The following is a 72,089-nucleotide window of genomic DNA, read 5'->3' as shown; positions in this document are numbered from 1 at the left end:
CTCTGTCCCTTGAGCTAGGAAGGAAGCTGAAGGCCAACCTACTAAAAACTTTGGGCCGGGGTTTCCAAAAACAAAGCTAAGCTCATGCATTAAGGCTGCATGTTTAACATCAGATGCCAGGATAAGGCCATGGAAGATGGGGACTACAAATCAATGCCAGTATCCTAAAGTGCTTTGCAAGGTCAAAAGTGGAGTTGTAAGACTTAAATAAACAGTAACTTGAATAGAACCCATTTGTATGGAGACGACAGTGGAGGGTGGCTTCCATTTACCTCCTATGCTCCTGGGGGCATATTTTGGTTTATGGGACCCTTTCCAAACCCTACAGGCACCAGACTAGACATAGGGTGGGCACAGACCAGAGTAATCCATGCACTGTCCCCTGTTGAAAACCAGAGCTGGATCAATTTTGGGAATCAGAGGCTGACTCAGTCAGAAGTGGGGGATGGAGCAGACTGAAAGGAAGCCCTGAGGTAGACTAAGGCCCTTGCAAATTGAAGAGGAAACAGAAATTATGAGTAAGCAGCGGAAGTTGGTTAAGTAAGCCTAGAGAGGAAAATGGAGCAGATGTGCAGAGAAAAGATGTGCCTCATGATTCTTGGTGACTTTCCTGTTCATCCCCAGCTCAAGTGTACATGTGTCCTTATTATTATATAAGTAGGTTAAAAAGTAAACACTTTTTCCTCGGATCACTATAATAATCTCTAGAGGTTCCTTGCAAACGAAGAGGCTCTAGTCACACACCAATCCAAATCCCTACTTCACCTTGTGCTGACCAAAAAGGTCAACACTGAGAAAATTATTTTGTGTGTTTAAGTGAAGGGAAATCATAGTCACTGACCCAAAATGAAGCTTCTTAAGGAAAAGACAACTGAAATTACTCCTGATCTCTCACAGAAGTTCTGGCTTAGCATTTGAAAATGAAGAAAGGTCCAGAGGAGATAAAGAGACCTAGGGAAATGACATCAAAAAAAAAAGTTTCTGATTGTCCCAAGAGTCTCTGTCTTGGGACACTCACTGTTCAACGAGCAAATGTTTATGGAGGATTCAGCAGGGGAAAACCTGACAAAAATTCCTGCCCCCATGGAGCACACAGAGAAGAGGAGAAGATGTAGAAAAAACAAAGTAAAACATCCATTATGTTAGATGAGTTCTAAAGAGTAAGCAAAGCAAACAATAGAGATATAAAGCTGGGCGTGGGGCACATTGCTGTACAGAAGTGTGTGCAGAAAAAATAAAAATTATTCGTAATCACCAACAATAAAAAAATAACTCCTAGTTGCAGAGTGATGTATTTCCTCAAATTTTTCCCTTTGTATGTGTAGATACACAAAAGCACTCACATATATACAAATATCATTCTACAAGGACAATTTTTAACTCATCTCTCCCCATGACCTTATATTATGAGCATGTCCCCATGTCCTTAAGAACTTCAAAATATGCCAATTCATAAATATGTAATAATTTTACTTTTCTCCTGTGGGTATTTCGGTTGTTTTCAATTTTGGTATTATTATGAGTCTGCCATGAACATTCTTTTGGGTGTACGTATCTGCATCCTCTGACTATTTTACTCAGGATAAATTATTAGAAGCAAAAATACTAAGTACTGGGGAATGAATATCTCTAAAGCCTTTCCTTCATTTTGCCATATTGACCTCCAGAAATCTTGATCAATTTTTCCTTACTGCATCAGGAAAGCATTGTTAATAAATTTTCATGGACGATATTTTATGAAGGGAACCATACTCCATTCAATATACAGCTTACATAGAGTATATCTAGCTTTGGGCCACTATCTTTAGAGTATCTTTCCCTTCATTTCCTGTTCTTACTTGGAGTGCTTCTGCATTACCCTGTCCTTAATCCATCATTGTACTTTGGAGTAGGAGGCAGATATCTTGTCATTCAGTTCATAGGTTTCCAGATTAAGAAGAGCCACACTTGGACTTGATGTAGAGACCCCTGTGAACCATCCCCTAATGAAGAGACAATCCTACACCACTCAGACTTACTGGAGTTTGAATTTGATATCATGACTGTGGGACTTGGGGGATGTCACCCTCAGAAAGGAGCTGAGTGTATTTGGCATGCAGGAAGGAAAGTGGCCTGAATTTAATTACCAGAGGTGAACTAAGGCGATTATTTGTGCCTGTGGTGGATTTGTACTTCCCCTGGAAGTTAAGCTCATATGACTGGTTTTGGTCAATGATATGTGGGTAGAAGTGATGGTTCCTTCACTGGCTACAGTTACCCAGAGAAACAAACTCCTGTCTTCCTTTCTAGAAAGTGGTGCTTCCTGAGATCTGCCACTTGTGTCTCCCATCTGTTTGTTCCATGGCATATTCTCCATCTCCCTCAGTAATTATTCCTATTTATTCTCAGTCCTACTCACTCAGAATAGTGCTTTCTCCTTTAGAAATGAATGTTGATGGTAATTTCTAATATTTTCCACAATTGGCCCTCTTCACACTACTCATTCTTCCCTATAAACTCAGTACTTCATCAAGGATTCCCGTGAAGATTTCGCTGATCTCAATTGCTTTTGACCATACTTTCATAGAACATGGAGTTTGTAGGATTTCTTTGTTTCTTAAAGATTCATTTTCCTTTCTGACTATATAGCTATAATGTGTTTTTAAATTATTAAAGATTATACAGTTAAATTGAACTTGGGGGGGTATGTAAAATTCCATATTCCACAAAGGTTAGCACATATTTATGTAACTACCACCTCAATCAATATACAGAACAGTTCCATCGCCCCCCAAAATCTCCCCTGTGCTATCTTTTTATAGTCACACCCTCCCTACCCTTAACTTCTAGTCTGTTCTCTGTCACCACAGTTTTGTCATTTAGAGACTGTCATATCATTGGAATCACACAGTCTATAAATTTTGAGACTGAATTCTTTCATGCAGCATAACACCTTGAGACTCACCTAAGTGGCTGCATGTTTAACAGTTGGTTCCTTTTTATTGCTGAGTAGTATTCCATTCTATAGATGTACCAGAGGTTGTTTATCCATTTATCCACTGAAAGACATTGGAGTTGCTTCCAGTATTTGCCATTATGAAGAATTCTATAAACATTCATGTTCAGGTTTTTATTTTGAATGGGTGTTGTATTTTGTCAAAAGTTGTTCTTTTTTTGTATCAATTGATACAACTATGTTTTTTTTTACACTATTAATATTGTGGATTACATTCATTGGTTTCCAAATATTGAATCAGCCTTGCTTTCCCAGGCCTCATTGCCTGTGGTGTATATTACTGGGTTCAACTTGCTAATATTTTTTGGAGAATTTTTATATCTATATTTATGTGGGATATTGATCCATAGTTTTCTCTTTTTCGGGGGGTGGAGTGTTGGTATCAGGGTAATGATGATCTTATAAAATGTATTTGGGAGGTATTCTTTCCTCCTTGATTTTCTGGAAGAGATTACATAGCATTCATTCTATTCCTTTAAATATTCAGTGTAATTGGCCAGTGAAATGATCTGAGACCATAGACTTATTTCTCTGAAGGCCTTAAACCTTAAATTCAGTATCTTTAATAGTTACAGAACTGTTCAGGTTACATACTTCATCTTGGGTGAGTTCTGGCAGTTTCTGAATCTCAAAGAATTCATTCATTTCATCCAAATTGTTAAATTTATGTGCGTGGAGCTTTTTTGTAGTGTTCCCCTTTTATCATTATATGTATATTATATATATATAATATCTGCAGGCTCTGCAGTGACATTTTCTGTTTATAGTTTAATACCACTATGATCAGATGCAGACTGTTTTTGCACTTTCCTTATTGCCCTGTATGATTTTCAGAAGTGGAAACATTTGGAACTTTCTTTTGCATTCTTACTAAAACTAAAATATGAGAAAAACTTTCCTCAGACTTCCAGTGCCTCATCTCTAACCTAGGTCCAAAGATTTAGATTTTAGGTGACACAGCAACTGTCACCTAAAATGGAAGGAAACTGAGTTTACTGGCAACACTATTTCTGCAGGACTGAAACTGGCAGGTCATAACAAACTAGCAATAAAGGAGATTGTCTCATTCATTGTGTAAATATTCTTTGTGGTTTCCAGAAATTATTTGGGAGCAGAATCCTAAAGGAAGAGTGCATAAGTACAGAATATCACATTAGATTTCAATATTTTTAAGAAAATTTAATTAAAAAAAAGACGTAAAGCACTGTATTTAATAATCACCACAAATTATAAAATACATCAGTTCTCTATTATAGCCATAAGCAAAATATTTATAAAGTTGAAGAAATTTATTTTTTAATCTGATAATCTTTTTCTTTTAATCTGATAATCTTTTGACTTTTTACTCACTTAATTGCCATTTTAGTATGCTGTTTTGCTGAGCCTTTCTAAATTTGCCCATCACTTCCTGTTACAATTGTTTCTCAAATTCTACAAATGGCCCTTATTGTCATTCATTAGTTAATGTGAAGTACTCTTCCAAAGGATTTATTTGTTCTCATGTTGCTCCTTTTAAAAAGGAGAAAAGTAAGCTAATAAATCCTGAACAAAGCTGCACTTTCTTAAACCCCCCAAAAAGTTAACTACCTTCTGTGAATTCATCATTTTAGTCTATTCACTTATATAAATTAATATTTGAGGGTATCTCTACATCAATCAATTTTACTGGCAAAACTCTCGGATCTTTTTTTTTTTTTTTTTTTTGCCGTACAAGGGCCTCTCACTGTTGTGGCCTCTCCCATTGCGGAGCACAGGCTCCAGACGCGCAGGCTCAGTGGCCATGGCTCATGGGCCCAGCCGCTCCGCGGCATGTGGGATCTTCCTGGACCGGGGCACGAACCTGTGTCCCTTGCATTGGCAGGTGGACCCTCAACCACTGCGCCACCAGGGAAGCCCTCAGATTTTGTTTTTAAAAAATGTCTATATTAAACTCTCATTTTTGAAGGATATTTTCACTGCTTATAGAATTCCGAGTTGGCAGGTTTTTTCTTAGAGCATGTCAAAAATATCATTCCATTGTCATCCAACTTTCATCTTTTTTTTTCTCCTCAGAGCTGATGTGTTTTATCCTCTGGATGCTTTCATGATTTTCTCTTTGACTTTAATCTTAAGCAGTGCCTAGGTATGCTTTGGTCTTATAGAAATTCTTGAATCTCTGGCTTGATGTCTTATATCAGTTTTGGAAAATTCTCAGATAATATCTCTTCAATTATTGCTTATCCCCCATTCTCTCCCTCTTCTCCTTCTGGGGCTCCAATTACACATATGCAAGAACTACTCTCACCATTTGCCATATATATCTTGTTCTCTTTTGTACTTTTCATCTTTTTTATTTCATACTTTCTACTTAGCAGTTCAGTAATATTCTGCTGTCTAATCTACTGTTAAATTCACTTGATGAAATCTTTTGATAATTGTGTTTATCAACTCCTGAACTCCCATGGACCATGTTTATAGGTTCCAGTCCTCCGGCAAAATTCTCTTTAATCTATTTTCTTAAATATATTAATCACAACCATTTAAAAGCATCTGTCTAATAACTCCAATACATAGATCACCCTAGGGTCTGCTTTTATTGCTTTTTCTCTTTGTTTTTGGCCATTCTGTCCTGTCTCTCAGGATGCCTGACAATTTTTTATTGAATGCCAGGCATGTGTGATGAATTATAAGGGCTCTGGATGATATCTTTCTTTACAGAGGTTGTTGGTTTTTTATTGTTGTTGTTGTTTGTTTTGTTTTTTCTGGAAGACAGAGGAGTTATAGATCACTTTGATCCAATCAGATATAAGATGATTAAAATCCAGGAGGTCTTTGGAAATACCTGAATCCAGTTTTTCTGTTTCTTAAACATTGTGAAACTGCCTAACGTTCTAGTTAGCATCTTAGCTTCCACTTTCTGCTTTGTTGCTTATATTCTCACTGTGTGTGTCTTATCAAATACACTTACGGGGAAAAAAATTGTAGAATATCAAGCTTACTTATCTGCAATTCCCTTTTCTCCAGGGTCTTGACCCCTAAAGTCTTAGCTACTTTTGTCATACTGAGCTCCAAACTTTGCCTACCCAACTTTGTGAGCCTACCAAAAGTTCTGAGACTTTTCTTTCTGCTTATCTTCACACCTGTGCCACTTTCTTATTGGAAACTGGCTTCACAGGATAATCAATAAAGAACATCAGGTTTACATCAATGTCTTGCTCTTGTTTCTAGGGTTTTATCCTGTTAATCCTAACAGGTTGTCAGTTGTTCTTTGATGCCTCCAAATGCTATTTGGCTTTGTTTTTAATAAATTTTAACTATCTTTTTTTTTTTTTTTGCGGTACGCGGGCCTCTCACTGTTGTGGCCTCTCCAGTTGCGGAGCACAGGCTCCAGACGCGCAGGCTCAGCGGCCATGGCTCACGGGCCCAGCCACTCCGCGGCATGTGGGATCTTCCCGGACTGCGGCATGAACCCATGTCCCCTGCATTGGCAGGCGGACTCGCAACCACCGCGCCACCAGGGAAGCCCTTTACTATCTTTTTTTAATTGTTCTTGTCAGGGGAAAGGAGTCGATCTGATATAAACTACTCTGCCATAGCTAGAAGTAGAAACTTTCTAGTAAGATTTTTACATTATTCTCTATATTCTTACTAAACATATTTTCTCCCTGTCATTTTTCACTTACTATTTCAACTGAAAGAGATTTTACTATTATCATTAATTATATAACGTAGCTTTTTAATTTCTTTCCATTTATTTAAGCCTATAGACTTATATATTGTTTCTTTTTAATCTCTAAACTTCATCTCATAATCCAAATTCTCTGTAAAGTTTCTGTGTCTAAAATAGTACACCCACTATTATCCTTATGATTAAATGACTTATTTCTAAAGTTACAAGAAAGGTATTATGATTTTTAAAAAACTGGCCCACAGATATTTTATTCATGTTGGTATAAATTCTTTTCTTCTATCGTTTATTTTATTTCCATAAAGAATTTCAAATTCCCTTGCCTAGATATCCATCCTTGCTTTTCCCAGTTTTTAATAATATATTCTACTTAAAGAGAATTTGAAACTTAAATTTTTCTGGGATGCTATAAATATTCTACTTCTATGAAATTTGTATTCAAATAATTGTTTCTTTATTACTTCATTCATATGAGTAATAGTCTCAATAAGAGGTATGACAAATAAGTACATGGATGCAGATGTCATGCAAAGAATGCAAAGACTGTGAATTTTACTCATAATTTACTCTTTCATGCCAGTAATACGTTAAAAAAAATAAAAACTAAAAAAATTACTTTGTATTGTTCCAGGTAAAGTTGAAAAGTTTGAAGTCCCATTTTGAAGGGAAAAAATTCTTGTCAATTAATACTACGGCTTCCTGCCACACAGATGTCTTAAAAAATAAGTTTCCAGTTCTGTTTCTATCAGAAATTTACCCTCCCAGCATAAAACTTCCCCATGTCAAACTCTCCTCGGTTGTTTCTGAAAGCACCACTGCGCTCCTTCTCGCATGTGCGCCACAGCTGATCCTGCATGTGGTTCTTTGGGCCCAAACTCCTGGTCAAGGTACACTTTCCTTTCTTTTCTCCTGATCCATGTTCTGAGATCACCATGATGCAGAAGCAGCTACACGCCTTGGATGATGGCCTTTGCTAACACCCAACCAGCCTAGGAGACAGACCCTTCCCTCTCCATGATGCAGCCATGTTCAGTCGGCAGCATTTAACAAAACTACCGTAGTTTCTCTGATACAAGATACCAAATGGAAGCGTCTCTTATAAATGCTACCCTCACAGTTCAGTCTCAACTTGCTTTCATGGTCTCCATGGGTGTCCCCAGCCAGCCTGAACAGAGTAAGGGTACGGCTATTCTAACCCCAGGAATGCTCTGCATGTAACTGTGCCTACGGGTCCAGGATCACTTAAGATGAGAAAGAAAGATTGTTTACCTTTCCTCAAGTTTAAGGTCCTAAGATTAGCTCCTCTAGCTCAAGGAGGACTGAAGAAATGTCTCCTTCACAGGGAAGTCTAGTCCTCGACCACAGGAGTGTGTTGAATCGCAACCCCAACAGAACAATGGCACCAGAACAGAACAATGCAGTAACAGCCATCCCAGATTCTGTCTTAACTCCTGGTGACATTTAGGACACAAACAGTCCCATCCGGGTGGAGCTGTAGCAAATCCAGTCCTGTCCTCTTTGACTGTTTTTCCTCCAGCCTGAGGTCAAGATTCTTTCTGGAGGGCCTTCCTTCAGTGCTCTGCAGTTCAGTGCATCCCATGCAAAAAAAAAAGGCTAACCGCCACAAATTACTTGTGGAAGAGCATTTGCAGTTTCACAAGGTCATGCAAGAGGTCTGTGAGCAGCAGATTCTAAATTCATTACCCTAGACACCCCACAAAAATTCAGAGTCTCAGAGGCATGGTCTGGGCTTGAATACACCATGCACTTCATATCACTAGACAGAGCATTCAGCAACAATGTCCTCTGCAGAAAGATCCACCCACAGATGCTTGATTTTCATTTGTATGACTCGATTATCCATTCTAGAGGCTTTATGCAAAATAAAAGAATGGTACGACCCAGAGATAAGCTGTGCCTCTAATTTAGCAAGCAGAAATGCTGGCTACTTTTTAAAAAGTTTCTTCAGCTTCTACCATTCAAAGTTTCAAAATGCAGCTGGGCCACCTCGTCAACCCGTGTTCCCAATGACACAAGATGCAGGGAAGGCAGAAAGAATACATGGCTGGCTCTGCTCCTCTGGACTTAGCTCTTGACCAACTTATTTAAATCATGATTCCATCAGTTATTACGTATCAGTACTCATGTCACCAACATTTCCAATCAGGCCCCAACAAGGGTCCTCCTGCCCAGTGTCACTTGAGCCAGTAGAACGAGACTGAGTTTGGTTCAGAAGCAAAGCAAAGCTTTCTTCCTTGAGCAAAGAAGGAAGAGCAGAGCATGCTCTAGCATACACGCTCTCCAGGACAGGCGCGGGCAGGGCCGCATTATAGAGTTCTCCTCAGCGGGGAGGGGGCAGAGTTCTCCTGGGGTTGGTGCAGGCACGTTGATCACACTCCAGATCGCAGTGCCGGTTGCAGCATCTCTGCACACAACTTGCCGCCGCCATCTTGAATTGAGGTGTCCTGGGGGGGAGGGGCTTCTGCACACGGCCCGCTGATCTGACAGGTCTGCGCAGCCCTTCGGCACTAGGAACTCTGGCCTGAAGTGGCGGGTGCAAGACCTCCGCATACAGCACCCTATGAGCAAGTGAAACTAGACTAAGCACGGAGGAAACGAAAAAGGTTAGACGTTTTATTACCCAGATTTTATTTTTATTTCCCGGGAATGTTAATGGGCCTTGCTGATGACACTTACAAAGGTAATAAGACTTGACGATGTCTGGAAGTGAAACAGAATGACATTTTAGTTCCCAGTGCAATGGTAATAAAATTTACCCAAAAAGGACATGTAAATGTCCCATTTAATAATTAAAACTCTTCTTCATTAGGTAGCTGGGTGGCCGGATCTTGGTCTGAAGACTTCATAATTAGGAGGAGAGATAGAATGGCCATTCTCAAACTGCCAGAAATTTACATCTGAGAGATTGAATTGCAGGGGTAGGAATTTGTAGTTAGGATGGACACCTTCCGTTTGGGGAGGAACACTTTGATGAGCATTTCAAAGTCAAGAACCTATTCATTTCTCTTCAGATATCTCTGATCTCAGTGGCTGGAGGAACCCAGAGCAAGTGCTTCAGCCTGAGACACTGAGTATTCTGTTTAATAATGTTAAAGATTATCTCACAGGAAGCAGCACATCTCCAATGAAGGATTTTTTACTCCAAATTGACTGTCACTTTCTGGGTCTGAAAAGAAACAAGGTTGGGGGAGGAAGGCGAAGGGGAAGGCTGAACCCAGCATAGGGATGCTAGGGGCACACCTGCCCTTCCTCTGCCTGCACCCTCTGCCCTGGGGCTTTGAATGGCCAGTTCTGTCTGGTCATTTGAGTTTCAGCTCAGATGTCACCTCCGCAAAGAAGGACTTCTTCAACCTCCCTGTGCATGGCAGCTTCTAAGATGGCTTCTCACTGTTACAGTCTTCAAGGAAGGAAAGGAAATTATTTTCAAACGCTTCACTAAAGAAAAAAAATTTACCACAGTTTAAAAATCTTCTCCCTCTTTTGTACACAGGAACGTCATTTTTTATCAGAACCATTCTTAGAAATGTATGGCTCCAAGCAAAATTTCAAGAAGGAATTCCCATATTGTTTGTTAGGTCAAAAACCAAACCAAACAAACAAACAAAACCGATTTAACTCTTCCCACCTCCTAAGCATTATAAACGTTGTAACCAAAGAAACTAGCCAGAACTATAGCACCACTTCTGTTTTCAATTTGCTTGCTAGGGCATTTTTGTATTTTCACCCACGCTGTTTAGGTCCTTTAAGGAATCAGTGATGAGTTCTAATTTACTAAGAAGTGTGTAATTTGGGCAAGAAGCAGTATTAACTGCTTTCTTTGTACAAGGCAACAGAGTAAGCACCTTTTTGGAGGGGGTTAGTGAAGAGAAATAGACCTTTAAAGAGCTTATAATACAACTGGGAAGGGAACAAGGAGGAAAAGAAATCACCATTTAATGTGCATCTGCGAAGCCCTGTGATGTGTACTTTGTGTACTGTACTGCTTTGAGATCCTGTTGCAAATGATAGAAACTGATTCTGGAACACTTAAAACAGAAAGGAAATTTACAGTTAGCTTACTAAATCTAAGAAATAATGGGGAATCAGGTTTGGGAAATGATAAAGAATCAAGGAAATCTAAACAGAAGAGACTTGGCTTAGAAATACTCTGATTAAGGTTATGCCGCTAAAATCTCTTGCAGTAATACCGGGACTGCTGGAAACTCTCCATCCCACTGGACACTTACCACTACCCCAGAAAATAATCTTTGTTCCCTGCATCACTGCATCACTCCCCAGATTCAAAGTTCCAGTTGGGAGTGTGTTTGGACAGGTTTGGGTCATGTGCTCACTCCTAGCTGTCACGAAGGAAACGGTCCCCTTTACCTTACTACAGGTACGCAGAACCCTGCCCCCAAACAAACTTGATTCACTGATGAATGAGGTTTGAAATGGATGGATTTGGATGTTGGGCAGCCAACAGAATAGCAAGTGTTCACAGCTGTCTACCACTTTGGTCTCCTAATATCTATATGCACCACTCATCCTTTATGTTAAAACAAACTTTACATGTCAAAATAAATCCTCCTTCCTAAGATAATACAATGCTTGGCAAAAGCTTGGAATGTAAAAATTTTAATGGCAGAACCACCATTCCAAAATCTCAAAATAAGTTGGAATAATGAGCCCAACCTATCAGTTTAATAGAGAAACAAGTTAAATCCTTAGGTCCAAAGTAGCAATTTAGTTCAAAATACACAAATGCAGAACTGGAAAATCATATTTAAAACATATCACATTAAAAACAACCAAAACAAAACACGGGGATTTGAGTTGACTGCAAGGCGCCAGGCAGATGACGACATTTTGACTACAATGATGTGCAGTGCCCAGAAGAAGGGCAGCAAGGGTTCCCTGCTCTCTGCTTCAGTCAGGCCATAAGGTTCTCATTTCTGGACCTTCAAGACAATACACAGGAGAAACACAGACAAATTAAAAGAGGAAAACCCGGTGCAGGAAAGGTCTGGAGACTGTGTCATACGAGGAACAGCAGAAGCAAGCAGGAGTCGTTAGATAAAAGGGATACGGTTTTCAGACATTTTTAAGGATTGTCATGCGGAAGTGGTTTGAAATTTATGATCCATCGCTCCGCATAACAAATGCTTAGTCAGGGTCTGACAGGAAAACTGTCTCCATGCCTAAACCATGTGGCATTCAAGCATAGTTGCTGGCAAGCAGACCTTTGTACAGCACATCCTTTCACAGAGAATGTCAAGGGCCGTGTCTCTGGAGCATCCCTGAAGTTTGACCCTTCCCATCTGTAAACATAACCTGGACTAAACATCAAAAACATCAGAGAAATCTTTTCCTCTATTTCCACTACATTCTGAAATGGCTATCGGAAGGAGCCTTCAAAGTGGGGGCAGCTCAGCAGTACTGAAATGAGACAGACTTTCCTCTGATCTCTTTGGAAGAAGATACTGCAAGAACCAAATCTGTCTACAACCTTAAGGACTTCATTTATTTACTCACAAAAATCTACTGAGCACTGACTCTGGGCCCGCCACTGTGTTGAGAACACTTAGATAAAAGACACCATCTTTGTTCCCAAGGAACTCACAGTCTAGTGGTGAAATGGGTAAATAGATCATTGTAATGAAACTCAATGAAATGTTATAATCATGAATATTTTCCAAGGTAGATCTTATAGTTCCCTACTTGACACTAATATTAATAAATAATTTTGATGCTTTAAGTTTTCCATACTTAATTCTAAATGTTCTGAGGATTAACAGGTGCATACTTATTACGAAAGATATTTCCCTTCCTAATTAACTGAGGTTATTTACTATTTAGAGACAGACGGAGGATATGGATAATTCCCAACACCGGAGGATACATGTTCGCAAGAGTTGAAGATACATGCAAACTCTACTAATAGTTATTATGTTAATATTGCATAACTCTGATCAAGGTTATCATCCAGTCCACTTTCCTGGATTTACAGTGCCTAATAACTCTCTCATCTACCTATAGGAACCTATAACTGCTATACAGGATGATCCATTTGGTGTGTTTGGGATTCTTAAACTATGTAAATATGTCTTTGACTCTAAAAACTTATAAGCCGATAACAACATAAACCATATAGATGCCTTTCCACTTAATCTTTTTCATAATTGAAATTTTTGTTCCATAATCAGCCCACAGATGTTATGAAACTATTTGTAAATAATTCTTAATACTGAAAAATTTTAAATTCATGAGTTATAATCCATAGCAAATTTCCAATGATTTTCTATCTTAAAATTTGCAGACAAATTGTTCTTAGAGGATTTCAAATACCAACATTTTAAAATAATGATAAGCTGTTAGACCTAATTTCCCTCCAACTTGTAATTTAATACATATACACCACATGCTCAAAAATGTCCAATCTTTCTCAACACATTATTAAAGTAATAAGGAAAACTGGACTACCAGTATCAGAGACGTCACAGTTCTAATGGAAGAGCTAAGGACAGGAGGCAAGCATTCATGGGAACAATTCTACTTTTAATAATGGGTAAAAAAGGTAAGTCATTTAAAATATTTGTCATGTGAATGCATGATTATGACTTCAAATTGCTATTTAGTTACATTTCATATTGTAGGCTATTAAAACTGCACTTCTGCAGCCTATCGAATGCTAAGTTGACAAAGAAACCAGTATTCACTTTTTTAACAATGGTTTGCACTAAAAAAAAGAAAACAAAACAAACCCACCTACCTAAATATGTTAAAAAGAAAAACACAGAATAAGAGGTGAGATTCTTCCCTTTCAAACGTCCTCCCAGAGCTACCAAATATTTGCATTTATAAATGAATTGATACAAATGTTTACCTTGAGATTAACAAAAAGAGAAACACATGAGGATCACTGGTGAGACTTGGTTTACACAGCTGGACTTGGTTTCTTTTTCACTTGCTTCATCAGAGACCAGACTGCCTTCATGTTTAGCCACTCTGCTTTCTGCAGGAGTCTCCTGTAGTTTCTTCATTAGCCACCTCAGGCTTTTCTCTTTTGTTTGCATTTATTTTTATCTGAAGAGCTGTCCTGTCCTGGGCCTTTCCCGGCGTTTTCAACATGCACTTGCAGGCTTGGCTTCTGCTCCTGCGGTTGAATGGACCTCCTTTTTTGCCTTGTGGTAATGTTTGCTTTTTCCACTTACCTAGAACAACATTTGCAGCGCTGCATTCTTTCACATTCTTTATATCATTTAAAAACTGATACAAATGAATTGTGGCTACTTCCTGTGGTGTTTTTCTGACTTGTAGGCACAGCATAACAGAATATTCTACTGACAATCCCACCTTGTGTCAGAAAATGCCTCCTAACTGATATATTTAGCATTAGCTAATTTCTATACTCTTTATAGACACAATAAATGAGCCAAGAACACCAAATAAATGACAAGGCTCAGCAGTAATAAATTCTAGTCCCTTCATCTTCTTTCCAAAACTTAATGTAATTTTTTTTCCTTTTGTTCATCATTGGGGAATCACGGCTTTTTAATAGATTAAATGTGTTTAAGTTAACTGGAAGATTTATTATAATTTTTAATGTCACAACTTTGGCCAGCAGTAGCTTCAGTGGTAGATTTTTAGGTAGGTTCCTATGTCTTTTTGGTATGAGTTTATTAATCTTTGAAAGCTTTCTTGCTTTCTGGCACAAGATGATCCAAGCTATCTGGTATATTTCTAAGCCAAGCATAGACTGAGGTGTTTCTCCAAGGATCCTTAGTTTCCTTTAGTGAAAAAATACAGAGAGCAAGAACTGGGTGATAGAGTGCAACATGGGGTACCATTGTCCCTAGGTTATTGCAGTATAAAAGGTACAAATTTTTCTTTTAGAGTTTATATCGATATTTCTAATTCTGTTCTAGAATTACAATGTTCCTATGTAATTTGAGGGATTCTATAATTGTAGCACTTTTTCTCTTACACAAGCAAGAATAATTCCTATTTTCCTTATTGAACTAAGAGTTCCAAGATACCCACCCCAAAATCAATATGGACGATAAAGTACTAACGAAAACTCAGTATTTTCTGGGTAGCCGTTTTGTTTTGAGAAGGGATCCCTGGAAGGATGGGATCCTTCCAGCTACTCAGTTATAGGTTCACTCTTCAGCCTTCATTCTCCGTGGCTATGTAGGTGCTTGTTCGACAGATAGTTTGCTTCACTTTTTTCAACTGGTTTTGAGTGAGGTCTTTTGCATCTTCATCACTGCCAGCTCTGCATTGTCAGAAGTAGAAGCTTTGGGTCACTACCCTTCTTGGTTATAATACCCAGTTTTGGAAGAGAGTCCAACAGCTAGTCTAGTTCAGTCTGAAAGGATGGAAAAATTTCCCTATGTGGTCCATTATAACTTACTGCACAATTAAAAGTACAAATTCATTTATCCAAGGGGATGCTGGGCAAATTGATTCTTCCCACTTCTCTTTAATTTCTAGTAATTAAATTAAAATTTAGCTCTCCTAAATTTTGCCCTTATCATAAAACTCTTTAAATGTACCCTGGTCTCTTTCCTAAGCCAAAAGCACTTCCTTGTATATACCACAAAACATTTTCTCATTCCCTTAGCAAACTGATATATTATGGAATGTTGTATTTGTATTAATGAACCTAAGTGATTGTCCCAGTGAATACCACTTCCATCCAGCCCGGGCCAGTTCAAAGTGTTTAATTTTCTTCAGGAAGATCAAAGAAAGACCTCACGTGCAAATAACATTACATGTAAACTCAAGAGTTTTGAAGTTTAGACTAAAAGTCTCTCCTTTGACCCATGATCCAAAATTCATTTATTTTGAATATATCATCTGATAAATTTTCATGTATCAAAAACACATATATCTTTAATTATAGATGACACTGGTGTAGAACTCCAATTTTTCAGTCTTGGACTCCATTTTTCAATCTTCCAGAAACTACTTCAGAATATCAGAAAACAAGCAGAATGCATCAAAATGAGACAGTTCAATAGAAATACTATGTACATTTACATAAGGTAATTGCATATTTTCACTTCAGTTTTTCTGTCACTTATCCTTATAGAGAAAAAACACGACATCACATTTAATTTACCAGTTCCATTATACAATATAGGTGTGGTTACCCTTTGAAATTTTAACAGGTTTTTAATTTAAAAAACACCAAATTTTGGAATAAATATTATTTAAAAACCCACCAGATTAATTTTTATTGTTGCTATTTTTCAACCCCTGTTTTTCTATAACTGGGACTTTTACTATTTAGGACAGATTTTAAAACTATCACATTTTTCCCTTCTGAGACTCAGGCCCAAGATTCCGATCCTTTCCATGACCTTATTCTTTTCTTATTTGTACAAAGTTAAATTTCTCTTCTTGAGTTTAAGTCTCTGATATAAAAAAGTATTCATTTAAAACAGCTTAGTTCATATAATATTTAACTTTATATACATAAATTTATATTGTCATCCTATTTTTTTAGCTAAATATACAAAACACATTCAAGCAAAATATTCAAATTTTACAGATATGCTTCTTACCAATAAGGCTTCATAGTTTCAATTAAGTGTATGGTTTTTGTTTAATTGTTTGCTTGTTGTTGCTTCCCCCCTCAAAAGATACTCATTCTTTAGATTCTAAGATCTCTGAATTTTACATTTTGAATTTTAAAAACGTTAAATATATTAGTAGCCTGCCAAGTGTGGTTTGTTTTGTCTTGCTTTTCTGTTTCTTGTTTTTCTGTTTTGTTTTGTTAATGCACACACAGTTATTTATGATTATACATATTTAAATATGTACTCTGGGGGGAATTAGTCCATTTTTATCCACACCCTGTGACTCTAAAAGTAAGGTTCAGGCAGTGGAAGTGTTGATTTCAGTGAACAGACTTCTCCTGGCGAGGCCCCTTTTCCCGTTCTGTGTGGGACACTGCAGGACTGCACTTCCTTAGGTGAGGACCCAAACCCACTACTTCTAGGCTGTGCTCTTCTAATCCATGGGGATGTAGTGATCCATCTCAGGGACTTAATCTTATTTCCAGACAATCTATAGAAAACTTCTTTTCACCAATGGGGACCTCATAGGAAGGTAGATTTGGGACTATGAGTGGAAGTTTACAGCTGGGTTTTCATTACTTTTTAATAATAGTTACATTTTCCCACAAGAAAGTCTTTAAAGAAGTCATCTTTTGCACTTGGTGGCACCATACAGATAGCTGAGAGGATTCCCCTGCATTTTTTCTTCATGCTTTTAATGATTTTGCAATCTCTCTTGCATATCTGTGGGGAAGGCAGTTAGGAATTTGTCCTTTCCAAGGATACCGTGACTGCATCTGGCCATAGTTCCAGGTTGAGTCTAGGACCATCATATTGCAGAAAACCAGTGGGGCCCACATTTATCTTGCTTGAACAGTGACCCCTGGAGTTAGGCAATATGGCAGCTCTGTCAGGATTCAGCTACAATTTAGGATCATAACTGATAAACAAGATTAACTGATTAACATGATTAATTTGGTACAATTCAAATTGATACAGAATGGATTACAAAATAGTTTAAAGATGAATGGAAGAGGTGAGGTGCTTCCTTTCCAGTTCCTGAACTTGAATCAAGGCCCGCACATGGTAAATTAATCGAATCTAGGGACAACCAGTCACAAAAGATATTTAGAACAGGAAAGTGTTCTTAAAGACTAGGCAGGCAGATAGACAAACTCAATTAATACTCTGTTTCTAAAATAACAAAGCCTAGGCATCCGTGCAACACAGAGGGAGGTAAGGAGGTGACATAATAAAGAGGATTAAAAAGCAAAGGATCAGAGTTCTAACCATTTGCTCACTCCCACCTAACCAGCTGACCACCTCTGCCTTCTCAGGGTTTCTGTTGTTCCAGATTCTATCAAAACTACATCAAATTATTGTGGAGAAAAAGACCACACACTTAGAATTTAAAAATAGGTCCATACTCTTTGATAAGACCTGCATTGCAAGAAGGAAGGAAAAGAGTACTCACTGCATCATAATTAGGTGACCACCACACCCCTGTTTTTTAACACATCAAAATGAAAGGCTTTCCTTTAAACATAATTTCAACCTTAGACCCCTTCTTAGAATTGCTTTGTGATCAACAGCAGAAGTGGAGCCTCATGACACTCAGGTAGGGGAAAGGAGAACTCATGAGCCTTAGAGAAGAAAATCAAAATCAAATCAATCAAAAACTAACACTAGGGGCTTCCCTGGTGGCGCAGTGGTTGAGAATCTGCCTGCTAATGCAGGGGACACGGGTTTGAGCCCTGGTCTGGGAGGATCCCACATGCCGCGGAGCAACTAGGCCCGTGAGCCACAACTACTGAGCCTGCGCATCTGAAGCCTGTGCTCCGCAACAAGAGAGGCCGCGATAGTGAGAGGCCCGCGCACCGCGATGAAGAGTAGCCCCCGCTTGCCACAACTAGAGAAAGCCCTCGCATAGAAACGAACACCCAACACAGCAAAAAAACAAATTAATTAATTAATAAACTCCTACCCCCAACATCTTAAAAAAAACTAACGCTAAAAGTGTTAGTTACCAAGCCTCAAAAAAAAAGCTATTTGAAAGAGGTGCCTTTGGCAAACCTTTGAAAGGAGGCACAGTGCTCGAATGGCAAAACACCATGGATCTATCATTTTTGGAGAACTGATTCCTCTATTGGCAAGCAGTGCTGTCTTATTAGGAAGGGCTGATTTTTTTTTTTTTTCATCAAATCTCATCTACCTGAGGATGGATCAGGGTGGCTCTGGAGAGGACCTCTGAGTCCAAGGGAGGTGGGAAGATGATCTGTGGGATCCCTTCCCTTGCCAAGATTCTGCAGATGCCACTATAACCATCAAACCCCAGAACAAGGAGGAATGAGAAGAGGGGATGGAGGAAAGAAATACACCTGACAGTCAAGTCCCAGTGCAAAACCACAGGTCCTCAAAGTTGGGAACATCAGCAACTGACATTTCAGTCAGTCTGCATCATTGCCTTCTTGTCATTAATTTTGGTATCTTATGACCAGAGTTCTTTCAAAAGGGATATATTTCCCAAGTCTCCTGTGGGGAACATGAGCCAGAGGAAGTGGGACACCACGAAGTGACTGTAACCCTGGAGTTCGGGAATTCTGCCCCCAGGGTTATGCTAGAGTATTCGAATGCCAGCAGGATTTTCCTGCCAAGCTGCAGCAACAAGCAGACCACTACCCAAAATAGTATCCTAGAACTCGGCTGGATAAACTGTTGGTAACACAGGTTTAGACAGGATGGAGGGGAGAAACATCACCATGCTTCAGCCATACGGTCTTCCAGCCCCCTTGCCGGCAGGTTAGAACAGTGAAGCTTGTTCTGGAGAATGCCATTGCTGCAGTCCTTGGTGGCCATGAAAACACAGCTCTACCCACCGTGCACACATTTCATGTGAACAAGGCAGTACACAGTCCCATGCTCCTGGGTCTCTACTACATTCAGCAATGCAGTAGGGAGGGACTCTTCAGAGATGAATCCAATATTACTGCAATATGACAGATTTTATTCTGACCTTCCTTGAACAAAATATTGACATGAGCCAAATCTCCCTTGTGGAATGCATGCAGCAAATCTTTTTAATTGAGATTAGAGAATCTGTGTAAAGGAGCTTACTCTAAAATTTATCTGCATTATTTATAAGAAGAAATTCATGATTAAATTGTTATCATGAAAAAATATTTAAGTGTAAATATTTTTACACTTAAGAAGTGGAGTTTTTCTTTCCAAGTGTGGCACCCAATACTTATGCAAGTTTCAAATGATTTATTTTATTTGTGAAAGCTACTTCACATTGCCCTTTAACAGAGACAATCCTTGTTTAACTAATTCTCACTTTAAAGTAATAAAACTAAATTCTTTTCATAGGGTGTGAATCATACATTTCACTTCTGGAGACCATCTACACACAACTAGTACAAATTAAAGAGGTATCACCATAGGAATCGAATATTGTAACTTGCTGCATGGTTTTGTATTTAGACTAAGTGAAAATAATCTCTGCTTGACCACAAGCCCACACTTTCTCCTATTCTAGAAACACAAAGGTGATGTCTGCTGAGGAAAACAGAGTGTACAGACTTGCTCCTTACCCCAAGACAAATCTAACCCAGGTCAAGTGTATATATATACCATGACCAAGAAATGATAAAATAGATTCTCACACTTAAACTCGATTCTAAACAGCAACAATTTCAAAATGCTATTAGTTTAGAAAATATTAATTCCCATTTCACAGGCTTGACTTAAATGCATCATTACCGGAATTAGTTAACATAGATTAGTGTTCATTACATAGATCATATTTACTGTGTTAATCTCAGATCAACCGTATAAAATAGGTAGTCCCATTTTACAGAGTAAGAAATTAAAGCTGAAGAAATTAAAATAGAGCCTAAGTAAAAGAACTGGAATTCACATGGAGGCTGCCTAATTTTCAGGGTTATAGCCATAATTATTATATGATTTCTGCTTCTCTTAAGCCCGTGGTAGAATTCATAAACTCTTATATTTGAAAGAGATCATAAGTGAGTCATTTAATCTAATCCTCCCCCACTGCTCCCACCATGCAGAAATTTCTTCTTCAGTATCTTTAAAAGAAAGAACAACCAGGCTTTATTGGATATTTCCAAAATTGGAGCTTCTTTCTTTGGAAGATAGTTCATTTCATTGCTGGACTATTATAATGGTTAAGTAGATCTCCCTGAATCCAAGATGACATTATAAAGATTTTTTTCTGACCTCTTTCTCCTCTAAAACTCACTAGCAAACAAGAACAAGAAACAGAAATAGAAACTCTAACATCAATGAAATCAGAAGAACTGAATCCATAAACCCCAAACCACAATGAATGAGGACTACAACACAAGACATAATGGCAAATGATCCCACAGAAAAAGTGTGCTTGACAGAAACAGGGTTGGATGGCCACAGGAAAGGCAGTGAGAAAGTGAAAAGCAAGCTAATTTGCCGGGTAGACTCTGAAAAGACTAAAGAATTTCAAGTTAATACTCAGCAAGTGGTGATACTATCAAAAGTAATAGTAAGGCAGGGGACTACAATGGGATCATTTGATGGCTAGTCTTTTGTTTGGTTGGTTTTTGTATTTGGTTTTTTAACTAGGAGAACAGTTAAACCGAAGGGTCCCCAACTCCACATCACAAAGTGAAGTAACCTCTCTCCACCTTTTTGGGATACCTGAGGATTGTTCTCTGGAGAAGGTTAACCAAAAAGGTTCTGGACTCAGGGATATGAGGCCCAGAGGAGGACAAGGTGAGAACAAATTATAAAGTGGGAAGGAGGTTAAATACATGAGTCTCCAGATTTAAAACCCATTAAGCACCCAACACAATAAATGAAAAAAGGCCCACATCAAATTTTATTATTGTGAAGCTTCATGATATCAGAGTAAAGAGTAGATTCTAAGAGGTTCCAGAGAGGAAAAAAGAAATAGATCATACAAAGGACCAGGAATAAAATTTTAAGAAAAAAAATTGAAATGAATAGACAAGGGAATAATGCCTTAAAAACTTTGATAGAGATGTAAAAACGTTTTATCCAAAATTTTTTTTTACATTTTGTAAAAAGGTTTATATCTAACCAATTAATCAAGTAAGTACAAGAGTAACAAAAAGGCATTTGAGGCGTACAAAGTTTCCCATAAATGCTTTCTCAGGAAGCCAATAGACAATATGTTTCACTAAATGAGGAAGTAAACCAAGAAAGAGGAAGAATGGAAATTAGGAAACATGAGAAAGGTAAAGGGAATTCCCAGGATGACAGCAAAGGAAGTGCTAGGACCACAGCTGTGCAGCAGACCAAGAAAGTTACCCAACTGGACCAGAGCAGGAAGTCAAGGCTCTGAGGGTGTTGGTATGTGGAAGTGATATCTCCAAGAAATATGAGAATGTATAAAATTACCTGATAGATTTGATCTTGGAGGAAATTGCATAGAGAGGTATTTTACAGAGTTCTTGTACAGGTTGGGAAGACAGAGTGTTCTCAATACTAAACAAATAAAAAGAAAAGGTAATCGTTAACTCCAGGAGAAACAGAAAATTGCCAAAGAATGGAACTATTATCACAGTGTTCTACCTGATTTAGCACTGAACTTTATTTCAATAATGAAAACGTAGATATGAATTAAAAATTGAGATGTAATTTTCTTGAGAAATAAGGAAAGGAAAAGTGGTGTAAATAATTTAAATCTTTACCTATCATTATGGGAAGACAATAGGTAATGTCAAAAACTGATGAGTTGACAGATAGCAATCTAGGCATCTTATTTACAAATGAGAAAGTAAATCACAGAAGCAGTATCTGTAATAGTTTAATACTTTTGCCTGGGGAGCTTTGGGGAGCATGGCAAAGTTGGAGGAAGGGATAGTGGGGAGAACAAAGGAATACCGTTTCTCGTGATAAGCTTTTTAGTATCATTTTCAACTATTTTCTTGTAATACTTACATAACAATGTTATTTTCAAAAAATAAATTTATTCCTTACAGTAGCTCCAAGATTGATTTTATAATAAAACACTGAGCTCTATTGATTTGTCCTTTTAGTTGCCTACTCCAGTTCTTTGAGCCTCTACCACGTTACAGATAGATTCTTGGGAGCCACTAGTTAGTGTGTTTGTATATTCATTTTAATTGTAATTAATATGTACAGGCATACATCATGTTACTGAGTTTTGCTTTACTGTGCTTCACATATATTGCATTTTTTACAAATTGAAGGTCTGAGGCAACCCTGCATCTAGCAAGTCTATTGGTACCATTTCTTTCTAATAGTATTTGCTCACTTCATGTCTCTGTATCACATTTTGGTAATTCTCCAAATATTTCAAACTTTTTCATTATTATCATATTTCTTATGGCAATCTGTAATTAGTAATCTTTGATGTTATCATTGTAATTTGTTGGAACATCACAAACCACGCTCACATAAGATGTGGAACTTAATGGATAACTGTTGCTTGTCCACCGACCAGCTGTTTCCCTGTCTCTCTCCTTCTCCTCAGGCCTCCCTATTCCCTGAGACATGACAATATTAAAATTAGGCCAAGTAATAACCCTACAATGGCCTCTAAGTAAAAGGAACAGTCATACATTTCTCACTTTAAATCAAAAGCTAGAAATGACTAGGCTTCGTGAGGAAGCCCTGTTGAAAGCCAAGACAGGCTGAAAGCTAAGTCTCATGCACAAGTTGTAAACGTAAACATTCTTTTTTTTTTTTTTTTTGCGGTACGCGGGCCTCTCACTGTCGTGGCCTCTCCCGTTGCGGAGCACAGGCTCCGGACGCGCAGGCTCAGCGGCCATGGCTCACGGGCCCAGCCGCTCCTTGGCATGTGGGATCCTCCCGGACCGGGGAACGAACCCGCGTCCCCTGCAACGGCAGGCGGACTCCCAATCACTGCACCACCGGGGAAGCCCTGTAAACACTCCTGAAGGAAATTAAAAGTGCTATTCCAGTGAACACATGAATGATAAGAAAGCAAAACAGCCTTCTCACCGTTAGGGAAAATGTTTTAGTGGTCTGGATAGAAGATCAAACCAGCCACGATATTCCCTTAAGCCAAAGCCTAATCCAGAGCATTAACCCTCTTCAATTCTATGAAGGCTGAGAGAGGTCAGGAAGCTGCAGAAGAGAAGTATGAATCAAGCAGAGGTTGGTTCATGAGGTTTAAGGAACGAAGCTGTCTCCATCATATAAAAGTATAAGGTGAAGCAGCAAGTCCCTGATATAGAAGCTGCAGCAAGTTATCCAGAAGATCTAGCTAAGATAATTAATGAAGGTGGCAACACTAAACAGATTTTTAGTGTAGACAAAACAGTCTTATATTGGAAGAAGATGCCATCTAGGACTTTCACAGCTAGAGAGGAGGAGTCAATGCTTGGCTTCAAAGCTTCAAAGGACAGGCTGACTCTCTTGTTAGGAAGAGAAGTTGAAACCAATGCTCATTTACCATTCCAAAAATCCTACGGCCCTCAAGAATTATGCTAAATCTACTCTGCCTGTGCTCTATCAGTGGAACAACAAAGCCTGGATGACAGCACATCTATTTACAACATAGTTTACTGAATATTTTAAGCCAACTGTTGAGACCTGCTGCCCAGAAAAAAAGACTCCTTTCAAAAGATTACTGTTCATTGACAAAGCACCTGGTCATCCAAGAGCTCTGATGGAGGTGTACTATGAGATTAGTGTTGTTTTCATGACTGCTAACAAAACACCCATTCTGCAGTCCATAGATCAAGGAATTATTTCAACTTTTAAGTCTTATTATTTAAGAAATATATCTTGTAAGGCTATAGCTGCCATACATAGTGATTTCTCTGATAGATCTGGGTAAAGTAAATTGAAAGCTTTCTGGAAAGGATTCACCATTCTAGATACCTTTAAGAACATTCATGATTCATGGGAAGAGGTCAGAATATCAACATTCACTAGAGTTTGGCAGAAGTTGATTCCAACCCTCATGGATGACTTTGAGGGGTTCAAGACTTCAGTAGAGGAAGTAACTGCAGATGTGAAATAGAATTAGAAGTGGAGTCTGAAGGTGTGACTGAATTGCTGCAATCTCACGGTAAAACCCTTAACATGAGGAGTTGCTTCTTATATATGAACAAAGAAAGTGGTTTTTTGAGATGGAATCTACTCCTGGTGAAGATGCTGTGAAGACTGTTGAAATGACAGTAAACGATTTAGAATTTTACATAAACTTTGTTCATAAAGCGGCAGCAGGGCTGGAGAGGACAGACTCTAATTTTGAAAGCTCTACTGTGGGTAAGATGTTATCAAACAGGATTGCATGCTACAGAGAAATCATTTGTGAAAGGAAGAGTTAATCAGTGTGGCAAACTTCACTGTTGTCTTATTTAAGAAATTACCCCAGCGGGCTTCCCTGGTGGCACAGTGGTTGAGAGTCCGCCTGCCGATGCAGGGGACACAGGTTCGTGCCCCAGTCCGGGAAGATCCCACGTGCTGCGAAGCCTGTGCTCCGCAATGGGAGAGGCCACAGCGCTGAGAGGCCCGCGTACCGCCACAAAAAAAAAAAAAGAAATTACCCCAGCCACCCCAGCCTTGAGCAGTCACCATCCTGATAAATCAGCAGCCAACACTGAGGCAAGACCCTCCATCAGCAAAAATATTCCAACTCACTGAAGGCTCAGATGATGGCTAGCATTTTTTTTATCAAAACAGTATTTTTTAATTAAGCTATGTACACTGGTTTTTTTAGACATAATGCTATGGCATCCTTAATAGACTACAGTACAGTGTAAATGTAACTTTTATATAAACTGGGAAACGAAAAAGTTCATGTGACTTGATTTATTGCAATATTAGCTTTATTTTGGTGGTCTGAAACTTAACTCGCAGTATCTCCAAGGTATGCCTGTGTAAGTCAATGCTGGATTATCTGGGTAGCTGTCATTTCGGTGTTACCATGTATATCGTTCGTTTTTGTGCCTTCATTATCATGTGTACATCTAGTTAAGTTAGCACCAATTATTTTAATAATTGCAGGAAGATGAGAAAGAGCAATAAATGATGCATTAATATCAAAGGAAGTCCAGTTGAAATCATGGCAGGTCATATGAATGAAACTTATGTAGTAATCTGAATGGACCAAGTGTTGATGAAATTGAGTCATTTCATAAAGCCTATTGTAGAAGAGTGCCAGGAACTCAAAGGGACCAGTAGCCAGTACCATATTCATGTTGCAAGTAGCAATCTGGGTTCAGCAAAATATTATCAGTCACATAAAAGTAATGTTATTTTGAATTGTATTTATTGGTTCTGTAGGGTTTTCTAAATAATATTTTTTTAATTGTATCATATAATAACTAAGTATCAGAAGTTTATACCTATTTTTACATCAGTATATATTGGTACAAATAGTAATATAATTTGTTTCAGTCATGGTGAGTTCTCTTTCTTCCTTTAAATTAATTTCAACATTAAGTTATTCTGTTAAGAGAATATGTACATTACTTAAATTTGAGAAGCACTGTCTTATTGTTTGTATTTACTGAGAGATCTCTCCGGGCTGGTTTGCTACAATCCAATATGAAATATCACTCACTGTGGCCCTCACCAAGTACTCATTAACTTCGAAGGAAGGAAGTACTTTTTTCTCTCACCCATTTTAATTCATCAACTTTGTTATCAAATGATGCAGTAAACAGCTTCACTGTCTTCCTCTCTGGAATTTCTTTATCCTGACCTCCACTTACTGGGTACTCATCTATCTATAACCTATGCCTTCCCTGAACTCGGAGAAAGGGGTGAAAAAAAGTTGGGGAGTAGGATTATTTCAGTTTCCTTTTGCTACTATAACAGGTTACCACAAATCTAGTGGCTTATAAACAACACAAATTTCTTCTTTTACAGTTCTGGAGGTCAAAAATCCAAAATGAGTTTCACTGGGCTGAAATCAGGTGTCAGCAGAATTGCATTCCTTCTGGAGGATCTCAAGAAGAATGTGCTTCCTTGTCTTTCCCAGCTTCTCCGGGGTCCTCACATTTCTTGGCTTGTGTCCCTCCATCACTCTGACCTCTGCTTGGATCATCAAATCTTCTTTTCTGACTCTGACCCTCCTGCTTCCCTCGTTCATTTACAAGGACTCTTGTGATTACAAGGGACCCACCCAAGTAATTCTGGATAGTGTGTCTATCTCAAGATCCTCAACTTGATCACATCTGCAAAGTCTGTTTCACCATTAACAATAGCATATTCACAGGTTCCTGGGATTAGGATGTGCAAGTCTTTCTGGTGGCATGATTCTGCCTAACACAGTGGCTATCAATATGCCCAGCCAGTCCCAAGAGCAGAAACTCTGATGGGGGAACCCAACTTGGAAAAGTGTGGGAACACATTCTCCAGAAAGAGAAGAAAAGGGGAATGGACGTAGGTTAAGAGAAAGAGGCATTATATGGTGAATGAAGAGGAGGTTATTTTTCTGAGGAGGATTAAGGAACAGGTTGAAGGCTTGAGATGGTGGGAAAGACTTGGAAAAGTCACTGTGGAAGGTGGGAAAGCCTGCAACTAAAGAAAAAGCAACTGCTTCCCCAGGGCTTACCTGAGTAAAGGCAGTTACCTGAGTAAGACGTGGGGTCTGAGGTCACGCCAATTAGCATGTACATGAAGATGGCACTAAACCCAGTGCCAAAAGAGCTGTCTAAATTTTTATTTCAAATTTTAGGACAAAACCAAACAATGACATCAGAATTAAAGTGTTTCTACCATCTCCTTTTTGTTATGCCATGTTTCTTCTTTTTCCTTGATTCCTATAAGAAACTTGACACTAATTAAGCTAGCATAAGAAGGTGGTAAAAAAAGAAGATGAATCATAGACCACACTGGAAATAAACCAAGAAATAAGAAAAACTGATCTCTGCCCCAAAGAACAACAATGGTGAAAAACTGCGCTAGCAAAGGGGCTATGTACTGAGAGTTTAAATATTTTTTAAAGGACAAAACATGGAGTCTGATAAGATGTACCAGCTGCTTCTCTTTTCTAAGACATTTGCCCAGGAGACAGCTACTAAAGCTTGAGTGTATTTCTCTCTTGCTGTGTCACAGGATGTTCCTCTCCCCTCCCCACCCCCTCCCTGTTCTCCTGCTGCGCGTGTGTGTGTGTGTGTGTGTGTGTGTGTGTGTGTGTGTGTGTGTGTGTGTGTTTGGTTTCTCTCTCCCTCGTAAGAACTCAGCCCCCGCCTGTCTCCTGCTGTTGCTGCTGCTTGACTAGCTTGCTGCCTCTTGCCTCTCCTTTCTCTCTCTGCTTAGCACCTTGCCTTCTGGTAAGTATGACAAACACTCCCCCGAGCCCTGTGAGATGATGTAGGGTGCGGTTTGTGGTGTTCAAAACTTGCAACTTTGAGACTGCCAGTGAACTGTTGAAGAACTTTCCATTGTTTTATTTACAATTAAAATGTGTTGCTCAGGAAGGGATGTATGTGTGGTAATCTGTTGGGACTGCCAGGACAAGTGAAAAATTCTCTCTCAGAGGAGGCAAAAGATGGGCAATGAAGTTTATAGAAGATAAAACAGAAATAATTTCTTGCTGTAAAACTGATTGATATAGAAAGAGAATTTAAAAGTAACAGAGTTCTTTGACTGTTTTTTTCCTCTTGTGGATCTGTCTTGAGGCTACTTTTAGGAATTGAGTTGTCCTGTGGTTTACAACAACTCAGTTATTCTGTTTTAAAGTAAATGTGCAGCATGAGTTTAAAGGAGATCCATGGACTTAATATAAAAAAATCAATGATTATGGCCTCTGATGAATGAAGAATAAATCAAATACAAACAAAACGCTTGCATTTAGACTAACCACACTAAAATTCCTATGGACAATCGGTTTTAAATTCATTGCTTTAAAGTTTGGTTTACTTTAGATTTTATTTCATCCTCAGGAGGCTCCTTAACACTTTAAAACCCACATATGGATTTAAACCAATAAATGTTTACTGTTTTCAATTTGATTTAAAAAGTATTCTCTTCCCTTGATTTCCAAAGACGAAGTGCTAAAGGCCAGGGCTCCTTTTAGAAGAGCTTAAAATAGCTTCTGGCTGGACAGCAGGTGCCATGTGTCTTTCTCCAAGTTCAGGGGAAGCATAAGTTATATATAGATGTGTGTGCCCAACAAGCAGGGGTCAGGATAAAGAATTCCAGTGATGAAGACAATGAAGCTGTTTACTGCATCGTTTGATAATAAAGATGGTGAATTAAAATAAATGAGAGAAAAAAGTACTTCCTTCAAAGTTAATGAGTATTTGGTGAGGGCCACAGGTAGGTGGCAATGTCTGTACATTGAATTTTCTGTTCTTGTTTGCATTCGAGCATTGGACATTGCCTGCCCTAAGAACCAGAGGAGGAAGCTGCATAGTACATGGAGCAGTATGTTTTAGTTTTCGCTTTCATGCCACCACAACAGCAAAACCTGTGTGTTATTAGGACCCTGTCGTAATTGTATGCTGCTAATTAGCAGCATCACCGTTAAATATTATTTACAAATAAAGTGCACCATAACTTAAAGGTCTAAGCCAAAGGTACTGCAACACTAGAAATGGTGATAGCCAGAAACCCTCAACCCATTCCTCACCCCCTATTTCCAAAGAGCCCATATTATACCTGGATTATTCCCCTAGTTCATTCCCTCCCTGCTTTTTAGACATTTCTATTTCTTAAAAAGTATTGTTATCCTAGAGCTCCTTGACTGAGACAAGAAAGTTGTAATCTGTTTTTTTTCTAAAAGAAAGTCAGTTTTTATATCAGAACAAAAAGGTATAGAAACTCAAGGAATTGTTATTATGAGCATCACCATGTTTCCATACAAGTTCATTAGTTAATTTATACCTTTCCTCATTCTCTCTTATCCCAAAAATGAGGCTGGTTTGAACCTCAGAAAATAAAAAGTGTTTTTCTGATTGATAATTCCATGTTGCTCATTTGGGAAAAGGAAAATACCAGACAAGCAAGTATCTCCTGTATCCAATATAATAATTCATTTATATTGATGGACTCATACTAATCAATATGGATTAAAATAGAGTTTAGAATGTTATCATTATGAATGATTTTAGTAAGGTCAATGGCTCTTGTATTCAATGTTTTAACTTTGGGGAAAAAAGCACCAATTTAAATTTAAACATTAAATGTATATATCTATGTATTTATAACGATTGTAAATCTACACAGAATTATATAAGAGAATGGTAACACAAACTGGCTATTCTAAGCAAAATGACAAATATGACCATGAAAAACGGTATCTTGAATTACTCTGTTAACATCAGTAATAGGAGATACTATCGGAATTTAAAGACCAAAACCAAAAATATGCTAATGGTATGACTCGATTTGGAAAGATGCTTCTCACTGTTCCTACTCAACTAACTGCAGTATTGATGGTTTGTGGAAGTACGTTCATTCTATGTTAGAAACTGTAATTAGCAGGTGCCCATGTGGGAATAGCCTTACCATTTACCTGTAACTGGGTTAACCACATCAACGCTGGCTGTGCTTACCACCAGATACCACTCCCAGTATGGAGACCAATCAGTCTGTACAGCTGTCGGGGGAGCCACAGTCAACACCTGTGGGGGACAGTTCAGTATTGCCCAGTCAAAATGGCCTTGAGAAGCAAGATGATCAGGATTCCTCAACCCCACTCCTAGCACCTGAGGAGGAGGCAGGTGTGCAGCCTGAACAGGGAGCCCACGATATCTCTGAAGAACTGAACCGACAACTGGAAGACATCATTAACACGTACGGGTCTGCTGTCGGCGCGGCAGGGAAAGAGGGTCCCACCACGGCCAAGGAGCAGCCTGAGAACACAGCACCACCTGACAATGAGGACAGGGCCTGCGAGGAGGCCGCTGAAGAGACGGAGAGAGAACCTCCGGCCTCTGGAGAGCCGCCCACATCCAAAGAGCCTGTCAGCAATAAAGAGCAAAAACTGGAGAAGAAAATTCTAAAAGGATTAGGCAAGTAGTTACGTTCTAATGTATGACTTTTCTTTGAATTATTCCTAAAAAGGGGCACTTCCTCCGATCTTGCTAAGAGCCACATCTCATATCTGGATTTTACCACAGTAGCTTCCTTCAGGATCACCAGTACCTTACTGCACTTATCCTCAGCCCCTTAGTAGTGTGTTCCATTACTACATACATAAAATATTTTTTAACTTAACAAAGCTCTTCAGAAATGTATTAATTATAGAATGTTGAAAATCTCAGAAAACAATTTTACTCTCATTAGTTCACTGGTTCAGCAAATATTTACTAATGCCTAGTCTTTATGAGGTACACAAAGATAAAAAAGTCTTTGGTTAAGGAGCTCTAGGTCTGGAGAGAAAAATAAACAGGTACACTAATTGTTATATAGGATAAGTGCTACAACAGGCACAGGAAAATTGTTAGGAGAGCATGGAGGATTGGTAACACCAAAAATGGCTGTGAAAGAAGGATGAGAGAGTTAATTTTTTAGCTATAAGTGAGAGCATGTTACTGCACATAGGAGCGTCCCTCTGCTTGTCTTGGTGAATTTCACTGAAACACTCACTACAATCACCACCTCCTATGTGATACATTCCCTGACATGCCCAGGTAGAGTTAGCATCACCTTCCGTCGTTCTCCATGAAATTTTCTGCAGCAATCATTTGTTTATATACCTGCCTCCCAAGCTGGAGGGAGAATCTATTGAGACAGTGGTCACATCTTACTCGTTTCTGGAAGACAGTGTGGAAAAGTAAAAGATCATGGGCACTGGAGTCAGACTCCAGTGGACAAGTTAAGTGTAAACCCCAAAGTATGTCTATGCTGTCATAGGACCTCACTTTGGCGCGTGAAACCACTGCTGGCAACGCTTTCAAGAAGGGCTAAAGGACACATTCAGACAGCTACTTTACCTACTTAGCATAAAGATTAACCCAGATAACACCAAGTTCTAAAGTGCAAGATTAGAATCACTTTAGTGTTTTGGAACTCTGGGAAACAGAATAAAGTTGCTCTGTGTTGCAGAGCTATTTTTTCTTCCCTATCCAAGGCATCTCAGAAACAACCTTTTACATTAGTCATGGTTAAACTTTCCATAATATAAAACAAAATCACATCGCAGAGGTAAATGATTTTAAGTATTCCTAACCAGGAAAGTTCTTTGGCTTTATCACTTTGAAACTACTTCTACATAGGAATTCCTATGTGTTATAATGGGGGGGATAGGTATGAAGAAAGCAGGGGTGAAGTTAAACATGACCAATTTTGGTTTCTATTCTGTCTTCCATGAGTTATTTCAAAGTCTGTATTAACCTCATACTTACCAAATAATCAAAAAAATTCTTAGAGAAAGAAAAAATTTCACAACTAATTCTGCCACTTTCAATAAGTTACCAAAGTTCAACTGAATGTTTATCAGAACCAATGTTTGTGATCAGAGTGCCCAGGTGGGTCCACTCTAATTACATGTGTATAAGCTGCTGACACTTTCATGCTGTTCCTCTGAACACTATCAGTATATTCTTCTAAACATTGTACTATTTCAGCTATATTATGAGTTAAAACAATATTTTTTTAAATTAATTAATTATTTTTGGCTGTGTTGGGTCTTCGTTTCTGTGCGAGGGCTTTCTCTAGTTGCAGCGAGCGGGGGCCACTCTTCATCACGGTGCACGGGCCTCTCACTATCGCAGCCTCTCTTGTTGCGGAGCACAGGCTCCAGACACGCAGGCTCAGTAGTTGTGGCTCGCAGGCCCAGTTGCTCTGCGGCATGTGGGATCCTCCCAGACCAGGGCCCGAACCCATGTCCCCTGCATTGGCAGGCAGATTCTCAACCACTGTGCCACCAGGGAAGCCCAAAACAATATTTTTAAGCTAATTTAAATATTTTAAACATCATTTCAATAATCTGCAAGTGGTTTTAACAGGTTTCTTGGCTATTTTTCAATTAAATGATACTACACTATGGTCTAGACCAATGATTTCAAACTTACTGTGCATTGGAATCAAATGCAGAATTTGTCAAAAATGCTGTTGCTGAGCAGAGAGATTCAGAATTGGTAGGTCTGGACTGGGGCCAAGGCACCCTGCGTAATTTTGACACAAACAGATTGCGGAAGCAATGGTTCTGATGCTTCAGAAAGTTCTTCCTCCACCCATTTGGAGAAAATATAAAGTGCCGGCTGTGGTCTTCTTTTAGAAACTATTTGAAGCTTTTATAGAATATTAGTATGTCATTCAATCCATACCTGAAGATATATCTTTAGTCTTTGCTTACATATTTGATCAAAGATGAGTCTTTAATTATTGTATGTTTATCAGATAACATTTGCTTTATTGATACATTTGAGATACTGAAATGTTCTGACTCAATAACCCCAAATTTTCCAAAATATATACTTTGGGATATTTGAGATTTCAGACCAAGCTTGTTTCCTAACTGCCAGAATTCTCTGACCTCTAATATATACAATAGTGAAAAATCTCCAATAGTGATGGGCACAGTTTACAACATTTCCTGAATTTATTGGACCAAAAACACCCATCTTTCACAGAACACCTCTGAATATTTGGGAAATGTCTCTACAACCCAAGCACTCAAGACTTGTTTTTCCTTTACAGGCTGCATATCCTCCCACAGTTAACATATTATACACTGGAGCAGCTGGGGGAACACTTTAAAATCTCTTTAGTTGGTGGAATCACTTTCTCCTTGGCATTGACCAAAACAAAAAACAGATTCCACATTAGACAGCACCATGACATGTCCTCTTAACATCTAAGTGTCCCCCTTCCTTCCCCCCGCCATCTTCCAGCTCACAAGTGTCTTATTAATCTCTTCTCTGTCAACATTACATGGGCTGCACAAGTCCCACGTAGTAAGAAGCACAAAACAATGATAAAATGTAATATCCCTTCTGATATTTAGACTGATAACTGATTGGGTAGGAATTCATATGTTTGAAGCATAAACCCACGAGAAAAACAAAGCTGATCCACAGGTCCATTCTGAGCTCAGAATCTATCTAGTCAACTCACTGATTTACTGAGAGGGAAATTAAAGCCTAGAGAGTTTTAAAGTCTGCCAAAAAAAATTATTCAACTAATTGATGTGGTTGTGAGATTAGCCATAAAGAAAGCAAGGTGCAGACCTGAAGTCACTAATATTACAGGGCCAAAGATATATAAAAATAATTGATATGTTGGTTGAGGAGCATTTAATTGAGCTACAGTTCAGTTAATTGGTTTCATCTTTCCAGTGACAGGTGAGTTTCAGTTCTACCTTCTGAGTGGCATCTTGACTAGGACATTGATTTTCTAAAATCTTTTCGGCCATTGACTTACTCTGCCTTAGAATGGTCACCTTCCCAGGTAGTCTATTTTATAAGATTTTAGCTTGATGTTTTTTCTAGTTTCACTCTGAGAAGGAAATAAACTGTTGCTTTGATATAAATACTAAATTTTCTGGAAGAAATGGTAGAAAACCAGAAGAATTTAGGAGAGAGAGGAATCCACAGAGACTGAAGGGTCCATGAGTAAATTCATAGAGAAGCTCAAACTTAGGCCAGATCCTGAAAGGAAAGGAGGGTTTAGAGGAGTAAGTGAAGTAAGAGAAAAAAAAAATTTGTCTTGGGCAAAATGATGAGTACTTTCTTCTGACCCAAGTTGGGAATGGATGTATTTATTTCTTACTGCTTTTTCTGATATTATTCTTTTTTATTGTAAGGTTTTGCTTTATTTTGTTTTCCCTGGAATAATCTCCTCATTATTAGGCTCAAAGTTGTTTTCTTTTTAAGAAAGTTTTCTTTACAGTTATAGCTAAGAAATTGCTAGCACCTTAAACACATAAAGCCGATTTTTCCTCTTGTGTCAGACACTGTCACCAAATGACCCCATTTCCTAAAATTGTAAATTATAGCCTTTCTTAGAAGATGAGTGGGTCTCTGTCTATCCCCCTCCTCAACATAATCCCACACAGCACTCTAGTCCAGTGAAACCAATGGAAGTTTACAAATTAAGCTCTCTGATGTTACAAAGTTACGTATTCCATACATGCTTGTCTCCAGTTTCTTGGATTTTTTTGTTGAAATCATTTTTGAAGGGCAGACTGATGCATCTGAATGTTAAACTTCTATACAAAATAAGAGAATATGAGAGCAGAAAGACACCCCAGTGAGTGTGACAATTAAAAAAAAACAAAAAGCATCTGTTCTCATCATTAAAGAACACAAAAGGGGGAGAAGATACTGAATGTGGAGAGAAAAAGAGGCCCACGGGACTCACTCAAGACACGATACGGTTTTCTACGTCGATACTCACACTGAGAGGTATGCTAAGCATACATTAAATGTCACAGGGGAGGGGAAGACCTGTCTTTCCTCTAGCTGATCACAGAGTTGTCTTCTGGACAGCGTTTACTTGACTTACATGATATTAGTGCACAGGTTGGCTTTGTTCCATTATTACCAAGATTTACTAAACACTTGCCATGGGCCAAACACTGTGTGGGGTCCTGGGCCAAATCTGACCAACAGTGCAGTCTCTTGCCTTTAATGGATGATCCTCCAACTCAGGACAGCAGTCATCATGTGAGCACAAACTGAAGACAAGGGTGAGGGGATGGCCTGACCAACACAAGTCTGTCCCTGCTGCTACAGAAATCACTCAAAGCCATGCCTGGTGGCGGCGGAGCGCAGAGCTTACCAGTTTAAAGGCAGTGTTATGCCACCGGCCATATTGGATTGCTGGTGGGGCACCACTCACCCCCACCTTCTCCCCTGTCTCAGACTGTGTCTCTAATCTGAGCTGATTCACTGGGCAAATATAGATGAAACCAGCTGTTAGGAATGAGGTCACTTTTTTCAAAAAAAGTTTCCTTTCATTTCTCTAGGTTTCCCTGGCATCAAAATTCCACATGGGAGTGGAGTGCTTTAGAGCAAGTAGACAAACCTTGGATTCAAGCCTTGGCTCTGCCAGTACTGATTATGTAACTTTGGACTTCTCTGGGCTTTCGATTCTTAATCTATAAAATTAACAGTTGTCTGGGTGCTCTCTGAAGTTCCTTCTAGACCTAAAATTCTTTGATGCCGTTAGAGTTATCAGTTTGAGCAAATGAAAATACAAGCTGCCCAGGGAACTTTGAATTTCAGATAAACAAACCATTATTTTTTACTACGAGTGTGTCCCATGTCCTGTATTTCATCTGGCAATCCTAATTCCATGATATATCTGCCTCTCCAGGATGAAAGCAAAAATTCCAGCAAAGGAGACATGGCTGTTCTTGGGGGAGAGGTTGTCAAAGTTGTTAATATTCTTAAGCAGATTTATATCAGGAAACTTGGGCTCCACTGTATGGTCTGACCTCCCAACCCTGATTAGAAAGGGTGGCTGTCACAGGTGGGTGAGGATGGGGAAGCTGCTCCACCTTGGCCCTACTGTTTGCAAAGATACATTCAGTGGTACATACACGTAGGCCTCAGGGTCTGGCTCCTGCCTACAATGCTCAGCCCAGTGGGCACTGAAAGACAAGATTTCCAGGCATCACAGAAAGGCTAACCAGGCAGTTTGACCTGAAGAGGACAAAAGGAAGAACAATGGGGAAAGAAAAGAAAGAATCTGAGGCTCACTGTCAAATAATCATGAACAGATGAGTTTTTAAATGTAGCATAAACTCCAGCTGGAAACAAAATAAAACTGCCAACAGAGATTAAGGCCTGGGTGAGAGAAGGGAAGACCCAGGGAAGCTAAATCTGCAGCCAGAGAGACACAAAAAGGCCTGTGAAAAAGGCCCTGCATGTCTTGGGTCCATTTTCTCTATATTTTGACTTTATTCCCCACTTGTTAGGAAATACAATCAGAGTCATTCCACCCAAACTTCATGGAGTAGGCTCATGCACAGAAACAAGAGAATTGGTTCTCCCTCCCCCCCCACAAAAGAACAAAGAGGTACTAAAGGAACAAAGCCAAAAAATGGGCAGACTGAACTGTCATGTTTCTCTGCTTTGGGCTGGAATTTTAACAGCTCCATGTATTAATGCTGGCTGTTTCACAGTAGTCAGATACTTGGATAGGCTGGTTTGCTTCTTTTCTTAGATAATTAACATGGGGAAGTGGATGATTTATTCTTTCATAAAGTCAGTGTTTTTTATTCTTTTGAATATTTTCAGAATGTTTAAAATCCCTTGGAATATTTAGAACATGGGGGGAAGTAACAAGAATGGATTCTTGGGATGAAAATTTGGAGACTACCCTTATAGCAGACATTTATTGAGAATCTACCATGAGCCTGACACTGTACCACACATTTTTACAAACTTCTCATCTAATCACTTATTCTGCAAAATAGGTATCATTCCTTCATACAGGGGAAAAAAACCAAAATTACATCTGCGGCTCAGACAAGTGAAGTGGCTTGGCCAAGGTTGGATAGCAGCTAACAAGCAGACAACCTGAGATTCTAACTCTTATCATTTGACATCAAGTTCAACACTTATTTTTTAAAATGTCTTTATGGTCTTTGTTTTCTTTTAAGGCAAAGAAGCCAATCTGCTAATGCAAAATCTGAACAAGTTGCAAACTCCTGAGGAAAAGCTTGATTTTTTATTCAAGAAGTATGCTGAATTGGTAAGTTCTTGGATTAGCCCTTTTTGTCAGAAAGATTCAAGCTCTGGTTAGAGCTGAGAAAAGGATGCTGTTAGTTTTTCAGGTATATCATTATAGCTGGTTACCTCAGACAAATCAAAGCCAGAATTCATAAAGGCAGAGTTTTTAAAAAAGAAGTAAATAAATAAAAAGAAACAGGAAAACTGAGGAATAACAGCAAAAGGAAGAAAGAGGATACAGTTGGAGTCTACTCCACCTTCAATTATGTGCATAATTTGGGAGATGGAAGAATCATAATTAAAAATTGTGAATATTTAAAAGTTATTTTTGCCTTTGCAATAAAACAGAAATATACTAGAATAAAGGCAAACTTTCATCCGGTTCTTGTACACAGATTTTTTGAGGGGGTGGTCCCCTCAAGAAGGCAGAGGGTTGAGTTAATCCCACCCCTCAGTTTGTGACACATTCTCATTTATTCTTGATGACTTTATTGATTGATTCATTCATTCATTCTCTTTGATCTACATTCTTCTCCTTGTCCCCCACGATGGCAAAGCATTTGACATGGATTGTTTTGTTTCCAGTTATAGGTCCTCCCATGCAGTCTGCCTCTCTATAAGGTAGGACCACTGGCAGGAAGGGAAGCCACTCCCAGACTTCAGAGAATCTGTGAAGTGGATGGTCTCCTCGCCAGTACTCTTATAATAGGCCAGTTGGAAGAAAGAGGAGGGTTTAGTGAAGCCAGCCCCCCTAGTTTCAGTGAACCCTCACAAAAACTGGCTAAAGGAGTAGCACCTGAGGTCCGTGCACCACCCCTGAGGTGTACGAGACCCACTGAGGAGATGTGGTGTCCTCTCAAGTGAGGCTGGGCAATGTACCTCTCTCTCATTTCTGCTTCTTTCCCTCATTTTTTTCCACTTTCTTATTTCTTTTGGAGAAGCAGTGACAGGAAAATGAAACTTAAGCCCCTACACACAACAAAACAATTCCTCCAGGCAGGAGATTGAACTGCCCCTGAAGGCAGATTTACCTTACAGCAAAGAAGCTTAAAGAGTCAGTGCCTCTCACTTGTATGGGCCCCTCTGAGGCCCTGAACATAATTCTCTTTTTTAAATTTTTTCCTTTTTTTTTTTTTTTTAAAGAAGGTCTCCAAAACTGAGACCCACAAACCCCTCAGGTCTCTGGCTGCATCTTATCCCTATTGATGGAGTAGAGTTTAGTGAGTGACTTGTTTTCCTTCTTTTTTTACTCTAATTTTAGCACTGTGATCCCTATTTATCTTTCCTTTCTTCCTTGTACCTCAATGCGTCCTGTTATGCTGAACTGTCATGCAACAGACCCAGAGAAATTCTGAAACCCTGAATGACTAGTGATTGCTTAACTCTACCAACAATACTTTTATTTTTTAATCACATAAACCACATCACAATAATATAAGGAAAATGCTGAATATACAAGTAAAAATATCTCTAATCCTACAATCTAAAACACAATCGTTGATTTATCTGTCTTCCTTTCCAGTTCTGCCATACATTCAGAGATACCTTTTGCATAACTACCATCATAAGGTGCATATAATTTAGTATCTGTTTTTTTGGCTCATATGACAGACATTTTCCCATGTACTTTGTAGTCTTCATAATTATATTTTGTCAAAGCTATGTAATTTTCCATTAATTGACTTTATCTACTGGTTCTCTAATTTGGGGACATTTAGACTCCTTCCAGTGTTTGTTTTACCAAACATTCATGCAGTGAACATCATCATGCATGAGATCTGTTCGTTCTCTTTTATGATCCTAGGAAAAAGTTTCAGAATTGGGATTACTAAATCAAGCAGTATAAATGCTTTTTTTAATGGCCATATTGTTTTCCAAAAGAATGGTAGAAATTTATAAAGCAAGTATTAGTGTATCAATTTTATTGCAACTTGTTTAACATTGGCTGTTAACCACTCATGAGCAATTTCAGTGCCATAAAATGGTAGGTGTCAAATTTAATATTTTTCCCCAAAACCTGGCCCCATCCTCACCTGTCCATCCTTGCTCTTTGCAATAATTACTACATTGATTTCCCTTTGCCCTTCAATTTACTCACTCATACCAAGGCCATTCATATTTAGTTCCTAGTGCCATGTTCCATACTTGGATGAACCAGGCATCTTTCTAGACTACTACTCTTTATGGTGCTGTAGCCCCACAGCAGATTATCGGGAAAAAACCACTTACGCAGTCCTTCCAAGATTTTCTTCATGAGCCAGGGCTGTTCACCCTGGTCTCCAGGAACTCCCCAAGCCCACTCACTCTCCTAGCCAAGAAGTCAACCCCACAGAGGTTATTTTTCCAGAAATTCTACTCAATTCAAGTCTTACTATACTTTGGCATTTGTATCATACCCTATAATAAACTTTTAAACTCAAAATATCATTCTAGAAAAAATGAATAAGAGAAAATTGACCCCCAAACCCCATCACATATCCTTTTCAGAAAGGAAAAATTATGAAGAATTTCAATCTTTTACTTGGACACTTAAAAGCTATTTTCCCTGCTCACTGATTCAGATATTAATACAGAGAGTGTATGAAATAGAAGTGTTAACATAGAATAAATCATTAAATTCAAGGCTGTGAATCAAACTGTCACCCTAGCTCACCCATCCTTACAGATTCTAAATCCTGTAATATCATCAACTATTGTATTTACTAATAAATAAGGATAAGTTCATTAATAAATAAGGACACCTCATGACTAAATTAAGAAATGATTAATTTCTAGTTTATTAATTTCTAGTAGTTACAACGTTACTAACTACTTGGCATTAATTTTACTTTTTTAACTTAATAGTAAAAAAGAGAGAACAAGAGAAATTCCAGATAAAAATCTTATATGCCTGTTAGAATTGTACAGAAGACACATGTCTAAGGGTATTATTAAATCACAAGGCCAGCATTTGACTGAAGTTGACCCAGCTGCAATACGTTTGCTTTCATTCATTAAGAGACCCCATATGCATTCACATAAATCTGAAGTATGGAACAAAATTAGCCACACTCTAAAAAAAAATCGTCAGCAAGTTAAGGGGTTCTATTTAGAGCAAAGCAAGACAGACCTAGCTATATTTCAGATGTGTATGATCCTGCCTTAAAACTGGAACATTTAAATGGCCAGTGAGGTATAGCACAAATCCTCTCTTCCAACTTATGAAACACATGCAAGGTATCCTCCTCCTGATGCTCAGATAAATCCACACATAGGGCAGTGTTCCCCCAAACAGGGGAAGCTGTGCCAACCATGGGCCAGTAGGCAATGTCTCTGGAGATACTCTGGATGTCACAGTTGGGGGTGCGACTGGCATCCGGTGGGTAGGGGCCGGGGATGTGGCTAAACAGCCTACAATGCAGGGGACAGCCTCCACAGCAAAGGACGATCTGTCCCCAAATGTCAACAGTGCTAAGGTTGAGAAACCCTGACAAATGGTTTAATCTTGCAAAGGTAAAGTCTGAACCAAAACGGCAATAACAATAACAACAACATATAAATGTCAAGAAAGGACAATAGGTCATGTAAAGTACGAACACAAGTATGAGAAGTTTCACCCCTGTCTAATAACTGTGGTGCAAAATGAGATTAGCACGAGAAATATATAATAAAATATAATTGGTTTTCCAACTGAACCTCAAGAAGGATACCAATTTCAATCGATATTTATAGTAATATGGACTTAGTTTTTCCTGATGCTAATTCTCACTAATAAGTAAAAAATGTCCTGAAGTATGAAGATAGAATATCATGTATGAATAGCCCCAGCTTAATCTGGCAAGGGTTTATCATGGACATTTCAGGCTGATGGGAGGGAGGGAGGAAAGGATTAAAATAAGATGTAAACTGAAGAAAGTGTGACAGTCCTGTTCATCTAGTTCAGAAAGAACAAATGCTTTTTCAAGACAGGGTAACTGAGACATGTATCAGGGCTCACACTGTGTGTGTATCCATTTGCATCTGGCTCTGCGAGGTACCAGGAGCACCTGGGGTCCAGAAGCACCCAGAGGCTCCCAGGCCTCTTCCTCTTCATTAGCCAACAAGGTCATTATTAGGACGAGTACCTTCCTGGCCTATGCACCATTCAGGTTCTAAGGGAACTAAGTGCAGCAGAGGAAATGGGTCTGGAAAAAGGCTCCAGCTTGTTCGTGGCCACACTGATCATCCATCTGGGATCCACACTCCTACTACGCTAGTCTCTGGAGGCTGAACCCCCAATTCCCCCCATTCCAACAAGATTTCCATAAAAATGTGTTGCCAAATTTACCAGACAAAAATACAGAACGCCCAGTTAACTCTGCATTTCAGGTAAACCAACAACCTTTTTTTTTTAAGTAAAAGCACCTTCCATGCAATACTTTGGATATACTTTTACTAAAAACGTATTCACTATTTATTTGAAATTCAAATTTAACTGGGTGTCCTACACCTTACCTGGCAGCCCTACCTCAGAACTTTAGCATCCCGAGATGGAAAGCCCAGGGGTTCATTGGTTTCATTTTCCATGCCGCCCTTGATTTCGATACTTCAGCTGTGGCTGCTGGAGAAGTGAGAGAAGAGGCCCCACCTGTGCTCAGCAGATACAAGTGTCATGGTTTATTCACCATAAGTACAGAGGGTGAGGGAGATGGGCAGGGAGCAAGGCTTGTTAAGGATACTTGCCATGTGTGCTGTTGGGTTGTGCAGTGGCTATTTCTGAAACTTCGGTGACAGATCATCAATCCTTAAGTAGTCGAGGGGTACATTCTCCGCTCCCCCTTTCTCATAACCACAGACTTCATCTTCTGTCTGCTAGGAAGCTGCTTTTCACTTTCCTTTTAAAAATAGTTACTAAAGCTTGTCTTGAGAAAGAATTGTGAAAACTAAATGTAAACCAAGCAGACACACCATTGACTATCCTCCTAACGCAAGGCATTATCATGAATTCTGAGACATGCTTCTACACTGACTGACTTCATTAGACTCAAGAAAGATAAAACTGTTTCTAGACCACCAAGAAGATCAAAGCAAAAGAGATCAATAATAAGAATAATGAAGGAAAAAAACCCATAAATGTTATGCTCTTAAAACCATATCTACAAGCACTGCCAAGTTAACATTTATGAAGTTCTTTTGATTCCAGAGAGACAGTGATAACAGCAAAACATTTTCCAAACAACCATACAGCGGTCTCTAGGCGTTTCCTCTTTGGGTCCTTTTCTATCAACTCAACAGAGATCCCTGCCATTTTCTTTCACATTTGCATCCCCACATCCAGCTGGATGAGCATCGCTCTGAGCAAAGGAAGTTAAAACTCCTACAGAAGAAACAGGCACAGATCCAAAAAGAAAAGGACCAGTTACAAGGTGAACACAGCAAAGCTATCCTTGCACGAAGCAAACTGGAGGGTCTGTGCCGGGAGCTGCAGAGACACAACAAGACACTGAAGGTATGTGTCACCGAGGCCCCACATAACACACCTTCTTGCATGCTCTGTAGGCACAGGCTTCTGCTACTTACGGTAAGGTTGTGAGTTTTAGAATCAGAGAATTGGGTTCAAATACTAGCCCTGCCACTTGCTCACCTGTAGCTTGCAATAAATTATTTTACCTCCCAAGCCTGTTACCTCATACATAAAATGAAGATTATACCAACTTTGCTGCGTGGTCAGGGAAAAATTAAATGAGGCCACACATGGAAGGTGCTCACATAGTACCTGATGTGGAGCAGACCTTTAGTAAAATGTGTGCCATTCCTCTTCCTTATGTTGAGTTTGTTTTGTTTTGTTTTTTAAGGTAGGCCTTAGTTCTACTCTTTAAAATACAAATTTATAAAAATTCAACATTTTTTGTACGATAATGAAATCTGCATGACATGAAATAAATTGACACAAAGCTGACAGAATAAGGCAAGATTCAGAGCTAAAATGTCAATAGTCACCTGAAAAAAGAAGCTACTCGAAAAAACAGTGAAGCTCTTCAAGCTTAATTATTCAATCTAAAAATAATAGACTGATCACTTCAGTCAGTCTGCATGGGTTTCATTAATTACAGCGTAAGCCTCTAGCAGTGTGGTTAATTTGATTACACACAGACACTAGCTCCATCCAGTGAAGCAAGATGCAGGGCTCTCCAAGATAATACTGCATGCATCCACAATCCCCTTTCCAGCTGAAGATCCTAAAGCTTTTGACAAACAAGAATTAATTAGATAGCAATATTCTTGTGAGATAGTTATTATTACACGTGTTTAAAAGAAGATACTTTAAGATACAGAGAGATTAAGATCATCGCTAAGTTTTTACAATGGAGTTAGGAAGAAAAATGGAAGAGGATAATGGCTCCTCATATCCCAAAACTGTTTTCCAATATCTGGGAAATGAGAGGCCAGTGTGATGAACTCTAACTCTCAAATTACGAGTTGTAGGAGATGGGCTTCTGACATCTCTTTAATCATTGCACTGGGACAATCGAAACCCAGGTTATATGGGAATGGGGTCATCATCCTCAACTTCAGATATGTAATCAAGTAATAGCACTCTGTGCTTACATAAATCTCCTGGCTTTCAGCAGTGTTGTATAGTAAGGAGATAAAAGTTAAATTTCCTTTAATGACGTGGATGGAATGATGTGGCTTGATCTCTTTGGACAGCATTCAAAGACAGAATGACGCAAGTGGCAGGAGATCCTGTAGCTATACCCACACACCCTCGGTAATGGCTTCCAGTTATGGAAATGGAATTAAGTAGCATTATTATGCCAGGACTTGTGCTGATTGCTTTTACATACACATTAGGTGTAATGTTCCATAAGTAACAATTAGCTCTAGATCATTTATGTCTTTACTGAATTTTTGTCTTGTTGCTCTATCAATTGCTGAGGGATGGGTGTAAAAAATCTCCTACTGTAATTGTGAAATTGCCTACTTCTTTCTTTTAATTACATCAATTTTTGACTATAGGAATCTTCTAGTTCAAGCTATTCATATGTCTATATGTAAATTAATAATTTATTGATTCATTAAATAAACATATACTGAATACCCATGGATTGTGTCCCAGGCACAGCACTGGTTCTAAGATGCACAGTGATGCTTGAAAAGTTTTCTTAGTTATTTCAGATTTTGTCCCTCAATTTTCTTTGCATTATTGATTTTCACTTTGAATTTTGTGCATGATGAAGAAAATTTTATCTCAGACATTGTCCAAATGATTGCATTTTCTTTACCAGTGGACTCAAATTTTATGACTGCAGTACATTTATTTTTCTCTCATTGAAAAACAATGTAATGTAAAATGCAAGATGCCATTCTGTGGGCCAGGATTGGGTGCTATGATGGTTTGACATGTGTTTAATGCCATATTAACAGCCATACCTTCTTTCTCTAGCCAGTGGCCAGTGAAAAACTCAGACTTGCTGGGTAGCATGGGGTGGTCCTTTCATTTACTCATTCATTCATGGATGGAATAGTTATGAATGCAAATGACATTCAGATCATGGAGTATAATTCTACGACTAGGAGGTTGTTGGCTTCTAAACTAATCGGGAACAATAAGGAGACAATCACTATCACATGTATATTCAACTGCTCTTAACAGACGCCAAAATCACTTTTAGTGAAATACATATAGTAAGTGTTAGCATTCAAAGTTCAGGGAAATAACATCTCCGATAGTTAATTTCTTCAGATTAGGAAGTGTAGATTTCTTCTACAATATCCCTAAGAAATTTCCACTCAATCAATGTTTATACTATGAATAAATTATTCTGATATCAGGAGTCATATTAGAGTTAGAAAATATGCAAATATTGTAGAAGAAAGGGGATACGTAATGATAAATTAAAATATTTCCAGAGCATGTATTTTCAGCATCAACTTTTATTTTGATCACATTATTCTACTGTAATAATAAAGATTTGCACAATTACTTCTGTTTCAATCGGCATTTCTTTTTAAAAATCCTGTTACATAATTTGATCATGGTAGGCAACTAAATGCAGTATAATTTTACTTGCCAACAATGAAGCAAGCTTTCATAATAACAATTAATCAGAACTAAAGGAATCCTAAAATGTCTGTAACACTTGTCAGCAGTGTCTCTATCTTTGGTATGATGTAGCAAGATTAAGCCCTTTTATTTTAAAAGAATGAGAGGAATAAGTACAACGCAAATAATTCTCAATATAGATATGGGTAAAATTTGGGTACACTGTCAGCAGTTAGCAATGAAGGGGGACTTCTGATTTAGGAGAAAAGAGAACAGCAATGATATAAAAGTTAATTTTCAATTCTTAAATGTTAACAAAGTAGACTCTTCATTAGATATTTCATTTTAGAGTTAAAGAAGATTTGAAACATAATATTGCTTTCAAATTCAAAATTTACACTGAACATTTCCATTACCCTATGAGACACAATGGATGATTGTTCCTTCAAAAGATATCCAGCATAGGGGACTTCCCTGGTGGCGCAGTGGTTAGGATTCCGCCTGACAATGCAGGGGACATGGGTTGCGCTCTGGTCTGGGAGGATGCCACATGCCGTGGAGCAAGTAAGCCCGTGCGCCAGAACTACTGAGCCTACTGAGCTCTGGAGCCCACGAGCCACACTACTGAAGCCTGCGCGCCTGGAGCCTGTGCTCCGCAACAAGGGAGGCCACCACAAAGCCCGTGCACCGCAACGAAAAGTGGCCCCCGCTCGCCGCAACTAGAGGGAGACCACGTGCAGCCACAGGGAGCCAACACAGCCAAAAATAAATACATAAATTTATATATATAAAAAAAAATCCAGCATATTTTCTAAGATTTCCTTTTACATTCTTGAATTGCTGTAATTCATCTATGGTTATCTTAGTTTCCTTTTCAAGCTTTTTGATGAAAGTTTTTTTTTTAACTAAAAAAATTTATATTGTGATCACTTATATTTTAAAAACTTGGGCAATACAATTATGTGATTAATATGCCATCATTTTTATAGAGGCATAAGATCTATTGTTCTTCTTTCCATACCAAACCAAAGGAACACATGATATGTCCCATCAATCAGTAAAACCAAGTGGCCTTTTTTTCCAGGCTACAGCCAAGAGATCAGAACCTTAGGGCTGCATGTCTGTTAGAAATCCCTGCAGTTTATTCACTCAACAGGGGACCCGTTGTCTTTAAAACAAGCCTACTCATCACCAACTATCAAATTCAAGGCCCTTGCTGCACCTGCTCTGAGTGACCGTGTATTCACAGCTGAAACCTTTGCTCAAGCATTTATTTTGGGGCTGAGCAATGTTACCTCTAGAGAGCTGAGGAAAAAACATCCTTCTTACCCTGCACACTAATCTCCTTTCATTGACCAAACCCTGAGTTCTGTAAACCCTGGTGCGTGTAAACCAGCATAACAAAAGAGTTTGCTTTCTATCCACAGGAGGAAACCCTTCAGAGGGCACGTGAGGAAGAAGAGAAAAGGAAGGAGATCACAAGTCATTTCCAGAGCACACTCACAGATATCCAGGCCCAGATCGAGCAGCAGAGTGAGCGAAATATGAAGCTCTGTCAGGAGAACACTGAGCTCGCAGAGAAACTAAAAAGCATCATTGATCAGTATGAGCTCAGAGAGGAGGTGAGAACCACATCAAACAACTTAGAAGCACTGCATATAAAACCAGATCTGGGTTGTGAAGGTGGGGAACTTGGTTAATGACAAAGTTATGGCCAGCCCTCTCGATTGATTAATATTTAGGATTGGATTTCTTTTACTAGCCAAAATAAAAACAGACGGTATTGCAAAGTACCTGGCTGAAAGGCATACAGGATTTCTTCAAAACTGGAATCACTGCAAAGCAAAGGTAACAAATAGAAAGTGGTGGGCCGTGAACACAGTTATTCTTGAAAATAGTATTTCTCAGCCTTTCTGAAACTCTCTCTACAGAACCAAGAAATACCTCACACACTCCCTCTTGAAAATTACTATGTCACCTAAATTAAAAGTCTGCATTGTATATACCCCACAATCAAATAATATATAAAATATTACTATATAGTAATTATAGTAATAATGGCATTATTATTTATGCTTAGCTTGTGCCAGGCAATGTGCTAAGTATTATACTTTACATACAATATGTCATTTAATTGTCTCAACAATCTTATGCACCAGATGATAACATATTATCCACATTTTATAGATGGGAAGCAGAGGCTACGAGATTCAATCACTTATCCATAGACACAAAAGCCAAAGAGTTTTGTTGTCAATGGTTTACATTAGGGGGACTATAAGGATCTTTTATTATTCCAAAATTAAACTTTAATATTCAATATGTTTTTAAGACTCCAGATGCCCCCTCAGGATTTTGATATATCATATCCCTTTTCCCATCCCACCCAAATTTTAAATATCTGCCTTAAAATGTAATATAAAATAGTCAAAGTAGCCCTGTTGGCAACATGCTAAGGTTTTATCAAGAAAAAACCTGAGCCAATAGAAGGTGGTAATAGCAGTTAGGTAAATCAAGAAACTCCTCACAGTAAGCCATAATGCCATGCTACCGTTTTATCTTGTCACGAAGACCAATCCTGCTCCAAAGTGGAGGTCCAGGAGAAAACAAAACGGAAGGAGCTAAAAAGAAAATGTCCATACTCTTCAGAGAGATCTCATATGGGAATGGCCTGGTAGACTAGTTGTATATTCCTAGGATTGGTTCTAGGTAAGGCCCAAGGATGGAATTCCACATGTCCTCTTGCCAGTGGGACCTCCTAATGACCAAGAAATTCTCCACACTGAGGTAGAGTTGGAAGTTTCTCTTCACCAAGGTAGTCAAGAGGTCAAAAGGCATGCAGGAGGCAGTAGCACATCTGCGTGTCAATTCACCTGTGACCCTCAGCCTCGTCTCGCCCACCAGAGAAACAGAGCTGATGTCAGGGGTTCCTGTTTCAGTCCCAGACCCAAGGCCACAAGCTGTTACCTCAGGGCTTCCTCACCACCCTTTGAGGCAGGCATGTAGAGGAGAATTCACCATGATAAAGTGAATTAATGTTGTGATTAAAAGTGGTTTTATATTCACAGAAAGCACCAAAATACCAAGTGATAGTGCTGTAGCCCTTGCAACATACATCATTGTCTGTGCTGCCTAGCATAATTACTAGCGCCATATCTAATAGTTACCAAATTTAGAAAAATACTGTTCGGACCTTTTGGAGTTAGCACTGCTGAACTCTGGCACCTCCACCTTTTGCAGCCACTTTTGTGTAGTACAAAATGCAGGGGACTCCACCAATTTATGACTTTCATATAAAACCATAAACGATGCCAATGCATTTATTCTCCTCTTTTTTTTTAAATCTTAAAACCCAGCGAACACGTGTTTATGTCAACATTACTTTTTTTTTACATTGTTTTCAGCACCAATAATAAGTCAAGCTTGATAATGTGCATTTTATTTTTCTTAGCACCTGGACAAAATATTTAAACACAGAGAACTGCAGCAGAAGCTGGTGGATGCAAAACTCGAGCAGGCGCAAGAAATGATGAAGGAAGCAGAGGAGCGACACAAACGTGAAAAGGAATATGTACTTATCACCTGAGTCTGTGTGCTTGTCTGGTCTGCCTTGGGGTGAGAGAACCCCTGAGAATGTTGTTTTTGACAACAGTCATAGAGCACTAGACTGATGGAGAAAGAGCCTAAGCTTCCCTGGAGAATGAAATTGGCTAGCCCAGTAGGAGACACTGTACTACACTGTTTTTTACCTAAAACAGTCATGCATCCATTCACCAAACCTTTTTCAAACACCTTTCATGAGCTATGCACCCTTCCAGGTGCTGGGGTGTAGCGGTGAACAAGAAGGAGAAGGCCACACTCCAGCATGAATCTAACTGGGAAGAGACGCAATAAACAAGAAAACAAATAAGGAAGGATAATTTCATATAATAGTAAGTGCTACTAGGGAAATAAGGAGGAACCTCGAATGGGGCAGAAGGAGAGGACCTACTTTAGACTGGGTGATTAGGAAGGCCTACCGAGAGGAGGACGCTTGAGCTGCGCCCTGCCTGATAAGAGGGAGTCAGAGAGGAGGTCTCCAGCAGCAGTGTCTGCAGAAGAGACAAAGATCCTAATGCTGGAACCAGCGTGGCATCCTCCAGAAATTGGAAAAGGTCAGGGTGGCAAGAGCAGGTTGACCCATGGGAGAAAATTTCAAAATAAAATTGTAGACGTAAACAGGGGCCAAATTGTATAGCTCTGTAAGCTTGAAATGTAGTTTGGATTTTATTCTAAATGTAATAGGAAAGTACTGGGTAGTTTTAGCAAAGGAAGTGACATGATCTGCTTTGCATCTGTAAAAGCTGAATTTGGCTCGTAGGTGGAGAGTGAACTAAAGAGGGACAAGAAAGCAAGAAGATAGCTAGGCAGCAATCTGGGCAAGATCTGACGACGGCTTGGACTGGGGAGGTGGCAGTGGAGAAGGAGAGCTGGATGTGGATAAAAGTTATGTTTTTAATGTAAAACCAACAGGCAATGCTTTGAACAGGAAGATGGTGACAGTGAGGAAAGGAAGGAGTCAAGGATGACTCCTGAGTTTTTGGTTTAAGAAACTGAGTGGTGGCTTTTACTGACATCTCATTAACCCCAAACACTCCAAAACAGGTGAGAGAATTGAGGCTCAAAAAGGATATGTGACTTGTTTAAGGTCACACACTACTAAGTGACCGAGATGTGTTGGTCACGTCTCCAGTGTATCTGTCCCCAAAGCCCAAGCTCTGTGATAGTACATCACACTCAGAGATGTGTTTCAGAGGCATGAGTTAAAGCAGTGTCTGTTGCTGGGGAGAGAGAAATTTGACACAGTCAATGGACCAGTTGTTCAAATGTAGCCACTTAACAATTGATCACAAGCTCTGCATTTACCTAAAATCAGACTATAATCATTTCAATTTGTTAGAATAGGAATTTTTTTTTAAACTTCGGTTTTCAAACTTGGCAACAAAAGGATAAATTCTGGAGAACATAACCTGGTGGACGTTGCATAATTTCAAATCAGATGTCCATGTGCTCTTAATAAAAAGATTAATTGATTAAATCCGTCTACAACCTAGCTCTCAAAGTAAGAAGTAAAGCATTTATTTATTATTCAGAATCCAAGAAAACGGATACTCCACTGTTGATGTAATTACTCTCAGGTAAGATATGCTTCCTACAGAATATCAGTACCTTTGGTATTTAATATATGAGGCATGAGAGAGGAACAACTAGGCAAAGATTCATGTGAGAGAGACTGGGGGGCAGACACAGAGTGACTCAACCTTAGCAAGAAACTAGCATGCTGCCCTCTTTTCCTTCCCTGATTTAGCAAAACAGCAGGTACAAGTCAAAGAAAGGTAGTCTCCCTCAGTTCTTCAAAGCTAGCGGCTACCTTCCTGGGTTCCAGCTCTGACACTTCTTTTTGAAGCTGATGAAATATCAAGTCAGAGCTGCGGGGTAGGGGAGGGGCCGTTCTTCATTTCAAGAACAGGCAGCCTCCTTCTTCCTTCTTCATGGGAACCACCCATCACAACAGGGCCCCTGTGTGTCAAGCAGGGGCCGGCCGTGTACATTGCAGCCACACAGCTCAGATGGCCAGAGGGGGCGCTGCAGGTCTTCCACTCCGCGGCTGCCTCAGACCTCTCTTACAGTGAGTCAATTGCACTTCTATAATAATTGATCCTCACTGCTCACTGGAAGGCATGGAGGGACATATACAACCCCCTTTTACAAATGGAGAGGTCAAGACTAACTTGGATAAGAAAAAAGTTTTTACAAATAATGATTTTATTATTTTTGGTTCTGATAGCAAAAATGAACATTTTTTTTACAACATGAATAAACAAAAAGAAATTTATATCAGCCTATCTTGAAATAAAATAGAAACTTCTTAACTGACAGCCACCTGACTGACTAACCAGGTTATCCATGATGTTCACCGTTCTCTGGAAGCACGCTGACAGGTGGCCATAGCATGCTGAATCCTGGGGCTAGTTAGCCACTCTGGAATATCTACCCGTGGTTGCCCATGTTAAGTAAGATAGAGCTTACTAAGAATCGGGTCTTTTCTCCCAAACCTTTTGTTCCCAGTTATCCTTGGTTTTGTATTATGTAAATCAACAGAATGATACATAAACTGATGAAATATGTTAAAATATGTTAAAAGAAATATGTTAAAAGAAAGAGTTGCTTTCTAAAAAAAAACTATGCTTAATGAGTTGAAAGCCTAGATGTAGGCCAATAGCAAAAAAAAACTGTCAACTTAGATGTGAGCAACTATAAAAGACTGGAAGAAAGCTGTAAAACTCTAGAGAATTATCCAATCAAGCTGCTTTACAAATACCTTAGGTCTTTAGGTTCTAGCAGTATTGTTTTAAAAAAATTATAAATCTTATATGCCATATTATAGATATGATTTTTGTAAAAACAAGCAAAAACCCTCGGAATTCCAATCAGAAGATCCATACCCAAAACAAAGATCACAGCCCTACATCAAAATTGATAAATAAATGAACATACATCTTAAGTTAAAATAACATGTCTTACATATGTATGTGTCATTTTTACGCCTAAAAGAACTTTTTCAATTTAACCCATGAGTTCCAGTTCTGATCGTGTTTGACATGAGGGCCTTGGTTGTATTTGAAAGGCTGCCTTATAGAAGAGAGGTGAGGCTTCTTTTGTAAACCTTATATAGGATTTGGAGTAATAGGTCAAATTTCTAACCTGGTGTTTCTCAAAGTATAATCCATGGACCACCAATATCCAAACCATCTTGGGTATTTGCTTTAAGTACAGATTCTAATCACACCCTAATACTTCCTAACTTATTTTCTCTGAGAAGGATCTGCAGTTTAACATGCCCCTGAGGAGATTCCAATGCATACTATGGTGGAGAACAGTGGTCTAATATAAAGGAACAGTTGGGTTTAATATAAAGGAACAGTTGCTCACAACAGTGCCCCAGGTGGTAATATTATGGAAATGTTCAAGCAGAGGCTGAATGATAGTTGGCCAGAATTTCTACAGACGGGTCCAGAATTTGGTGGGAGGTTGAATTTTGTGTGATTCATGCTTGAGTTGGAGACTTTTTTCCTCTTTTTTTTTTTTTCCATTGGAATCACTAATTTTTAGTTGAGAATCAAACTTTTTAAACTAGTTGTTTTCTTAGCTTTCTTAGATTCTTTGCAAAGTTCCCCCAAAATTACTTAAGAGGATTACTTAGCAAGTAATTAAGTTTACACACAAGTTACAACAAATGGTAATCTAAAAGATAATTTGAGTCTTTCCATGCATTCTCTTCTCACAGTTGCTGAACCAGGCAGCAGAGTGGAAACTTCAGGCCAAAGTGCTGAAGGAACAAGAGACAGTCCTGCAGGCTCAGGTGAAGTAGGGGGACAACAATGCATGGGTGTGCCCTCCTTGCTGTGAACCAAAGGTAGTCTGCAAGAGGCCTTCCATGTGGGAGGGGAAATAGGGACAGGAGTTGGAAATGAAGAATAACTTCATATTTATTATTTTTAAGTAAAAATAAAAGTACAATGTTATATCTAAGAAAAATAAATGCTCTGCACCAACAACTTCTAGTCAAAAGGTCTGCTGACATATCAATACAAATGAGGGACAACCAGAATAAGCTGGTGGCCAGGTCCTGGCCTACCTGTTCATATGTCCTCTCTCTCCTCCCCCATTAACCTGTCAAGGTAAGGGTAAAATGTAACTGTCCAGATGCACCATCTATAATTGTCAGTACTGAAAATTTCCTTACTTGTTTGACATTATTTATAATAAAAGGAAATTAGAAAAATAGAGTCAGCACCCACGTTTTTGTGCTATCAGAGGTTGGCCTTGTCAGTGTCACACGATTAAAGATGGCAGACATCAGAAACCATTTTGATTTGGCTTCGTGATGTTATATGTATGTTTTGATTAGACTATGGGAATTCGTATTTCAGGCTCAAAAATAAAGCCTCATGCAACAGCTGGCTCTGGAGGAAAGCCAGACCTATCCATCTTTCTGGTGCCCTTGGGGCTCTGCCCCTGCTGGCAAACGCTCCCTGTTAGGTTCCAGGAGAGCCATCCTGCCACAGGCCGGGCCACAAAGGGGCTCTAGCTCCCCTGCTGGGAGAAATGCCCAAGTGCTAAAGGGACTATAAAATCTCACAGAGCAAATTCACAGAAAGCGAGAAAATCAGAAGCCTTCCAAACTGGGCAGCATTAATTTAAGATTTGAATAATTCACTTGTAAATGTTTATGTGCTGACTGCTGAATATTTGTTCATTGTGAAAAAAATTCTTCACTGTATGAATGAACAAGTTCAATGAACACGTGTTCATTTTTTTAAAAGGAAAGTAGGAAAAACAAGAAACTTAAAATCACAAATTATACCACTACACAGACAAAAACAAAATAACATTTTGATATCTAACCTTCCTAAAGCACACCTTTCCAATGTGTGTACAAAACCCAATGATGAATTGTTTCCCCCACTAGTAGATCAAAATAGTTTAAAAATATTAATTACATAGAAATACGAACCGTAATTTTTTTTCACTATTAATAGAATCGAAGGACTAAACTCTAAAGTTACAAACTCAAGGTGATCCTTTAGGCAGTCACGGAACACATCATATCATGTTGTGGGGTGGGTGGCAGGCAGTGGCAGTTTTCTAACCAGAGGCAGGCAGGGGGGAAAGGAGGTGTGACCTCACTGTCCAGTGGTAGGGGGCTGCTGGGGGGAGAGTCCAGAGAAGCAAGTCAGGGCTTCTGGCTCTATGCCTGTCCCATTCACAGCACAGAGCCTTGAGGGGTACAACAGGCAGTACTTGAAGCTATTCAGTGTTCCATCTGTTATAAGCAATCTCTACTCCTCTATGTTAAATGAAGAACAGATTAATACCATTAGACTCTGGGCTAGAGAGTGACTCATTTGGCTGGTATCAGAATCTAGGTCTTTAATAACCTGTGAAATAACATAAAGGTGTGATCCAATTTCCCACGTATACCCACCCAAGTTTGAAAAAGTATGACCCAGGGTTCTAGACTTGCCAGTGTTCCTCGTTCATCCCTCAATACTGGGTCAAACCCAGGGACCAGGGTCAGAGTCCTGGCTCTTCTACTGTGAAGCTGTCTGATCCTGTGCAGCTCACCTAAACCTCCCTGGACCTAAATTTCCTGGTCTGTAAAATAAAGATGTTGTAATGGATCAATGATCCCAAGCTGGAGTCCTCTGACCTCTGGGAGGCCCATTACTTTTCAGTATTTCCAAAACCTAACAGCACATTAGGCAGCAGCTACTATCTAAAATGTAGTTGTTTCTGACATTATATCAGCTTTTGCTTAGCAGCATGGATGGCAGTTATTCATATGTTTGATTAAGTTTATAGAAGGAAAATGAGTTAATTAACATGTAGTATATGCAGTTTGTTTTCAATTTATGCACTCAAAACACTTAGCTCAGGGCTTCCCTGGTGGCACAGTGGTTAAGAATCCGCCTGCCAATGCAGGGGACACGGGTTCGAGCCCTGGTCTGGGAAGATCCCACATGCCACGGAGCAACTAAGCCCATGCACCACAACTACTGAGCCTGCACTCTAGAGCCCACGAGCCACAACTACTGAGCCCGTGCACTGTAACTACTGAAGCTCGCGCCTAGAGCCTGTGCTCTGCAACAAGAGAAGCCACTGCAATGAGAAGCCCGTGCATCGCAACAGAGTATCCCCCGCTCGCCACAACTAGAGAAAGCCTGCTCATAGCAACAAAGACCCAACACAGCCAAAAATAAAAATAAATAAACTAATTAAAAAACAAGAGTAGACACATTCAACAATTAAAAAAAAAACACTTAGTGCCTGCCCCCATAGTAAGCATAATTAATTCAACTAATATTTATTGAGCATCTAAGTGCTAGGCATGGTTCTAGATGTTAGAAATATAGTACTTAATAAGAGAATCAAAAATCCCTGCCTAATTAAACTCACAATCTAGTGATAAATATTAATTAAAATGCTAACAACTGATTAGTGTATGCGCTAACATTAGTATTATTTCATAGGTAAGGATCCACATAGTGATATATGAGACAAAAGAAGTCTTTATTTGAAAAAAAGTTTAAGAACCACTGGAAAAGATGATCTCAAAACCATGTTCAGCTCTAGTTTATGAATGTAGAGAATATCCAGAGCTGAAGAACTCAGCTAAACTAGATAACCCTGCCTCCTCCATCACCTTTCTTTCCATAGCACGTGGCTCTCTCTGTAAGGACCCTCCCTTGTCTATCTCTTTTGTCTTCAAGGCATTTTCAGAACTGCAATAATTACTTAATCATCACGAAGAATACAGAGGCCCCAAATCCCTATGTGTAATAATGTTTAAATGAGCTCCTCTTGAAAAATATCAGCATTATATTTTTTAAATGTTTAAACCTTGAAAAACAAAGTCTATCACAGATGATCTTGCAAGGCACTCAAACACTTCCTCTGGTTTGACAATTAAAGGAGTCGGATGGGGCTTCCTTGGTGGCGCAGTGGTTGAGAGTCCGCCTGCCGATGCAGGGGACACGGGTTCATGCCCCGGTCCGGCAGGATCCCACATGCCGCGGAGCGGCTGGGCCCGTGAGCCATGGCCGCTGAGCCTGCGCGTCCGGAGCCTGTGCTCCGCAATGCGAGAGGCCACAACAGTGAGAGGTCCGCGTACAGCAAAAAAAAAAAAGGAAGAAAGAAAGGAGTCGGATGGTAGGAAGGAGAGGCCTTAGTCTCCATTTCTATGGTCTTAGCAAAGGAAGTATCAAGGATAGATTGTGTTTTCCTAGGCGGAAGTCACTTTTCAGTCATAGTCTTATGGCAACATGTTGCCAATCTGGGGCATGATTCTCACTTAGGGAAGAGATGTCTAGCTTTCAATTATACAAATCAAGGCAGTAGAGTAAATGTCAGATATGATCGATGGGATACAATTGTGGCTACAAATAGAGTGTTCATTGGATCGATAAGGATGAAGATGGTAGTAGATGTGGGAAGTCAGCAATAACCACAAAACACAGCAGCACGGACACAAAATACTACCCCAGGGGGAAGATCAGTGAGTCAACTGTTAAAGATGGGTATTCATAGTCTTTAATCTCAGAAGGCCTCACCTTATCTATATAAGATGAAAGGAGATTCCTGTGCAATTACTATTATAATTGGACTAGTTCCCAAACAAAATCTCCCAAGTTGTCTAAGACAATTCCTGGACACGTTTCTGTTTCATATATGCTATGAATGTTTGTAATTAAAATTTGTGCTCAGGTAAAAGAATGTGTGTGCCGCTCCGCCCATTTAAAAGTGAAATGTCAGGGCAACTGTTGTTGTTACTGACCCTAGAATAGTCTGTTTCTATTTCTGCCTCTGGTAAAAATACTGAGGAAGACCTCTGGATGTTCCTTCCACGTTTCCCTGAAATACCAAAGTGAAAGAGGGAATACGACACATCAAACATGCATCACGGGCTTCCCTGGTGGCGCAGTGCTTGAAAGTCTGCCTGCCGATGCAGGGGACACGGGTTCGTGCCCCGTTCTGGGAAGATCCCACATGCCGCGGAGCGGCTGGGCCCGTGAGCCATGGCTGCTGAGCCTGCACGTCCAGAGCCTGTGCTCCGCAACGGGAGAGGCCACAACAGTGAGAGGCCCGCATACCGCAAAAAAAACAAAACAAAACAAAACAAAAAAAAACATGCATCATGTCAGCATAATAGTGAGAGGGAAAATATGACCAAACACATATCCATAAAGTAAACAGGAAGTGTGCATTTTAGTTCGTATCAATAAAGAGTGACAGAGTTGGTTACTTGAGAAAAGTACAGTCCATACAGGTTTTGCCACCTATGACAAAGAGGTCAAATAGGAAGAAAAGCAGACTATTAAAAACAGTCACTAAAAGGAAGAAATGGAGAGCTATCGTTTAACAGGTGTAGAGTTTCAGTTTTGCATGATGAAAAGTTCTGGAAATTGGGGTGCACAACAATGTGAATATACTTAACAATATTGAACTATATACTTAAAATGGTTAAGATGGAAAATCTTATGTTATGTGTATTTTACCCAATTTAAAAGATGAAAAGAGAGAAAAAGTTGATGGTCACTAGAAAAAAGCCAGAAGTGGTAATGAAGTGAGACACTACTCCTTGGAACTCTGGTATATCTGTCTTCTCCATGCCACAAGAAAACATGCGGAAGGGAAACAAAATCTGCCGAATTTATACACCAAAAGAACATTTTGCCCAAAGAATGAGGAGAGAGCTGGCCGGGGTGCGTGTGGTTGCCCCCGTTGAGCCTGTCAAGGTTGTGCAGGTGAAATGCACCGCACACGTGCCCACTCCTTCCCTTCCTGTCTGCAGCCTACAACTAGAGAGAGGGTCTAGTTGTGCAGGAGAGGGTCTGGGAGGACCAGCTCAGGAGACCATATCTGCAAACCCCCTGTACTTCTGCTGGAATTACTGAAAAGCTGGAAAAAGAAAGAGGAGAAAGTAAGGAAAAGAAGTTAACAGGAGGCTTGGCCAAAAATACAAATGAATGGACTTTGTGATAGGTGAAGAGGATCAGCTGGGGGTAGCTGTCCCCACCCTACACCACTAGACCATGGGCAGTACAGGCAGCCAGTCCCACAGGAGCTTACCCTCAAACTGAGGGACTTGACCTATTCATGCACCCTGAAATCAATTCAGTGGATCTCAGCCAGTACTTTGGGAAAAAATGAAACAATTAAATAGACTATATCAAGAGTGCATTGCATATAATGATCAAGTACAGTTGACACTTGAACAACATGAGTTTGAACTGTGCTGATCTAATTACACGTCGATTTTTTTCAATAGTAAATACTACAGTACTGCAGTATCCAAGGTTGGTTGAATCTGCAGATGGGGAACTGCAGATATGAGCACCCGGGAGTACAGAGGGCTGACTATAAATTATACACAGATTTTGCACTTCATGGAGGATCAGTGTCCCTATTACCCTGAGTTGTTCAAGGGTCAGCTGTATTGTCTTATGCACTATGTGTGTAAAACCCTAGGGTACCTTCCTGGCCATGAATTCCCTTCTGCCACTTTACCCAGTCTTTTAAAATCTATATGCCAAAGAATCATGAGAAGAATTTTAGGCCACTAGAGTTACCTCAAGTTTTATCACATATCCACAGAGTTAATGATTGATTTCAAAATGATGGTCAGCTGTTGTCTGACTTGGGAAAATCTGTGTCCTATGAAAAGTTTTACGTTATTCTGTTCTTCTTGTGTACTGCAGTAAAACCCTGCTATTCTGAATCATGTGAGAATGAGCCATTCTAGATAAGCAAATTTTCTTGGTTCTAGGGGTTGTTTGATTCCCACACCCTCCCTCTAACTCCCATCCCCAAGACTGGGAACTCTCCAACCTACTGGCTTTCGGTCAGTCACTCTTCTCTGCTTTTGAAAGGACAGTCTCACAAGTACCACCAGCCAGCTGGCGCCCAACTGAGGACTTGAGGCTGTTCCAGACAGTTAAGAGTACCAAAGTCTCATTTGAAAATGGAAACTTTCCATGTTAGTAAACAAGAATCATCCATATTAAATCTCCACTCACTCAAAACGTGCTATCCTAAAATTATTTTCAAAAGATTTTATTATTGTATCACTGTCAGTAACAATCAAGTATTTATACACTCTCCTTCCCTATCCTGCCCTATTCCTACCCCAAATACAAGCCTCAGAATTAAGGATGTGGAGGTACAAAGGCTCTTCTCCATACTCCCAAGCTAGCCCGTATGATGTTTTATTGGTGCAAATTAGAAAAAGGCATTTCTTCCTCAAGACTCATTATTTCCATCTATAAAAAAATTGGTATAATAAACCGATTTTGTTGAAAAGGGACAACTAACTGCTGTTGGCTAGAACACTGTATTCATAAATACACAAAACCACAATGTCAAAAAGGGAAATGACGATTGCTTATAATAGCACAACCTGCATAACGGCAGCAACCCTAGTCCATGTCTGGCCCATACTTGTCTTCATTCTTGCTTCCTTCAAGACCAAGTTCAAGGCTCACCTTCTCCAAAAAACTGTGGCTCAAATGATCACCTGCCACACTCACCTCCTTCTCCGATCAGTACTTAACTGACTTGGTACTTTGTATTCACTGTCCTATAATCAAGTTGTCTTTGGGATTATCTTCCCGTCAGGAGTGCAGGTCCCTCAAAAACAGGAACTACAGGTTAAATGCTTTTGTACACAGAGTCAGTGCTTATGTTCAGTGCTCAAAAAATGTTTGCTGGTAAAAGTTATAATGAAATGGTGATGACGTATTTTATTATTTCATTTTTCTTTAAAGAAGTACTTCAATCATACTCACTGACCTAGGCTGATCTCGTAGTAAAAAGAATTGAACATATCACTAACACTGTATTAAAAATTACCTTATATCATTTTTCTTCTCAAACAATAAACAATGACATGTTGTTTTGTTCTGGAAGCATTCTGAAAGCAGTCCTAAAACAAATCTACTCTTTCCCCTGTTTACAGCTTACTGTCTACTCTGGAAGGTTTGAAGAGTTTCAGAACACACTGACAAAAAGCAATGAGGTGTTTGCCACCTTCAAACAGGAAATGGAGAAAGTGAGTATTGCTTATCCCCCACGAAATACTGACATCTTCTAGTTCGACACGCAACACTCCTTTGGGTTCATTTTTCTCTTGCTAAGATATTTCAGTGCATTTCATGAAGTAATGAAACATTTATACATGCAAATGAGATTTGGACTGTATTTTTTTTATCGGTAAGTATCTGGTGAATTAGTCTTAGGAAGAGTCTGAAAACACTAGGATACATTTTCACTCTGAGGAAGAATATTTTCTTTTTCTAGGCCATGGAGAGGTGTAAAAAGAAAAGATAAGAGCTAGAAATTTAATATTATGTTGTTTATACTGAAATTAAAAACTAATCTTTTAAAGATTAAAAAAATTAATTTTCATACAAATATGCAAAAGCAGAATGTTAGAGTAGAAAATACCATTTCATAGGATCCTTCTCAGAAGAGAATATATGTAATAAGATATAACAGACAGGGCGCTGAATGAGGAGATGAAGTCTGGGTGTGTTTTTACTCAAGTAGCAGTGAACAGTTCACTTAACTTCCCCCTTATCTATAAATTAAGAAACGATTTCCCTTGCCTACTTGACAAGATTGTGAAGTTCAAATAAGTTAATGTATTTTTAAGGGTCTTAAACTTTTTAAAAGTCTTTTACAGATATGAGGTGCTAATATTATTGTTGGACATACTGTTTACATTTTGTTTAATTCAGTGTCTTCCCAAAATAAAATCAGCATCAGAACTGTGTTTCTGAATAGGCACTGGCATTAACTCTTTTTAAGTGTAGAAAGCATTCTTTGAAAAAATTTTCATAAACTAATATGATAAATTTCACAATTCATGAGCAAACTTAATGGGCCAACATTTGTTAAAAGTTACAGCTTTCTCACTCCACGATGGATCCATCCATTTAAAAAAATTTTTTTTAATTACAGAGTTTTAATTTGGAATAAATATTAGAGTAGGAAAAATGCTGTTATTTATTGCAAAATTACATAGTTTTAAGATTGGAATAAATATTAAAGGAGTTTTCTACCTGGAGTTCATTTATAGACTCTTAGCAGAATTAGCAAAAAAATTTGATATGCATATTGCATTTCTTTAGGTGTGGTCCCATGGATTTCATCAAATTCCTAAAGGTGCTGATGACTTTTAAAAGTTTAAGTCAGTTAAGAAATGATCAAAATAAAAAAGCACTCAAGGCTCACGTAGCTTCTCTATAGGGCCCAGGGGCCAACTGCCTGGGCCCAGCCTCTAGCCTCCAAGCAGACCCGCCTCAGGCAGGTTAGCATGAAGCAGCCAGTGCCCAGGTGTGGTTCATCCAGGGTAACTGCACCTGAACACACGCCTTGTCCCTCACTTCAGGCAAGCAGAGAGGAGCTCCTATAACCAGGAACGTGAGTAGTTTCAGGTCTGAAAAAGCCAGGCTTCATTTTATTAACTTCTGGATGCCCTACACCCAGCCCGGCCTGGCAACTAGCATGCACTCTGCACATGTTGCATTAAATGAAATAACTCCAGCCATACTCTTCTGCTAACTCACCTGAATATTACTCCATCTCTCTGAACCTTAGTTTCCCCGTTTATAAAGTGGAGGTGAAAACAGAACCCTCCTTGGGGGACTGTCTCAAGGATGAAAGCAATAACGCATGTAATCACATTCTGTGAATCCTACTGCACTCTACAAATGTGAAGGCTGAGAACAAAGAAAGTTGCCTTTGTGTGGCTACTTCTCAGATGTGCCCAGATATTATCAACATTTTAACATCTGAAAAGCCAGGCCGACCTTCTCACTAATAGTCTTCCATTCAGTACAGTAAATAATCTAAATTTCAAGCTTATTCTTGGAACTCAATAAGGCTATTTTTATTTTAAGCAAAAGAAAAAGCAATGACAAAACAGAAAGGCCTTAAGTAGTTTTCCTTTCTCCTTAATTGGCTCTGGTGCAAGTAAGTTTGTTCACCACTGACCTAGATGGTTCAAAAATAAATCATGACTCTCTCCACTCAGTCATCATTTCTTGACATCGAATTTTTGCTTGCTTCAGCAGCTGGTAATGAAAGGACTTTTCTTGAAGTCACATAGGGAACTGATAGTTTCTTTGATGTATTAACTCTTCAGAATTAACATTAAAACACTCATTTTTGTAGACCACTAAGAAAATGAAGAAGCTGGAAAAGGACACAGCCACGTGGAAAGCTCGGTTTGAGAACTGTAACAAAGCTCTGTTGGACATGATTGAAGAGGTGAGGAAGTTTTTCCCCTTGTTCATCTTCCCTTGTCTAGTCAATATATTTATACTCAGAAAATCACTATGGTCTAATACCGCAAAATAATTACTTCTGAAAAAGAGCTGAATTTTTCTGGGATGTGGTATATGATATTGTAATAAAAATAATTAGAGCAAACGTCAATTTAGTAATTTAGTCTCAGGTCCAGACTCATAAAGAGTGTTGTGACCCTAAGTCACACGCCTACTTGTTGATTCCAAAGCTGTCCCCAAAGCAGCACCACACCTGCTGGACCGTGAATTCCTTAAAGGCAGGATGAGTGTTTTACCTGTCCTTGAATTTCCCTGGTGCCTGACACATTACAGGCGCAGAATAAATTAATTAGTTGATTTGAACATAACTGAGAGAAGACACTAGCCCAAGCACCCAGGGTATGTGCTATTTTATAGACAGATACAGAGATATATTGTTTAATTCCTCCAACAGGCATTTAAATACTGATATTACATCAGGCTCTGGAGATTCTGAGACCATAAAGGCAAAGATACATGGTCCTTAACCTGAGAGGCAAGGCTTTCAAGTGAAGGCCTCTCCACGTAAAGAAGTGGGAAAAAAAAAAGGTACAGAGTAGCACAAAGGTGGGGCTGAAGGAGTAAGATGATTTCATGCACAAACACACCAACATTTCTAGAGGAAAGGAGAATTGAACAGTTCAAGCAGCATCATGAATGAGTGTGTGTGGTGAGTTTCTCTGGATATAATTACTGTTCTAACAATTCATCCCAAATTGCAACCAATTCCAAAGAGATGTGCTTATTATTCATAAACATATTTCAAACAGTTGCTGGATTAGCATATAGCAGTTTATCTACAGAACAGATAAGGCATTGCTGATGGCCAAGACCCAGTCCATCGCAATCATTTTGTCATAAACTTCTACTTACGCCTTCTAAGTCTCAGAAGCAGAAAATTCATTATAAGATTTTAAACGCCCTAGACTGAAGCAGAGAGAAGCTTTGCTATCTTTCTTTTCTAAAGAAAAGAATACGTGGCTTAAAATTCTACCAGAGTCTCCAACACAGTACAAAACTAGAAGTGATGTCCCTGACCGAGTATCTGTCCAGCCACCACCCTGTGGTCAGAGCCTAACAGACAAATTCCTGGACAAATGGTTTTGCTTCTCTCCATAGAGCATCCTGGCAATTTTGCTTTTCATGTCGTTTTATAAGTGTGTGTGTCTGTTTAAATCACAGAAAGCATTGAGAGCTAAAGAATATGAGTGCTTCGTGATGAAAATTGGAAGGCTAGAGAACCTCTGTCGAGCTTTACAAGAGGAGAGAAACGAACTCTATAAAAAAATTAGAGAAACAAAAATGCCTGAAAAGGATGACCAAGGTCAGCTCACCTCTGACGACGACGAACCGGAGTCAAATACCTCCGTGGGTGAAGAGGCAGATGCGGAGGAAGCCAACAGTGTTCACAATGCTGTGCAAAATCTGACCGCGGCCTTCATGGTCATTCATCGTCCAGAGTCAACCCTCGAAGCGTCCAAAGAAATCCAAACAGAACTCAGCAGTCCTCAAGGGGGCGGCGGCACGACCCTCAAGGGGCTGGAACAATCCCCTCTGAGCCCAGCATGCCATTCAGGGAGTCCCCTGCAACCCCCAAGTCCTCAGGCTGAGGCGGAGGGAGGCAACGAGGTAGAACCTCCCCTCAGATCAGGGTCAGGAGCACAGCCCCAAGGCAATGGCCCCCCTGCTGCACCACAGGCTGATCCGCCGCCCCGGAAGCCAGAGGCAGCATTTCCCAGCCAGGCGCCGGAGCCTCCGGCAGAAGCGTTTCTACGGGAGATGGAGGCCAACGAGCAGCCCCGGAAGCCAGAGGCAGCATTTTCCAGCCAGGCGCCGGAGCCTCCGGCAGAAGCGTTTCTACGGGAGATGGAGGCCAACGAGCAGCCCCGGAAGCCAGAGGCAGCATTTTCCAGCCAGGCGCCGGAGCCTCCGGCAGAAGCGTTTCTACGGGAGATGGAGGCCAACGGGCAGCCCCGGAAGCCAGAAGCGGCATTTTCCAGCCACGCCGCGGAGCCTCCGGCAGAAGCATTTCTACGTGAGGTGGAGGCTAACGGGCAGACCCGGAACCCAGAGGCAGCATTTTCCGGCCAGGCCCCGGAGCCTCCAGCAGAAGCATTTCTACGGGTGATGAAAGCCAACGGGCAGCCCCGGAAGCCAGAGGCAGCAGCTTCCGGCCAGGCCCTGGGGCCTCCGGCAGAAGCATTTCTACGGGAGGTGGAGGCCAACAGGCAGCCCCGGAACCCAGAGGCAGCATTTTCCCGCCAGGCCCCGGAGCCTCCAGCAGAAGCATTTCTACCGGTGATGGAAGCCAACGGGCAGACCCGGAAGCCAGAGGCAGCAGCTTCCGGCCAGGCCCCGGAGCCTCCGGCAGAGGCTTTTCTATGGGTGATGGAGGCAGGCGGTCGTGCCCCCCCGCCCGCAGCGGGAGAGCACGTGCCAGCTGGGGAGTCTAGATGGGAGCCCAGGAGGCAGCCCCCAGCAGCAGCAGCAGCAGCAGCAGCAGCAGCAGAGGGACTGCCAGGAGGGGCCTCAGCTGGGCCCCCGCTGCCCAAAGTGGCCGACACCAATCTGGAAGGAGCCGACTAAGCCTCCTCTGCCTTCTGAGGCTGTTCTTCCCGACTTTCCATCGTCCTAACAGATTGTCTCCTGAAAGAGGCGTTAAGGGCTGGGGATGTCTAATGGAAGAGACTTATTTAGAATCAAGACATTTTAATATGTTATGCGGAGTACCTTCAGCCTTTGCTATTTGTTCTCAACTTATAACTGATTTAGAGCTTTTCTATTTAACACTGATAGGATAATTTTCTCAAATGGCGACAAAACATACGAGTAGCAAATTTATATTAATTTGCAATTAAGATGGTACTTAATTCAATTTCTTAATCAACAGTAAGATTTGGTGTTTAAAGACTCCCATCACAATATATAAATACTGAAAATGTGATGCTTTATTTATTTCCATAGAGTTTAATAAGTGCCATAGTAAGTAATGGATGACCAGGTTCCATTTAAACATTATATACATTGTGTGTGTGTATATGTATGAATATATACATATATGTGCTTATGCACTTATATACACGTGTATATTTTATACACATGTATGCAAATATATATTACACATATATTCTATCATCTCTTTTTGGCTTTCTGTCATGCAGAATATTTAGATGCTTATCAAAAAAATTATCTCTTACTTGCACCTGGGACTACAGTAGACTAATGCTCTGTGAATTAGAAATAGGTTCAGAACACAAATATTAGGCTACATAATGTTGGGTAAAAATAAGTAACCCAATGGTAGGTCAATAAATTCAACCAATGGATTAAATGACAGAACAGCATTGGGTTAGATTGCAAGGCTATACAGAGCACATAGACACAAAGATGGCCAAAAGAGGCCCTAAAAAATGGGGGAACAATCACAGCAGTAGACTGCTCACCTCTTGCAGCTGCTTCTCCTACACAACTTGGCCCCTTGCCTTGCAACACCCTCATGTGGTGAAGCAGCCCACTCACGCCTTCCTGCAAGGAAAGGGTTGGAAGTGGGAAAGGGAGGTGGGAATAGAGGGATTGAGGGCCCTCAGGCTGAGAGTCTGTGCTCTGGTACCCTGGCTTTTGAGCTAGAGGTCTGGAGAGAGCATATTCACCTGGCCCTGCCAACTCTTCAGTTGCCTCCCTGTTGTCTACCACTCTCTCCAGAGGGTTTCCCCACCACCTCCTGCTGTCACTGCCCCTAATCTATATTCTCAAAGCTTCTGCTCCCTCTTTCCAACCCTCTCCTTGGCAGCAGGAAATTACATTCAGCCCTCATCTCAATTATGGCTTAGTAAAAGCTATTATTTTTCCAAAACAAATCCACACAGGGTTTAAATATGAGTGATGAGGCTTGCAAGCCAACACATTTTCTGCTTTGATGAATTCTGTACAGCCAGAAGTTCAAAGCAAAGGACACGTGGGTCCCTACTCAAAATGACTTGAAAAATAGGTGAGGATTTAGGAGATGCAAAAGCTAGAAACACCTGGGGTTGTCTACATGAGTATTACATTATTACTGCGTGACAAGAACCTCTAATAATACTGACAGCATGAATTACTCTATCTAGAGTAAAGAGAGACTGCAACAAAGAAATAGGAGGGAAGAGAGGGAGGGAGGGAAAAAACAGATCTAACCCAACCCTACCTTAAAAGTTGAACTCAACTCAACCATAGAAAAATGGTTTAAAGCAAGATTCTCTACTACTCATCCAAGAAATCATTTTTCAGTGTTGCATGTGGCTGTCCGCTAAAGCACACAAAGTGCTTGTAGGCAGCAACCATATGCTATAAGAATTGTAAACTACATAATATTTGTTTGAAGCAGACAGTGAGGGTAGTAACAAAATGCTAGTCAGGAAAAAAAATCAGGAAGAAAGCATATGCTATTTGAGAACCCATGTATTTTTAAAGGCTTAAAATTTTATAACCACAGGGTATCCAGCCAAATTCAACATTAACTGAAAATCTTAGCTATTTAAACATTCACTTAATTCAGAGCCAAATATGTACTACAGCAATCCAGGAGGGTCTCCTTTCCCATTATTTACAGAGGCTGAACTTCCAAGAATGGGGTAAGATTAGATAATCATGGTAAAGTCTCACTCTGAATGTTTAGCAAGAGAAACAGGCAGGAGAGGAGCCGAAATCCAGTAAATCAAATATTCTAATACATATTCTAAAAAGTCCATTTTTTTTCAATCCAAAAGCTTTCATAGCAACACGTTACTCACTAGGGTATATATCTTGGGCAGATTTTCAGATACAATAACTTGCCTGAAATTTGCAAGGCTTAATATAGGCTTTAGAAGAATTATTTTAATATTCAAAGAATGTTTTATTATAGTCCTTTGGCCTTACTAATTATAACAATAACTCATAAGGCCCAAAAGAGTAAGGAATTTCTGTTCTTTATCAAGGTCATATAACTATTTCTAGAGGTGCCAAGTCTACTTTCCAGAAACACTGAAGTTATTGGTGTTTTCTAAATTAAATAACTATAATTTATGTATTTACTAAAAAGGCACTTCTCTTCCCAAATGCTCCAGTAGTGGTTTTATTTTAAAATTTTTCACTTATATTTATTTTTACTTATGTTACTTCTATGTTTCAACAATACCTAACAAAGATTGTAGTTATATTCTCTTGGTTGAATTTTTGGTCTATGAGTAGAATGTACATGGGATGAACACTTTGAAAATCTTGGTGTGGGTGTGTGCGCACGCGTGCGCTCAGTGAGAGAAAAGAGGGAAGGAGGAAGGGAGAGAGAGAGAATGTGACGGCCCAGGCCTAATGAGAGAGCAGAACCCAGGCTCCTCAGCCTGGCCATCCGCTGCTGCAGACCTATCACACTTCAGTTCCAGTCTCCCGTGAGACCATGTTTCCACAAACTTCTCTGGCATGTGCCCTCACAGAAATATTCTGAGGAGTAAGGGAGGGAGTGTAGAAGGTGTCAGCTCATTTTCTCCTTTTTCTACCTGCTTTAAGACTTTTCTCTAACAAGATCATTAGAGGCCCACTGTTCTGCCTTTTGCTTATTCCCTCTCCCCAACCCATCTTGATCCGGGAGGGGCTTCTGGAACACAGCATTTCCTAGCATGCTTGGAGAAGAGGGTTGCTTAGCTAGAATGAAAAAAAAAAAAAAGATTAAACCTTGCTTTTTTCATATGGTATAGATACACATTTTTAAAATAGCTCTTTTTTTTTAAAAAATAATGAAAGTACTATGTGTATGTTGCAAAACTGAAGCTGCTTTTCAATAAGACTAAGAGATAGCGAGGAGAGAGATCATTTCAGGAAAATTTCCTTAGCCCCTGCTCTAACCAGTAGTTAAATCCAGTATTTAGAAAAACTGAAAGTAATTAAAATGTAAAGGATTCACTAAAAGAAGATATGAAATAAAAATGATAACTCTGCTCTCTAAAATTTGTTCCCATCATAAACTGGCAAGTAGGATTTAGGAAGTAAGTAGGCAAGTAGAGTATATAGGTTAAATTTTCACAAGGCTTAAGTAATTTCCGTTTCTGAACCTGAAAATTAAAGTTATCATTAGATCAACCATGAGAGCATTCCGTGAGAATAGAAACATTCATAAGTGATAGCAATAAAGGTTTTCCTCAACACTGTTCAGTTGTATCCTCAATACCTGAAGTCGAGTCTCCTTGGTGGTATCCCCTGATAGAATTTCCACAAATGCTAGTTACTGATGCATATGTGTGTGAATGTACACACACACATGCACACAACACACATGTATAAAATTTGACACAGATTTAATTCTGTTCCTATAGGTGAGTCTTTACACCTGTATTTTCAAAGGATACCTACTATCATTTTTCCTGACAAGGACAACGTGTAAAAAGGAATCATTTTCTTCATGAATAAGGATATTTGACAGAAACATTTAACTAGCAAAAGAAACCTACAAATTCATTGATCCATGGCAGAAAAACTATTCACAGAAGCTGTTTCACTCTATCTGGAGATAAGAAACAAGACAAATCACTTCAGCAGGACAATCAACCTTGGCAAAATCTGAATGCAAGTCCTTCCTGCTGGATATTAGAGCCTCAGACTTTCTATTAACACCGACGGTGATCCCATTTAATTAACTTGTTTATTTGCAATATATGCAAATATTTTTGAATGAATGAACTGTTTAATATTAAAAATTTTTTTACTCTTTTTTAACCCCAAATTAATTTTTTAATTAAATCCACTTTTTAAAATTTTTATACAGTTTTTAAAGGTTACTTTCCATTTACAGTTATTATAAAATATTGGCTATATTTTATATTTTAACTTTGAATTTTTCAAGCGGCATATCATAATGTTCAATTACCTCATATCATAATTAAAAGATACCTAGGTGTCAGATTCATTATTTCAGAACTGACAGTCAATGGATGACATAACAAATAACACAAAACCACCATAACAAGAAAAGACATATGTTAAGAGAGGGGAAGAAAGAAGGAGAGAGAGCTATTATATAAAAGAAAAAATAAAAAGATAAAGCTTTAAGACTATTAAGAGCAATAAAGGAAGTGGCACATCAATTGGTGGTCCCTTTTGTGAAAGCAGGATTATAATAAAGGGCAAGAACCATAATGACATTCACACACCTCCACACCGTAATGTCAACTTGGGGAAATTTTTACAAACATGTTTCTCAGTGTTGTTTTATTCTTTCTTCTTGTTTGCCTTTCTTTTAAAATAATAAATGTGGTCTTTTTAGCATTAAAATAATAAAATTATAGAACATTTAGAAAATAGAGAAAAGTGAAGATTTACCCAATACTCTGTCACCCTAACAACCACTGTCAGCATTCACTATATAATAGTGTATTTTATTTTATTATAAATTTATTTTATTTATTTATTTGTTTTTGGCTGCGTTGGGTCTTCGTTGCTGCGTACAGGATTTCTCTAGTTGCAGCGAGCGGGGGCCACTCTTCGTTGCAGTGTGCGGGCTTCTCATCGTGGTGGCTTCTCTTGTTGGGAAGCACAGGCTCTAGGCGCGAGGGTTTTAGTAGTTGTGGTGCACCAGCTCAGTAGTTGTGGCACACAGGCTGAGTTGCTCCGTGGCATGTGGGATCTTCCCGGACCAGGGCTTGAACCCTTGTCCCCTGCATTGGCAGGCGGACTCTTAACCACTGCGCCACCAGGGAAATCTTATCATAGTGTATTTTAAATTACCTATCTTTTTTATTTAACGTTGTGTTAGTTTGTCTTTGGAGGAGGGTGCAGTAGTTCAAGTGAGAGTAATAGCTGTTAATAGCTGCCAGCTTTGTGCGTTCACACTGTTATTCAAATTTTATATGCTTACATGGAAGCATATTATACTGTTTTTAGAATAAGCATGACTGTGCAAATACAGATACACAGCACACTCATATGTTGTTTGAAAAAGTTATGCCATGCAATGCACTTAAACGTTCCACCGCACATATACAAATTTCCAAGTAAACCTACTGGACATGGGCCAGAGTAAGACGTCTAAACTTAACACAGCTCAAAAAATTATATAAATATCAGAAACCAACTCTAGAGAAATACAAATGCCTTAAATAACAAAACAAAAAAAAGTCCAAGTCCAGTTTATGAAGCAACAGGAAACATATGATAATACCATAAATCATTACACTGGCTAAATAAAGGTCAATGATCTAAAACAAATCTAATCTCTTTAAAGTTAATGAGACAGTTAATGGCTTTGTTGCTCTAATGAAATGATGGTCACCATCACTAGCTATAGCATATCTATTAAGTAGGGCAAGGCTAAAAACTGTTGTGACCTGAGATCGCTCTAATAACTACCAGGCAGATGCAACCAACCATGGAATATTCAGGGATCCCATATACTAAGAAAGTCAGAGTTGAAATTTATAGAAATAGTACAACAGGGATGCTTTCATCACATCTAAAGTCACAAGGTTAAACATATGTCAGATTGGAGGACTGGCAGTGTGATAGTATAAGCAAGATTTATTAGAATACAGCTAATGCTCTACCCTAACCAGTATAATTTCTCATAGACTACTGTAATATAGTGTATATTATATGTTAAGACTTGTTTTCTTAAGAGTCTTATCAGGAAGTTATTCCCTGGAATAAAATCAGTCACGTCCAAAGTAAAAAGTGTAGGATAGCACTGGTCCAGGAATCAGGCTGTTGAGTCCCTTGTCCCTGTTCTGCTACCAACCAGCAGGGTGACTTTGGAGAAATCACTTAATATCTCTGGGGCTCAGTTCACTCATCTATAAAATGACAGCCTTGGATTAGATGAGCTCTAAGGTTCTGACAGCTCCGATTACATTCTCAAAAGATTTAGGAAGTTATGTGGGTTTTCTACTCTCCAGAGAGGGTTTTAGTATAAGAGATCTGCATATCACCTTGGGCATGTCTGTTAGAAGTTAGGCAAGGGGAAAGAGACAAGAAATTACTCTAATAAAAAGTTGTTTTTAATTTTAAAATTTAGACAAAGAAAATGTTATGGGGTAAATCACAAATTCTTTGATTTTTCTCAATAAATATTGAAGTCTTTCTATGTGTGAGGTTCTGTGGTCGCCCCTGGTCAGAGCACCAGTCAGAGCTCCCAGTCAGAGCACTTGGTCATCTGACTTAGGCCTGAGTGTCCCTCCCACTACTTGTCCCACAAATTGCAGCAGCCAAACAGCAGGAAGGAAACTTCTGAGAGCATTTCTATTACAAATGCTACCCAGATCTCCAGGTGAGAAAGTGTGTGTTCCTGGTAGAGAAGGAAGGTTATATGAAATGTGTGTGTGGTTATTTGTGTGTGAATGTATAATGTGTGCGAGTGCATACCTGTATGTGAGGGCATGTATGAGGATGCATGTGCAACATGTATCAGTGTATGTGTGTAGTTTTGTGCAGGTGTGTGGTATGAACGTAGTTCTATGTGAATGTTTATAATTGTATGTGACTATATTTCTGCATAATAAGTTGACGTGAGCCTACATAAGTGTGTGGCTGTGTGAGAGTTTCTGGCGTGTGCAAGTTAATGGTGTGTGCGCGATAAGGCTGGGAATGGAAAAGCTGAAATACTATAGATGAGGTTTTAGGCATGTGGCTGGCTTGTTTTTCATAGGATCACGTCTTGTTGCAGACTTCTGTTTGCACAGCTAATCCTTTTTTTGCTTGCAGTGTCACAGGGCTCATTCTTTTTTGGCTGACAATCTGCCTGTGAACAAACATGCAGGTGGGTGAGGCTGTAAGTGGTAGTGGCAGCTATTCATGAAATACGTGCACACACCACCAGCCCAAGGTGACGGCCACCACTGACGCACAAGTCCCGTCCGCAGGCAAGGCTATGGGTACGTCCGGGGAAATTCACAAAGACCAGCCATAGCTTGAGCAAGGAACATAAGCAGTGGCAGCAGAAAGGCTAACTTTATTCTGGTCTTTCTACATGCAAAAGAAATTTCTCACGTGGTCACTGTTCCTAACAAAGGCGGCATCCTTGGAGGCAGAGTTATAATCTCCTCTACCAACCCCCTGAATATCAAGAAAGTTTCTCTGAACTAAAAGCCCAGATCGTGCCCAATCTATTTATGCTTTAATCAGTGAGTCAGAGGGTAGCAAACCAGAGTTGATTGCAGATGCTAGCAGCCAGTCAGTCATGCCCATGACTCATCCTTTGCGCAGAGAGATTTTTTGCTCTGATACAATTCATCTCCCAAAAATATCTAGTATTGACGAGCTGTGCTGTCATAGTTAGACCATCTGGCTGCTCCCTTGTCAGTCATTAGAAAATGGATCCAGAAGTCCTCCAATTC

The 72,089-nt window shown here is 39.5% G+C and overlaps 1 protein-coding gene across 3 annotated transcripts; it reads left to right on the top strand.

Moving 5' to 3' along the window:
* The first annotated feature begins 27,400 nt into the window (after positions 1-27,400).
* TXLNB (taxilin beta) lies at positions 27,401-70,836 on the top strand. 3 transcript variants are annotated; one of them, XM_089922054.1, is made up of 10 exons: positions 27,402-27,525; positions 29,758-30,210; positions 36,753-36,844; positions 42,119-42,289; positions 46,255-46,449; positions 48,279-48,398; positions 52,155-52,229; positions 59,385-59,477; positions 61,604-61,699; positions 62,938-70,836. In XM_089922054.1, the coding sequence occupies exons 2-10, from the start codon at positions 29,772-29,774 to the stop codon at positions 64,339-64,341; spliced, it is 2,685 nt and encodes an 894-aa protein (XP_089778180.1). In that variant the 5' UTR covers positions 27,402-27,525; positions 29,758-29,771; the 3' UTR covers positions 64,342-70,836. The 3 variants fall into 3 exon arrangements, with proteins under 3 accessions (XP_089778182.1, XP_089778180.1, XP_089778181.1); XM_089922056.1 differs by lacking the exon at positions 42,119-42,289 and having other exon boundaries at positions 27,401-27,525; XM_089922055.1 differs by lacking the exon at positions 27,402-27,525 and having other exon boundaries at positions 27,559-30,210.
* The last annotated feature ends 1,253 nt before the right edge of the window (positions 70,837-72,089 follow it).

Source organism: Delphinapterus leucas, chromosome 12, assembly GCF_059928025.1.
Source record: "Delphinapterus leucas isolate spDelLeu-1000000601 "Yukka" chromosome 12, BTC_Dleu_Yukka2, whole genome shotgun sequence".
Classification (NCBI taxonomy): domain Eukaryota; kingdom Metazoa; phylum Chordata; class Mammalia; order Artiodactyla; family Monodontidae; genus Delphinapterus; species Delphinapterus leucas.
Note: the sequence above shows the minus strand (reverse complement) of the source record. Positions and strands in the feature narration are given on the sequence as shown.

What these genes read in the sequence shown, in the direction of transcription:
- TXLNB (XM_089922054.1), top strand. Translation starts at nt 29,772, where the DNA reads ATGGAGACCAATCAGTCTGTACAGCTGTCGGGGGAGCCACAGTCAACA. An exon ending in GACACAACAAGACACTGAAG is followed by an intron (nt 42,290 to 46,254) that starts GTATGTGTCACC and finishes TTCTATCCACAG; the next exon opens with GAGGAAACCCTTCAGAGGGC. An exon ending in ACAAACGTGAAAAGGAATAT is followed by an intron (nt 48,399 to 52,154) that starts GTACTTATCACC and finishes CTCTTCTCACAG; the next exon opens with TTGCTGAACCAGGCAGCAGA.